This window comes from Notamacropus eugenii, chromosome 1 (assembly GCF_028372415.1).
Source record: "Notamacropus eugenii isolate mMacEug1 chromosome 1, mMacEug1.pri_v2, whole genome shotgun sequence".
Lineage (NCBI taxonomy): Eukaryota > Metazoa > Chordata > Mammalia > Diprotodontia > Macropodidae > Notamacropus > Notamacropus eugenii.
Window position 1 is genome coordinate 406,100,822 of NC_092872.1, and position 72,089 is coordinate 406,172,910.

Here is a 72,089-nt window from a genome sequence, read left to right on the forward strand (position 1 = left end):
TCCTCCCTTTCTTTTCATTTTGTATCCCTTGGTATCATTTTCTACTATCCTTATTTACTCTAGTCTCTGATAAACAAGTGGCCCTTTCTGTCATTGCTAACCCCTCTCCATATATCTTTCATCTTAATTTCTCCTGTCTTTTTTAGAAGACTGTCTCCACTATCACCCACTCTCTCTATAATCTTCAGTATCTCCGTAACTACTAGTTCCTTTCCTGTTGCCAGTAAACAAAGTATCCTCTGTCCTTAAAAACAAAACAAAATGAACTACCTTCCCTATCTTACCATCCCATTAATTCTAATTCTACATCCCTCCTCCCCTTTTTCAGCTAAACTTAAAAAAACTATCTATACTCATCGTGTCTACTCTTCTTATCCTCTTCTAAATCTTCTGTAAAACTGGTTTCTAATTCAACTAAGACTGCTCTTCTAAATTAGCAACAATCTCTTAATTGCCAAATCAAATGGCCTTTTCTTTATTCTTCTGTTCAGCATTGACCCTGTTGGCTATGTTCTCCTCCTAGGCATCCGACTACTACTGACTACTCAGTCTCCCATGCTTGGTCCTCATCCATGTCATACCCATTAACAATGGGCATACCACAAGACCCTCCTGAGCCCTTTTCTCTTTTTTCTCTACACTCTCTAACTTGGAGGTCTCATCAGCTTCCATGTGTTTAATTATTGTCTCTAAGCAGATGGTTCCCAGATCTATGTGTCTATTCCTAACCTCTCTCCTGAGCTCCTCATCACAAAATGCTTAATGGACATTTAAAACTGGGTGTCCCATAAGCCCCTCAAACTCACTATGTTCCAAACACAGCTTATTATCTTTCTCCCTCTTCTGAACTTTCCTATTGCAACAGAGGGCACGATAATTCTTTCACTCAGTTTCACTGCAATATCATCCTTGACTCCTCCCTTTTATTCATTCTACAAATCTATCCAGTTGCTAAACCTTGTAATTTCTTTCTTCGATCAGATACTCATTTTCTCTACTCATCGTGCCACCACCTTAATTTACCTCACACGTGGGCAGTTAGGTGGTGCAGTGGATCAAGTATATGGTCTGAAGTCAGAAGGGTTCATCTTCCTGGGTTCAAATCTGGTCTCTGTCACTTGCTGACTGTGTGACTGGGGACAAGTCACTTAATCCCATTTGCCTCAATTTTCTCATCTGTAAAATGGAGCTGGAGAAGGAAATGGTCAACCTCTCCAGTATCTTTGCCAAGATCATCCAAAACATGGGGTCAGAAAGAATGAGATATGACTGAAACAACTGAATAATGACACTTCACAGCTGGGTTACTCTATAGACTTCGAATTGGTCTTCCTGCTTCAAGTCTCTCCCCAATCCAATCGATTTTACATTCAGCTATCAAGATGAATTTTCTAAAGTATAGATGTGATATGTCACCACTTCTCTATTCAATAAACCCCAGTGACCTCCTGTCATGTCTAAGATTAAATATAAACCTTCTGTTTGCCATTTAAAGTTTTTCACGATCTGGTGCTTTCATATCCTCCCAATCTCCTTACCCTCTACTCCACCTTCCATACACAGTCTAGGGAAAGCATTTTATAAATATTCCACTTGATTCTCATGGACAAATCTGCAAGGTAAGTGATATTATTATCCCCATTTTACAGTTGAGGAAACTGAGGTTATGTGACTTATGTAGGGTCAGATGGCTAGTAAGTTTCTGAAGTCAGATTTGAACCCATCTTCCTTACTCTAAGCCCAGTGTGCTACCCTTCAGCCCCATCATGTGTGTTTCTGTTGTTTACACACAATATGAATCTCCCATCTCTTCATCTTTGCACTGGATGTCCCTCCCCTATCCCTCCATCTTCATCTCTACCTCTTAGAACATCTGATTTTCTTTAAGACTAGGCCCAAATGTTACCTTCCACAAGAGGTCAACCAACTGCTAGTGCCTGTCCCTCTAAAGTCACATTATATGTACTTTCTATATATCCCATGACAACAACACACTATATGTGTTTGTGTACATGCATATACACGTATCTGCATGTATACATGCATAATACATATAGTGCATAGGTTATCATAGGATACATATTTTCTCCCCCACTAGAATGTAAGTTCCATAAGAACAGAGATTATTTGATGTTGGTTTCATTTTTTACATCCCCAGCTCTTAGCACAGAGCCTGGCATATTGTAAACATTTAATAAATACTTGTTGGTTGATTGATTAATTGATGTTGGTAAAAGAATATTAGTCACACAGAATGAAAAAAACTTCATGAGTTCTAGTCCATCTTGTTGTTGGTGGACTCTCCTCACGATGAGATTATAAATCTCACATGATCTCAAAACACAGTCATAACCCAAGCATACACTTCCCTTAGAACTTAGAGCAGGAAAGAGACCTCAGAAATCAATTAGTGCCACTCCTTAATTTTATAGACTAAGAAGTTATAACCCAAGGAGATTAAAAGACTTTCCCTAAGGCCACCTAGGTAGTAAATACCAGAAGCTGGATTAGATCCCACAAAACCAGCGATCTTTCCACTGCATTATCTTCTGGTTTGGCTTTATTTATTTCAAGGTACTTCAAATGCATCTTTTCAAATTTCCCTATATCCTATGCTTATTTTTAATAGCATTATAGTATTCCATTACATTCACATAAGTTAGTTTATTCAACCATTCATCTCCTGTTAGAGATTAGGATATTTCTGGTTCTTTATAATTATAAACAATGCTAAGAAAAAATACATATCTCATATACATATTTTTTCATAGGTAAATAGTTAATTTTTTTCTGCTATTCATATACTTCTACACACACACACTTTGGAAGCATATTCCTAATAATGTAATTATTGGTCAAAGTAGATGATCATTTTTGTGGCTTTTGTTGTGTCACAATATTCGCTCAAAAGAATCAAATAATTTTAAGTTCCATCAGCAATGTATTTCTTTCTCTCCACAAATTTGCCAACAATGCTTAGTCACATTTCATTTTATTTTAGTTTCTAGCTGTGAAGTACCATGTAATTTAGCCCTTGACTATGATCTGTTTCTACTATTGGCTATTCTTAACGTGTTCTGTAAGTCTTGTTTCCTCAACTGGACTGCGAGCTTCTTGAAGGCAGGATGCTGCATGGACAGAACTGCATCTATTCTGTGTAACTTTGTGAAAGGGGCACTGAAGGCCTGAGCTGACATCCTGGCTCTATCACCTGCCACCTCTGTGATCTCAAGCAAGTTTGTTCATCTATTTGAATCACCATTTTCTCATCGATAAAACTGAGACAATAATAATTGTTCTGCCTTCTTCATAAGATTGTTGTGAGGTCCAAATGAAATTATGTGAATGAAACACTTTAATTAAAATACAAATTTAAGTTATTATTATATGTGCCATCATCTCACCTACCTCACACTATTCAAGATCTTGCACATGGTAGGAGCTTGGCGAAAATTTGGTAGTTGTTGCTTCTCCAGGAGTCTGCTGGAACCAGCTCAAACCTCTTGAGAGTTACATTTTCCATGTGAGCATTTACACCCCAGAAATCACTACAAATCAGGGCTTTATTTATTACTTTGCTGATGTTCTAGACTTAAGAAAGTGATTAAGAAAATGTTAATAAAGCAGATCAAATTTTAAAATGTCCTGTTGGAATTTTTTTCCCTTGGAAAGATGATTATTAAACATTTGCCAGTATGCCCTGGCACTATCCCTCTTCAATAAACACTTACTTTCAAGATCAATGATTTCATTCACAAGGGTACTCTCTACCCTGACATGGATCGCAGCCACTTTATGGCATACTGATTCCAATGTACCTTTCTAGTCTCATTTCATATTACTTTCCCTCATGTATTTTATTCTGGTCAAGGTGTTCCAAGAGCTTAACATTCTATCTTGCACCGTTATACGCTAGCATAGGCTGTGCTTCATACTGGGAATGGGAAATACACTCTGTCTTCTTTTCCCCCTTAAGTATTCCTTGCTCCCTTCAAGACTCAGCTCAGACATTACCTCCTTCAGCCTTTCATCCAGTTGTTAATAATGCCCTCTCTCTCCTCAAATGACTTTGTATTTACTTTTCTGTTTGAATATTTTTTTTCTTCTTAAAATGTAAGCTCCTTGAGGACAGGGACTGATTTCATTTTCCATTTTGTATTTCCAGCATCTAGCATACTGCCTTGAACAAGGTAGCCCTCAATAAATGTTAAACTGAGGCCATTCTGTCCATTTTATTTAAGTGTTTTTTGTTGTAACAAGGAAATGTACTTTGGGGCTATGAGTGTGGTTGGGTGGCTGGTGCATACTGGGAAACAACTATGCATGAATAAAAGACAAAAACATTAATAAAACTTTAAAAACAATTAATGTTTGTTTAATTGAATAGACTTCTCATGAATTGTGGTGTCTAAATACCACCATTGTCTGATGACCCTCTTTGTGGAGATGGGACTCTAAGTTTACTTAGGTTGGTCCTCACAGAGCAGATGCACAAGCTGCTGTACCCATACTTGAAGTTTTTTCAGCTTGGTAGGACCTGGCAGCAATTACAATCTGCTGGCATAGTCTTGGACAGCTCAAAGTCACCTGTACACCGCAACTAGACATGGGAAAAGAACTTTTAGGGGAGACTCCATGGTCAAAGCATCACTAAAAATGGTAAATGAACTTCTTTATACCCTCATTTGAGTTTAAAGTGACTGGAGTGGAGAAAGAAGAGAAGAAGAAAGAAAGAAAGAAAGAAAGAAAGAAAGAAAGAAAGAAAGAAAGAAAGGAAGGATGGAAGGAAGGAAGGAAGGAAGGAAGGAAGGAAGGAAGGAAGGAAGGAAGAAGGAAGGAAGAAAAAGAAAGAAAGAAAGAAAGAAAGAAAGAAAGAAAGAAAGAAAGAAAGAAAGAAAGGAAGGAAGGAAGGAAGGAAGGAAGGAAGGAAGGAAGGAAGGAAGGAAGGAAGGAAGGAAGGAAAGAAGGAAGAAAAAGAAAGAAAGAAAGAAAGAAAGAAAGAAAGAAAGAAAGAAAGAAAGAAAGAAAGAAAGGAAAGGAAGGAAGGAAGGAAGGAAGGAAGGAAGGAAGGAAGGAAGGAAGGAAGGAAGGAAGGAAGAAAGGAAGAAAGAAAGATTTGCTAGTGTTTCATAAGGCAAGAGTTTACATTCCAGTCCAGGGGGCATTTTGGTTTTGCAGGAAGTTGGATTTCCAATTTTGAACCTTTGAAAAATGCTTCCCCATCATCTAAGGTCTCATGAGATACCCTTAAGGAATGCCTTCCAAGATCACTTGGCAAAGACAGGCCTTTACAGAAATGTATATAAATAGCCCTTAGAGAAATACAGCTGCCCCTGGTTATGGACAGAAAATGGGTACTCTCAAAGGGGAGGCTATGAGTGATAATGTGAAGAAATTATCATGGAGCATGGATGTACTCTCTCTGCCTGCATTTTTTAAAAAATCTAATTTAGTCAAATAACTACAGCCAACAACAGAATGAGCCACAGACATATGGGAGCTACCTGAGACAGCTTATGTGCTACGTGGGAGAAAAGAAAATTAACTCTTTTCTAGGATCCAAGAATCCTTCCCTTTGCTTTGTCTTTACCCTCTTTCAACAATACTTGCCCTCTTTTACCCATGTTGCAACCTATCTAGATTTCTCTAGTTCAAGGGCTGTATCCCTGGACACACAGGATCATAGAGTCATAGATTTTGAGTTGGAAGTTAGAGGCCATGTAATCCAATCATTTTACATATGAGGAAACTGAGGCCCAGGGAGATTATTTGGTTTGTTTGGGGTCAAATATGCATCAGAGGTGGAATTTGAAACCAGTTCTTCTGACTCCAAAATCAGTCCTCTTTCCACTGCACCAAGCTCCTGGGTTTTGTTTGTTTGATTTTTTAATCTCTTCCTTTAAGAGCCTCCTCTTTATTTCCCTGGAGAGTAAATTTCTACTTTTTTTTTTTTTTTTGCCGTTTCATAGTCAGAAGGGAATCATAAAGATTATTTAGTCCAACATTCTCATTTTTCAGATAGAGAAACTGAGATCCAGATTTCTGTTTAAAGCCACATGAGTAGGAAGTAATGAAACTGAGACCCTGACTTATGTCCTCAGATCCAGAGCTTTCCCCCTACAACCTACTGTTCCACCTCTCAACTTTATGTCTCCCACATCTTGCTGGGTTTTTCAACCTGAATGAACCAAGGCCATCTCAGAATCAACACATCTCAAACTGAACTCATTTCCTGCTAATAAAACCCAGCTACCACACCTCCCAATTCCCCAACTTCTGTTGATGTCATTCTTAAGGCTTAGAACCTGAGTCATCTTGGTCTCTTTTCCTTCTCTGCTCCCTCCCTTAATCAGTTACTGAGTCCTGCTGTTCCAGCCCCCACAATTGGTTTTTCAATGTATCTCCTCCTTTCCATTCCCATGGCAACCAACCTAGTTCAGGACCTCCTCTGTTCTCACATAGATTACCTTAATAGCATTCTCACTGCTCTACCTAGACTCTTTGCAACCCACTCTCTACAATGATGCCCCAGTAATCTTCCTAACAAACCCCATTGATCTTATCCCTGCTGTATTCAAAATGTTTCAGTAGCTTCCTAATATTTACTTTGAACAAAAAAAAACATTTTTGTAAAGTGCAGGTCAGACCATGCAGGGTCTCCTATTCATCAATATGGAGGGTTGCTATTCCCACGAGGATTCAATACAAACTCCTTTACATACTCCATGACCTCCTTCCTGCTACTTATAGATAGCATTCTACCCTTCATATCTCTACCTTTGCACAAGTAAATGTGCCCATGACCCGAATGTGCTTCCTCCTTACCTTCCTTGGCATCCTTAATAATCCTTCAAAACTCAAAGCCTGGACACCATTTCCTACCTTATCTTGGCCTTTCTTGATTCCGCCAACTACTCGTACCTCCTCCTAAAAGTGATCTTGAATCGATATTCTATATTTTTTGGATATACTGATTTTTTCCTATAGTTTTTTGTGTATATATATGATCTCTCACTATGGAATGTAATTTCCTTGAGGTCAGGACTGTTTACTTTTGTATCCCTAACATCTAGCACAGTGCCTAGCATTTAGTAGATGATTTATAAATTCTTGTGGCTTGATTGATTGTTAATGGAAAGAACATAAATTCCTGATGCTGGCATTCAAAGCCCTCCACAATCTGACTACAAACTATCCATCCAATATTATTCAACTCTCCTTCACTTAAATTGTATATTCAAGCCAAACTTCTTGAGAGCAGGAACTTAAAAATTGATCTTGGTTCTTCCTTCATAGAAAATAGCACCTTCTACAAAGTACGTACTCAGTCAATTCTTCCTGAATTTCTCTCTCTTTTTTTTTTTTTTTTTTTTTTTTTTGCTTTCTCCCCTCATCAAAGTCTCACTTCCTGGCAAGTTCCTGAGCGTGGTAGATGTTCTGAAAAAATATTTTCTATCCTCTGGTTTTGAATGAATAAAAGAAAAAGCTTTTATTAACCACTTACTATGGGATAGAAGGGAGTAGGGATAGAAAGAGAAAAATGAGACAATCTCTGCTCTCAAGGACCTCACACTTTAGTTGGGGGAAATGATATATAAAAGACAATTCAGCTGCAAAGCCCGTGAAGAACCTAGAAATCTTAAGGGGGGTGGAGGGGTAAGTGACAGAGCCCAAAGATTACACCTGACCTACAGTAGGTCAGATTTGGCAGTGCCATGAGTCTGCAGGGCATATAGGCAGGGTAGATGGTAAGGCCTGAAAGGCCTTAAAAGGCAGGAGCAAGGAAAGTGATTTTTCATCTCATCAGAAGTGGTAGACTTAGTTACTCCCATCTCTCCAAACCATACTAGCAGTCAAGTGGACCTAATGGGTTCTGGGACAGCCTCAGACCTTGAGAAGAAATAAGGAGGCAATTCTAAGAGGGTCAATATGCCCTCAGTGGTGGCCTTTGTTCACTTCTACCCCAGACCTACAATAAGCCTCCTTGCCTCTCCATGTCTATCTCTTTTTTAAAAATTAATATATTTTTATTTCATTAAGTATTCCCCAATTACATTAAAAAAATTTTTAACATTCATTTTTTTAAAACTTTGGGTTCCAAATTCTTTCTTTCCCTCCTGCCCCTTCTCCACCCAATTGGCAAGGAATATAATACCAATTATACATGTGAAATCATACAAAAAACATTTCCACATTAGCCATGTTGCTAAAGAAAACACACACAATCACACACACACACACAATAAAGAAAAGTATACTTCAATCTGCAATCAGAATTCATCAGTTCACTCTCTGGAGGTAGATAGCATTTTTTAGCATTGGGTCCTTTGGAATCGGCTTGTATCATTGTATTGATCAGAGTAGTTGTCTTTCACAGTTAATAATTGTTACAATATTACTGTTACTGTAATGGTGTTTTCCTGGTTCTCACTTCACTTTGTATCAGTTCATATAAGTCTTCCTAGGTTTTTCTGAAACCATGTTATTTGTCATTTCTTATAGCAATCAGCATAGCAAATAGTATTCCATCACAGTCATAAGCCATAACCTGTTCAACCATTCCTCAAGTGATAGGTAACCACCCAATATCAAATTCTTTGCCACCACCACAAGAGTTGTTGTAAATATTTTTGTACAAAAAGGTCCATTCCCCTTTTCTTGGATCTCTTAGGGATGTAACTCACATCTATCTGTTGAAGGCTCTCTCTTCCTTCAAAGTCTAGTTCAGGTACCCCTCATTCCATAATCCTTTTCTGCTTCTGAGATGAAAAGTGATTTCTCCTTCTTCAAATTTCTCCTAGTATTTTGCCTGAGCCTCTTCTTTGTACTCACATCATAAAGGCCTATATCTTTGTTATCTGTGTGCCCTCAATTAAATTGTAAGTTCCTTGAGAGCAGCACCTATATCCCATCTGTCTTTATGTCAGGGAAGCTAAGTAGCACAATGGACAGAGTGCTGGGCCTAAAGTCAGGAAGACCTGAATTTTAATCTGGCCTCTCACATACTCTTAGTGTATGACCCTGAGCATGTCACTCAACCTGTTTGCCTCAGTTTCCTCACCTATTAAATGAGGATAATAAGAGTACCTACCTCTCAAGGTTGTTGTGAGGTTCAAATGAGATAACTCTACAGTACTTAACATAGTACCTGACATATATTAAGTTCCATAGAAATGTTATGTGAGGAATGAAAATGAGACTACATATATTGTACTTTGTTTAGTGTGCACAGATGTGGTTGGCAGTCTTGCCCAACTCTTATTGACCCCATTTGGGGTTTTCTTGGGAAAGATACTGGAGTGGTTTGCCATTTGCTCCTCCAACTCATTTTACAAATGAGGAAACTGATACAATGAGGGTTAAGTGACTTGCCCATGGTCACATTTCTAGTAAGTGTTTGGGGTCATATTTGAACTCAAGAAGATGAGTCTTCTGGGCTCCAGGCCTGGCACCATCTAGCTACCTTAGCTGCTGTAAGAAGTTGTGCTTGGCATACTTAGGAACACAGAATCATATGACTGGAGCCAAAAGCACCCTTAGAAATCATCTAGTTTAACTTCCTTGTTGTACAGATGGGTAATCTGAGCCTCAGGGAAGGTAAGCAACTTGCCCAAGCTCTGACAGCCTTTTTGTAATCTATTCCCCAAGTCCTCTGATTCTAAATCCAGCTTTCATTCCATAAAAGAGTCATTGTTATGCATTTTAAACTTTTTCATGAAAAGAGTGAGGTACACATTCTTCTCCTAAATGCCAAGGCTGGAAAGGATCATAGTTGTCATGTGATTCAATCCCCTAAATTTTCAGATAGGAAAACTAAGGTCTGAATTAAAGAAGGGATTTGCCCAAGGTTACCCTTCCTCAATCAAATGCCTCCCAGGAAAATAAGTATGTTAGCACAGGTGAGAAGGCTGTGTTTTTCCACTAGCAATTAGTAATAGAGCCAGGAATTGAACTCCATGTCTTCTGACTCCAAGTCCATGTCTTTAAAATTATAATTATTTTTATATCTCTCTCTTATGTCCTTTACTAGAATGCAAACTTTAGAGAACAGGAATTTATTTTTATTCCTGTTGGCTCCTCCTCCATAGAACATGGCACTTTCCACAGATTATGTCCTTGGTCAGTGCTATCTGAATTTCTTTTTGTTTTCATTCCCTCCCCTTGTCAAAGTCACCCTTCCCAGTGAGTCTCTGAGCACAGCAGATGTTCAGGGAAAAAAATGTTCCCTTACAGGACAGCATTTCAGATGAAATCTCTGTAACTTATTTCTCTGTCTCCTTTCTCACAATCAGAAGTGAGAGGCCAAGTCATTGGGGAACCTAAAACCTTGTTTCAAAGTACAAATGGAGAGGAAGTGTGGTCTGGTGGCCTGGTTTCAAAGATACCTGGAATCCTAGCTTGGCTCTGCTAGGCACTGGTTATGTGAATTTTGACAAGACATTTCTCCTCTCTGGGCCTGCTAGCTCATCTTTAAAGACAGGAAATATAAGTATTATCATCCCCATTTAATGGATAAGGAAACTGAGGCTCAGAGTGGTGAGTATATGTGTGTGTACATGTGTGTATTTGTAATACACACATTTATATACACACATGTGTACACTTATATTTGTGTATATTCATATCTTAGGTGTAGAACTATTATAAATCCAACAGTGCTAAATCTTGGTTCTGACACCAAAATCAATGATCTTTGTGAGACTCAGTTTCTTTATCCATAAAGATGAGGATAATAATATTTTCATTACCTCTTTTCCAAGGTTGTGGTAAGGAAAGTACTTTTAAAATCTCAAAACACTTTGTAAAGGTGTGTTCTTTTTCTTATTAGTATTATCTTTATAGCTATTACAGACCCCAGAAGTATGCACAAAGGGAGGCGATTCCATAAACCTAAGTTCTACTAAAGAATTGGTGTATGACCTTGTAGAGGTCACGCTTTTGTGTTTCATTTTCCATATCAATAAAATGGGTATAGTATCATCTGCCACATTCCTCTTAGGTATGTTGCATAATTAAGGAATGCATTAAACCCTAAGAAATCCTTTGAACTCCTTGCCAAGTAGTCAACGGTGACTAGGTGGTAACTGTGCTAATATTTGATCTGAAACAAATGATAAAGAAGATGGGGCAGAGCTGGGAGAGGGGTCCCCTTTGCAAAAGGGGGCCAGTGAATGGAGGGAGGCTCTGGAGGAATGGGAAATAGAAAAACTTTTTTCAGGAAAATTCCATCTTGACTTCTAATTTGGTAATGAGGTCATTTCTGTGCACAAAGGAAACTGGGCCAGATAAAGGGGCGAACGAATGCCTTTTCATAGGTACAGGTACTGCCAGTGTTCAGAATATTTTGTTCCTTACGTTATCACTGCTCTGAAACCAAAGTACTTCCAAGAAAATAAGTATTTTGGCTCAGGTGAGAAGAGAAATGTTTGTCCACCAGGGTAGAGAAACAGCTGACCTTGGAGTTAGGAGAAACAGTTAGAATCTTGCCTCAGACATAGTTTTGTGTCCTTGGCAAGTTGATTAACCCTCAGTTTCTTCATATATAAGAAAGAGTTAATGACGATTGTAGGGTCTACCCTCAGCACCATTTCTATGAAGACTGAATTGGATGATGTATTTAAAGTTCTTGGTATAAATCAAGGGAAATGTCAGCTATTAATATAGTGTCAATGGGAGTCAGAGTCCCCTGGCTCTGGCTCCCACACCCTGGCAAGGCATCCAACTATGAGGAAGCTGTTGAAAACGCAGGTTTCTCATCCACAAAAGACTACAAAAGGTACCAGGAACCACAGTCGCCAAGCCCTGACCCAAACATACTTTGTTCAGAAGTTCCATGTTTTAGTGACAACCCTCCTTCCTCCTCCCCTCTTTCAGAATCAGGAAACTAAGAGTCTAGAATTGGTCTCCCATAACTTTTCTCATGACTTTGAACAAGTGTAGGTTTTGTGGGCCTCTGTTGCCTCACCTGTAAAATGACCTCTACATTTTCTTCCAGCTCTGATTTTCTGTGCTCAATGTCATCAAGTCACTTCTGTTGCTAACATTCCATGCTCTATATTCTCAGATCCCTTATAATGCTGATATTCTATGTTTCAAGGTCTGTTCCAGCTTTGTCATTCTATGTTCTATGTTCTTATGTTCCTTTTAGCTCTTATATTTTATATTCTAAAGTCTCAATCTAGTTATTCTATTCCATGTTCTTTTTTTTTTCCCCAAGGTATGCTCTACAGTCTCTTCTAGCACTGAAATTCCTTGTTCTAAAATTCTGTCTAGCTCTAACATTCCACATGCTATGTTCAGGTCCCTTCCAGCTTCCAAGTTTTTTTTGTATGTGTTAAGAGGCCTTCTAAGGTCTGAGATACTGTGCTATCACTATGAACTTAGCATTAGCTCTTGACAATAGAGTGGCCATGGTGGATACCTAGCATTTAAACAGTTGATATCATTAGCTTGCTGGAGAAGTTTGTTAGGTGACAGTACCTATGGGGCTGTGATTATCTACAAAGATTAATGTTTCTGTTTCCTTACCCAGAGATTGTTGAAGTTTTTATTTGTAACTTGGGCTTTTAACAGTAATCAAATCCTGAACAGGCTGGTAAAATACAGATTTCTTCTTCATTATCTGCCTTAGGCTGTCCTCATTTACACCTTTGCAAGATTTGAAAATGCTTGGCCTATAATCAGGAGCTCTTAAAAAAAGGAAATAAATAAAAGCATACTAGCATTGAGCCTCACGACCCAGACTGACCTCTCCATAGACTGTTCTGGGTTTGTGAGCTCTGCAAGGGCCAAGTGTCCCAAGCGAAGCAATTCCAGACAGCAAAGATAAAGCCCCAGTCTTGCCACTTATGTCCCCTTTCCCCTGGAGCTTTGTACGTGGTGGTTAAAATAACAGCTTTGGTGTCAGGTTTAACCTGATTTCTTTTTTCTCTTTACCTCCTTCCCATCCCCCTTCTCTCAGACTGATGGCACACACAGTTCTGGCTGGGAGCCCAAGCCAATGGGAACCCTCAGGGCCAGTGGGTGAGGCTGTAGACTTTGCCCAGGGAGCTAAATGGGCTATTAGCTTCCAGTTCTCCTCCTGTGAATCCCTGTCATGGAGATTTGCCTTTTTCTGAAATCTACCCCATTTGCCAGGGCAAGGAAGGAGGGCTTAAGGCAGGTTTTCATACCATACCCTTCTGAGGGAGGACTTAAATCTATGTAACTATTTGTACTGAAAAGCATCCTAGACTGTCACTTTTTCTTATACTTTCCTCCTTTTTTCCCTCTTATCAAAGGATCATAGGAATTAGAACTGCAAGGAACATTAAAGATTATCTGGTTAAACCATATTTTAAAGAGCAAGAGACTGATGATAAGATTATAGGAAATGAATTGTCCAAGTTCATAGGAGTTGTAGGTACCAGAGCCAGGATTTCAACTTGAGTTTCTTGACTCCTTCCTTCTCCTACTGCTCTCCTCTCTTCATTGGGGTCAGAACATAGGAATCAGGGCATATCACCCACCTGTCCACCCACAGTGCTTCACTCTTAGTTGTTGCCTAATTCATACTTGCTGAGCTGAGAATCCAAAAAGCATAGATTAAATAGAGTTGTAACCAGTGATAACCAGGAAACAAAGAATAGCAGAATCTTGGAAGGAATTTCAAGATCATAGATTTAGAGCAGCATGGGAGGGAGAAGGGGGACAAACAGAAATCTACGTGATAACTTTATTATATTTTTAAAAGGATTAGCAAGTTGTAAAAAATGGATTTGCAGTTTCAATGCACAATCGTCTTTTTTTTTAATCATGTTATGGAAATGCTTGTTTTATTTCATAAGTTAAAATTGCATAAATATATTTTTTTTAAAAAGTTACCTCATCTAGACCCCCATTTTGCAGAAAATGTAATACCCACAGAGGTGAAGTTTCTTTCCAAAATCAAACAGGTAGCAAGCAACAGAATCAGAATTCTAGTCCAGTTCTAAACATAGCTTCAAAATATAATGTTCTTTCCAACAAGAGTTGTTTCCACAAGATCCCTGACCAGTAGTCATCCAGTCTCCTTCTGAAGACTTCCAGAGATAGGGAAGTTAATCTCCCCAGAGGAAGCCCAATTTCCTTTGATGGGGCTCTAATTGTTGAATTATTTTTCCTTAGATTGAGTCCCACATCTGTCTCTCTTCAATTTCCTACACACTGGTCTTAATTTCATCGTCAGTGTCAAGTCAAAAAGGCCTAATTCCCCTTATACGTGACTGCCTTACAAACATGCCTTTGAACATTTAAAGGCACCTAGAGTTCCTCAGTGCCTTTGATTCACCTTCCTTTTGCATTGTCTTAAATCCTTACAATGCAGATCATCTTCCTCTGGATGTATCAGAGGAGGCCAATATCAGTGTTCTCCCTAAAATGGAATGCTATCGAGTGAATAAACAAATAAACAATATATGTACATATACAGACAGACACATATACAAGTACATGTATACATATTATATATATATTTCTATTTATACACACACATACCCAACTGGACAAACTATATCTGTATATACTTTTATATGTGTATGTATACATTACATATGTAATATATGTGTGTATGTTTGTATAATATGTAGAGAGGGAATGGGGGAGATAGGGAGAGTTCATTCAGTTGGGAGCGTATTGTGGGGCAGCTAGGTGGTGCAGTGGATAGAGCATCAGTGCAGGAGTCAGGAGGACCTGAGTTCAAATCTCACCTCAGACACTTGACACTCACTAGCTGTATGACCTTGGGCAAGTCACTTAACCCCAATTGCCTCATCCTGGGTCATCTCCAGTCATCCTGATGAATATCTGGTTACTGGATCCAGATGACTCTGGAGGAGAAGTGAGGCTGGTGACCTGCACAGCCTTCCCTCACTCAAAACAAAGTCAAGTGCAAGTCATGTCATCATTTCTCTGATGGCATGGTCTTCTTTGGCAACACGAACACACAAACCCAAATCACTCTGGCTCTCATTGATTGACCAACAATAGGTCCCAGGCTGAGTCTCAATTGGTCATTCTTTGGGCCCTGATTGGCTCAGAATGAACATAAATAGTAATTGTTTCTGCTTTGGCCAGAAACCCTGAAAGTCTTACCTTCCCAGATTTTTTTTGACTAGGTAAAGAGGCTATTCTCTACCTCATTTCTTTGAGAATGAAGAACAAACAACAACCTTGCATCCACTTTTTATTTATCTTATACCTAACAATTTAAGTACATGCTTAGACTGTAAACTCCTGGAGGACCAGCCTGCTTTTGTATCTTCTTGGTATCCTTCTTTGTATCCTCAGCACTTAGCCCAGCTTCTATAACATATCTTATGGTACTTTAAATAAATGCTTGTTGATTGATTGATGTCATTGTGTGGGTATTCCCTCTACAGATGCCCTCTATAACTTGGTAAGTAGTCTTAAGAGTTACTGTGGCTAAAACTTTATAACCCTCAGACCAAACTGGTGATAGAATCCTTGGTCTAGTCCTTGGGCAAGTAGGTTGTGAGGTCTGAACCAAAACCTTTTTAACTTATTAGGACCAGCTGGAGCTTGCCTTATGCCGGCACAGATTTTAAGAACTTATAGTAAGGCACTGGAGGCAGACTTCAATAGAGGGGTTGATACATTAATTAGCAGACATGAATTAAGAAGCAGCTTGGCATAATAGGTAGAGGCTCAGCTCAGGGGGGGAATAATTAAACTAAGGTCCTAGCTTTGACACATACTGTCTGAATGATCTTGGACAAGTCACTGAATTTCTCAGTATATCAGGCAACTCTCTAAAGTTGTGAGTGATGGAATAGTTCTGGATCTGCAATGGTAGAAGGAATTTCCTGTTTGAGAAATGAATTCCCAAGTCTGGACCGCCAAAATGTTATTAAGCACATGATATGTACAAAGCCAACAATGTACAGTGTATGATACTATACAAAAAAAGTATATCAATATTTTATATGCATATACACCAAATACCATAGCATTTAAGAACTAAAAAGAAAAGTTAACTGAATTTCATGGAGGAATAGACATGACAAATGTAACAGCTAGGGATCTCAATGTACTCCTTTCAGAACTAGATAAATCTATCAAAAGGATAAGAAAATGAAATGAAAACTGCCCATATCCAGCAGAGAGCAATATAAAATAGAAAGAATCCATCAACCACCTCTTGAAAGAAACCTCAAAATGAAAAATCCCAAGAATGTCATTGATATAATCAAGAGCTTCTAAATTAAAGAAAAAAATGCGATAAACACCTAAAAAGAAAGAGTTCAAGGTACCATAGTCCCGATCATATAAGATTTGATGACTATCATTATAATTAAAAGGAGAGATGAGAATACATCATTCTTAACAAGAAAAAGGAAAAAAAAGACCTACTACCAATGATAACATACCCTGAAAAAACTGAGCATCATCTTATACAGAAAAAAAATTAGACCCTTAAAAGAAGAGAACTTAAATGCCTTTCTAATTTAAAAAAAATCAGAACTAAGAAGAAACTTCAAAATTCAAACACAAACTCATAAATAAAATAGAAAGGTATATATATTTGACTAGAAGTATAATGTTTTCAAGAGTCCTAAAGGGAATGCAGGGGTAGATTTGTTCTATTTGGAAGCTTATAGTAAGGAAAGAAAAAGAAAGGAAAAGAAATTCATTAAGGAAGAAAGAAGGAGGGAAGTTATTATTTTTAATAATAGGGTACACAAGAAGAAGAATATAGACATCAATTTATACCACCTGAACTCATTCTTATTTGAACCTAAAAGAAAGTTGAATACACATACATACACATGCACACACACACACACACACACACACTGCCATCAGTAAGCATGCTGACATATACATGCTATCACAGGTTCTTTGATCTGTTTTTCTAAAGAGAAAGGCAACTTTTGAGGGGTTAACAATCTCCCTTAATCAAGAATATGTACCATTTACTTAGTTCAGGAAATCAACAGACAGTGCTTCCAAATTGTCTGACATCAGCAATACATATATCACAAATCAACAGACAGGTCCAACTGTCTGACCATAGTTGCCAGAGAGGGAAGCAACAACATCTGGGCTTTCAAAGCTGGGGGGCTCCTTTGCAGCTTCCCAGAATCTCATCTGGCACACAAAGCTTCTTCCAAAAACTAAGCCTCAAAGTGGTGGTGGTGCTTGTCCTTCGTTCTCAAAGAGGACCAAAATGACATCACCATGATGAAGTCAAGTTTCAATGTGTGTGACAGAGGCTGATCAGATGAATACAAGCTTGGAATGCTCTACCACAGATTGGGCAGAGATTGTCCATGTGAACATTTGAGGTGGATAATCCAAATTTGCGTATCCTACATTTGCTTTGTGCTGTCTCAATTCTTCTTTGCTCATAGAGCATAGCACCTTTTCTGATGTGGGCACCCCATGCTGAGCAGTCCTGTGCCAGTATTTCTGATGTAGTACAGTCAAATCCAAAGCTCTTGAGAGAGACCTTGAGAGTGTCCTTGTATCACTTCTTCTGACCATCATGTGATTGCCTATTCCATGAGAGTTCTCCATAAGAGCCTTTGGCAAGCATACACTTTGCATTCGAACAACATGGCCAGCCCATTGGAGTTGCACTCTCTGAAGCATAGTTTGAATACTTGGCAGTTTAATTCAAGCAAGGACCTCAGTGTCTGGTACTTTATCCTGCCAGGTGATCCTCAGAATCTTCCTAAGATAGTTCAAATAGAAGTGATTCAGTTTCCTGGCATGGCACTGGTAGAATGTCCATGTTTCACAAGCATACAACAATGAGGTCAGCACAATGGCTCTGTAGACCTTCAGTTTGGTAGTCAATCTAATACCTCTTCTCTCCCATACTTTTCTTCAGAGCCTCCTGAACATTGAGGTAGCTCTGGTAATGCATGTGTCAACCTTGTAGTCAATGTGTATATCCTTGGAAAGTACACCACCAAGGTAAGTGAACTTATCCACAGCATTCAAACTTCTCCATTTGTTGTTACCAATGGTTCCATGTATGAAGGTGTGGTGGCGGCTGATGGAGTACCTGTGTTTGCCACATGAAAGGCGCCTAATGGCCCTCAAAACCTCTTCATCAGTTGGAAGTTCATCGAAGGAGGGATTAACTCAACCTGGGGTAAACAGTCAGTGGCCTCTATGGAAGTATTCCATCCACCTCTCTAGGATCATGTGCTTATCACTAATCAATGTGGCTCCATCAGCACTGAGTAGTTACGATGCACCATAGGTTTTTGGTCCATATACAGCTTTCAGGGAATCATAAAAGCACTTTAGATTGTTACTATCAGCATAAAACTGAATTTCATTTGCCTTCTTACTGAGCCAAGAATCCTGCATCTCTCTAAGCTTTACTTGTACTTTACTTTTGATGGACTTAAATGTTGCCTTCTTAGAAATGGATGAACTATCCTGCTGGTAAATCCTGTGGAGTTCTCATTTTTCAGCAGCTTCTGAATTTCCCAATCATTTTCACCAAACCAGTCTTGGTGTTTGAGAGTGTTCTGACCCAGATGAGGAAATGCAGTGCTGTACACCAAATCTCTGAAAGCTGCCCACTCCTTTTCTGCTCTACTGTTGCCAATTGTAGGTTGGCTCAACTTTCTCTCCAATTTAGCAACAAACTGTTCAAGTCCCAAAGTAAAACCTTACCCTGAGCATATTTATACCTTTTTTAGAGCCAGAGGGCATCCCAACCTTAGAGAACTAGTGCCTCATTAACAAAGGTGTGAGCCTTCCTACAAATCTTCCTCAATCAAACTCCCTTTAATGGGCAAACCCAATAATGGGTGGGGAAGATCTTGAATCACATTAACAATACAAATACATATACTGTTTGTCGTTAAAGAAACTCTTGTTTCTGTTCTTTACTCCTAGTAAACTCTTAGTTGATAAAGGCAAGATTCAATCAGAGACACTTGATTATATTAAAATAAAAACAGCAAAAGATCCTGCTTTGCTTTCTCTCTCTCTCTCTCTCTCTCTCTCTCTCTCTCTCTCTCTCTCTCTCTCTCTCTCTCTCTCTCTCTCTCTCTCTCTCACACACACACACACACACACACACACACACTTTAAACTTAGCAGTGAACCAGTTGAAAGTAGAGAGAATAGAAGGAGGTTTAAGAGCAAGTATAATATCAGTGAGGGCATAGTCAAAAGCAAAACTAATTTTTTTTAAAGGGTGGATTGCAAAGGAGTAATTGGTGGGGGAAGAAGAGAAAAACAAATGCTAAAACCCACAAGAACCATCAATCAGGGTCTGAGCAAGGGGAATAAAAGAGGGATAGTAAAGCTGAAGTACATGCATACAATTATAGATCACTAGGTTCAATCACACTCCTCTTTTGTCATCTTCTTTGCAAAGAAGAGTACTGGAGAGAAGAAGAAAAAGAGAAATATACACAATTTACAGTTATAACCATGGATGTAAATGGGGTAATCTTATTTATAAAAAAGTAGATAATTGTGAAAGCAAGCACCCTGACATACAAAGGAGGGCCTAGTTTATAAATTTTTAGATCTGCTTTTCTAAAAGAAAAGGCAACTTTTGAGGGGTCAACAATCACTTTAATCAAGCACAGGTATCAATCAGCACCCTGAACTACAGAAAAAATACAGAGAAATTAAGATCAGCCAACAGGGCTTCTAGCTCCCTGACTATAATCAATAAATACATCACAGATCAACTGACAGATTCACCTATCTGACCATACATACACAGTTATCAGAGAGAGAAGCACCAACATCTGTGTTTTCAAAGTTTGGAGTGGGGGAGGCTCCTTAGCAGTTTCCTAGAGTCTCATCTGGCACACAAACCTTCTCCCGAAAACTAAGCCCCAAAGTAAAACCTCACCTCAAAGTATTTATAGAGCCAGAGAGCATCATAATGCTTGAGAGTCAGTGCATTAGAAATTAACAACAGGTGTGGGCCTCCCCTAATCAAGCTTTCCTTAATGGGTAGGCCCATTAATGGGTGGAGAAGTTCTCTAACTCCCTGATTAGCATTTCAATAACAGAATGAATTAGAAAGCTGAATTCAATAAAATATGATTTACAAGAATCACACTTGAAACATGAATATTCACATAGTTAAAATAAGAAGTTAGAGCAGAAATTAAATCCCTTATGACCTCAAAAAAGCAGGATAAGCAATCATAATCTCATATAAGACAATAGTAAAAATTAGATTAAAAGAGGTAAACAAAGAAACTATGTTATGTTTAAAGGCACCACAATGCATGTGCACCAAATGGCATAGCATCTAAATACTGAAAAGAAAAGTTAACTGAATTTCAGGGAGGAATAGACATGACAACTGTAATAGCTAAGGATCTCAATGTACCCCTATCAGAGCTAGATAAATCTAGCAAAAGGAGAAGCCTTTTCCATACTCCTTAATCTGTGTCCTCCCTCTAACATACCCCCATTTATTTTATGCATATATTCCATATGATATGTATATAATATGTACATATGCATACATATATGTGTATATATTATCTTGTTTATGCATATATGTTTACATATTTCCCCCATTAGACTGAGACCTCCTTGAGAGCAGGAACTGATTTTGTTTTGGGTTTTTTGCCTTTGTTTGTATCCCCAGAACTTAACACAGTGACTGGAACATAGTAGGCACTTGCTAAGTACTAGGTGACTCACTGACTAGTAGCAATTAACAAATAAGAATCATTAAGAGTATATGCATTTATTAGCTGTATGTTTCATCTTTACAAAAGTCGACTATATGTTAGGGCATAGAAACCTCATACTTAAATTCAGAAAAGCAAAAATATTAAACAAATTCCTTACTGACAAAAATTTGATAAAATTATAAGTCAATTAAGGCCTTTGAAGAAAAGATTCTAAATTAGAGACTAAGTTATTTCATCCTAAACAATTGGTAGACCAAAGAAGAAATAATAGATCATTTCATTAAATAAAATGACAATATGAGACAATGAAAATGACCAAGGAGACAATATGCTAGAATGTTTAGGATCAGGCCAAACAGACCCTAGGGGAAAATGTCTATTTCTAAACATTTTTGTCAGCAAAGGAGAAAAAAAAAACAGTGATTAAAAAAAAAACAAACTAAAATGACAACAAATAAAAAAACTCCAAAATTCTGATTATTAAAGAAGAGATTAACAAAATTGAAAGCAAAAACATTTTAAGCTAATGGCTATTTTAAGACAAATTAGAGAAACCATTAGTTAGTCCAATTAAGACTAAAAAAGAAAACTCCAACTGCCAATTACAAAAATGAAAACGGAAGATTGACAACAAATGAAGAAAAATAAAGGACAGTATTGAAACCAATTTTGCCCAATTTTATGCTAAAGCATTATGTGGTAATACTATAGTCCAATTTCAGGAGTAGACTTTAATTAGATATCCTGAGAAGCAGTATGAGACAGTGGGAAAAGCAGTGATAGTAGAGTTAGGGGAGAGTCAGTGTTGCTTAGTGTATCTCTAGCTGATCTTGGAGCCAGGAAGACTTAGATTAAATTCATACCCATGACACTTACATGTTGTATGATCTTTGGCAAATCACTTAACCATCCAATTCTCCAAACAACTCTCCAGTACTGTAATTTGCAGAGCAATCTTCATTAATAGATTAAATTTCCTATACCAATGAAATTACAGGTCTACCCCACCCCCCCCAAAAAAAGAATGAGAGAGTAGGTCGTGGCTCTGACATCTGGACATGTCTTATACTATGTAGAAGTTCTAATGAAACTTTTAACATCTTATCATCCAATGCTTTAATTTTGTAGATGACGAAACTGAGACCCAGAGAGGCTAAATAACTTTACCAGGGTCACCCAGGTAATAAGGAAGAGAGTCAGAATTTGAATCCAGGTCTTCTAACTCCAAGTAACTTTCACTTTCCACTTCATCAGTCAAGTTCTCTGAGCTTGTTTCCTAGTTTGTGTATAAAATCAGAATGACAATACATGCACGGCCTACCTATGAAGAAAAAAAGTGCCTGGATAGCTTAAAACATTATGGAAATATGAGTTACTAATGTCCAAACTGCTGCCTATTCTTTCATTTAACTGAGTATTTTACTATCATTAGTGCTTTTTATTCAAAAACCACAGAGGTACTAAAGGGGATTCAGTCTGCTGGCCACAGCCATGGAACAAATTAGTTGCAAAGGTTTCACTGAGTGAACCAGCTTTCAATATTTATGGGAAAACAAGAATAAGACATTGTCTTACAGAACACACTCCATTTCTCCTTTCAGTAACAGGGAAAGTAGGATGGTATAGTGGGAGAAATGAATGAATGAATGGAGGGAAGGACAGAGTGAAACAGCATTTATAAGTGCTAACTATGTGTCAAGTAGAGTGCTAAGCACTGAGAATGTAAACTCAAGAGTTAGTAGTTTCTATTCCCAAGAAGTTTATGTTTTAATAACAGGACTCAGCACGTATGGGCCAAGGGAAGTTGATTTGGTCTTTGAAGTCTTGGGGATGGTGATTGAAATAATAGGGCAATCTGTTAACATGCTTTTCAAGAGATAACAGTAGTGCTGATTTGATTAAAGTTCTCAGTGCAAGAAGAGGAAATGGATGGAGAAGAAGGGCATTGCAGAAAATAGCACAGAGTTAAGATGAGGTTGCATCATCCCCGGGAGATCAGAGCTGAAGGGCTTAGCTCTTGAGCATGTTCTGTGGATATCTGATTTGGAGGCCAGAGCAGCAGCAGAAAGACATAGGAAAGTACTAGATTTGAAATATCAAACTTCCTTCTTGACCCCTGTAAAAAAGTGAGGTTGGACTAGATAATCTTTAAGACTCCTGATAATGTTACGATTCTGTGAACATCAAACTAATACAATAATATTAACCAGATCCTAATAATAAGAGAATGTCACTCATTTGTGGAAGCACATTATTAACACTCTGAGGCCTGCAAGGGTCTTATTAATGCAGTAGAATAAAACATACCCCAAAAACCATTGGCAGCTTACAGTGCAGTTTACTGCTTCTTGGTTTCTGCAGGGCTGATATCATGCCCAATCTGTCTCAGCTAACTTCTAATTCCTTTCAAAAATTTTTTTCTTTGACAATTATTCTCACAGTACAATGACCCCAGAAAACTCTGAAAGATATGAAAAATGCTATCCATCCTCAAAGAAAGAGCTGATGAAGTCTGAATACAGATCGAAGCATATTTTCTTTTTACTTTATTTTCCTTGGGTTTTTTTGGCTGTTTTCTTTTACAACATGACTGGTATGGAAATGTATTTTGCATGACTATACATTATAACCTATATTAAATTGCTTGCCTTCTCAATGAGGGGGATAGGGAGGGAGAGAATTTTGGAGCTCAACATTTTAAAATGCTTATTAAAATTATTTTAATATGTAATTGAGAAAAATAAAATATGAAATAAGTATTTTTTAAAAAGAATGGAAAAATAGATTCTTTCATACTTTGTTGTATCATAAAAACACATACCATATTTCATCTAGATTTTATGCCAAATTTTTTTGCAAAAAAGTGAGATGTGACCACTATATGAAGCTTTTAAAAATGTGCTGGTATTACTTAAAAATCATTCATTACTAAACTGTATCCCTGGCAGATGAACTTTACAGTTTAGCTAGCATGAGAAGATGAAAGTCTTACCATGTCATGTGGCTTACACATAGCAGCTTCACCTACCACCTTGCACCTATGGTTCTTCATTGGGTAGAGTGACACTGCAGCTCTCTGAAAAAACCTCACAAATTGACTTTTGGAAATATAGTGACAATGCACGTGCAGTGAAAAGTCTGGACTCAACTAGTAATGCATGAGAAATAAAGCATATCCATATGCCACTGGTGAAAATATTGCTTCTCCGTTTACCTTTTATGTGGCATGACAAACAAAATTATACCATGTGACAACTGATTACACGATGAAAGGTTATAAACCAATTTTGGGTCTGCAAAAAAAAAAACAACAGAGTGCAATGATTATGTGGTGGCAACAATTATGCGATGAAATACAGTACCCACCTTGACAATTATTGAGGTTCAATTTATAATTCCAGTTACCACATTATATGGCCTTTAAGGTTCTTTCCAACTCTAGATCTATGAACCTATAATTTACGGATGTAATTCCATTCAGTTCAACAAGTATTTACTAATGCAAGGTGCTATGCTAGGTGCTGGCAATACAAGGCAAATAAAAAGAAAAGTAAGTCTTGTCCTCCAGGAATTCAGAATGCAGTAAGGGAGAGAGGAAACTGAGAAAAGGTACAGCATGAAAACAGCCAGGTGAAAATCATGTGAAGAGGAAAAAATGCCCCAGGTACAAGGGGGCTCAAGAGAGGCTTCAGGGAGGAGCAACAAGCTCTCCCTAGGAGTGAGCCTTGAAGTTCAGGATTCTAAGAGGCAGAGTTGATGAGGGAGGGCATGTTGGGCATGGGGCTCCATTTGTATCAAGGTAAGGAGTCAAGAAATGAAATGCTAAATTCGAGGATTAGCAAGTAGGTCCTTTTAGTTGGAACATAGAATATGTAATAATGGGCATAGTGTGTATGTTGGGGGGGGAGAAGTAGGGTAATCTGAAATAAGTTTGGACAGGTAAATTATGGCCTGCTTATGCAAAGACTACAAATGCCAAGTTACGTAAATGTTTATGATTTATCTCAAAGACAGCAGAAATTCTTCAAGAGGTTAGAGAGTGGCGGTGAGAACTGTAGTTCAGGAAGATTATTTTGGCAGGTATGTGGAGTCTAGATTGGAGAAGAGATATGGGATTAGAGAAAGACAAGGTGATCAGTTAGGATGCTATTGCAATAGACTAGGTCAGGGGTGGTGAGAATCAGATCTGGAGTAATGCTTCTGTGAATAGAGAGAAGGGGATGGGTGGGAAAGATTCTGTGGGCATAGAATTGACAAAACTTGGCTACTGAATGGATAAAAGGGTGGGGGAAGAAAGAGAGAGGAAAGAGTCAAAGATAACACTGAGGTCATAAATCTCAGTAACGAGAAGGATGGTGGTGACTGCAACAGAAATAGGGAAATTGAAGGGCTGGATAGATTTAGAGGAGAATGTAATGAGTCTGTTTCAAAAATTTTGAGTTTGAAGTACCAGTGGGATTTCTTGGTAGTGATGTCCAGCAAAGCACTTTGGCAATTTGCCTCTTTAATGCACTTATCATATAATATTCTCTCTTATACCGATGTGTGGGTGAATATAAACTCCTAGACGGTAAATTCCATGGATGCAGGTGCAGAGTCATACTCTAACTTTGTAATCTTCCTCAGAGCTTAGCACAGTCACAAATCATTATTAAATTGGCATTTGAACCCCAATGGGTTTAGGTGCCTATTTTTGTTCTACGGGAGAGAAAAAAGAAATAGTGAATTTGTAAAAAAAGGAATTAGACTTATATGAACTGATACAAAGTCAAGTGAGCAGAACCAGGAGAGCAATTTATACAATAATAGCAACATTGTAAAGACAAAACTACTTTGAAAGTCTTTAGCAATCACCAGTCACAATTCTAGAAGCTGCTGGTGAAGCATGTTACCCTTCCTCCTCAGAGAGACATGATAGACTCAGGATGAAGAATGGTCCATACATTTTTATATGGCTAATGTGGGAATTTGTTTTATTTGACTATACATTTGTTACTAAAGTTTTTTAATAGGGAAGAGGAGGGAGAGAGAATAAATTCTTATTAATTGGGAAAAAAAATGAAAGAAAAAAGAACAAAAAGTTAGCCGAGATGGCTAGATTGGTGATTAGATCAAATCTGAAGAACTCAAGTAATCAATGAACTACATTTTTCCTTTAAAATTTTAAAATGTACTTTCTATCTGTCAAGCATTTTTTCTTGCTCCCCTCTTCCACTGGAAAGGAAGGAAGGCAAGAAGGAAGGGAGGAAAAAATAAAGCAAGGAAAGGATGAAAAAAGGAAGGAAAGAATAAAGGAAGGAAGGAAAATAGAAAGAAAGGGAAGACGAAAGAAAGGAAAAGAAAGGAAAGAAGAAGAAGAATCTCTAGCGTCATGGTTGATCATTTAGTTGACTGGACTTTTTAAATCTTTCATTATCCTTCATTTTTATAATATTAATGTTATATTATAAATTGTTTCTCTGCTTCTGCCCATTTCACTCTGGATCAGTTGATGTCTTTTCGTATCTCTTTGAAACTGTCTTTTCCCTCATTTGTTACCACCAATAATGTTTTATTACATTTCTATGCTGATGTAAGCTTCACTGGACATGTGGTAATGAAGTTCAGGAGAGTAGAGCAGTGTGTGTGTGTGTGTGTGTGTGTGTGTGTGTGTGTGTGTGTGTGTGTGTGTGTGTGAAACATCTGTGTGATAATAAAGGATTCCCAAGGAAATTTATTTAGTACCACATTGAATGAATGCATTCTCTTCCTCCCCTAAAAATACCAGTCACATGAACAGCAAACACCTGAGCCACTGCTCTGGCATGGCAGTGAGGAAAAGAGAGAACATTTCAGGAGGGAGATTATCCCCACTTAACAACAGAGAAGTCAAGACATTTGGAGGAAAGATGCCACTTCAGGTCTTCTCAGAGCAAATGAACAGATCTAAGAATAAAGAGGCCTTAGACCTGAACTGAAACCATGCTGTTCTCCCTTCCAGCTCCTGGACTTGATAATTGTTTGATCAATCGGGTCTGAAACAGATCTGTCTCATTTGCAGATAAACTTGTTTACCGTTGCAGGGAAATACTTAGGGCCATTATAAACCATCTGGATTATTGACTTTCACTTCAGATAAACAGAATAAACCAACCCCTACTTATTTCTGACAGCCTTTCTTTGGTTTGGTGTCAGACTCTATTAAAAGCAAATTCTCTGAGCCAGAATATATCACAAATATCTTTTAATGGATTTCATACTTATGTTAATTTTGTTGATTTTGAGAGCAAGAAGTCATATTTTTGTATTTATTAAACCTCTCAGAAAGTAACTGATATTGTAGCTGGTTTTGAATGGAACTTAATGGCTTCTTGTACTTGGACAAGACTGATTAGTATATTCCATGATGGGCAAAGATAATTTCCACAGATATATATGAATGAGAAAATGAAAAAGCATTTATGAAGCCCCTACTATGTGTAAGCACTTTGCTAAGCCCTGGTGATAGAAAGAGAAAAGCAAAACAGTTCCAGCTCTTAAGGAATTCACATGCCAATGGGGAGGGGGAAGAGAGAGAACACATATAGGAGGTTTTAAGTATAAGTTAGATGGAAAGGGCCAATGATCCTTGACATCCACCTCTAGGGATCACTATTCAGTCGCCCACTATCAAGAAAAGAAATACAAAATAGAAAAGTGGATAGAAACCCAGGCTTAAGCTCCCCTGGCTAAACCATAGCTCTAGTTGTGAAAGTGCCATACTACCAAGGTGAGGTTAAAGGTACTGTTTTCCCCCATCTCTTCATAGGAAGTGTACTGAGAGAAAACTACTTGCCACAGAGGAGGGTTGAAGAAAGAGATCTAACCTGAAGTGGTCTCTCCATGTCCCAAATATCATGGGACAAGGGATAATCAAGGGACTACCAAGGGTTTTCTGAATCCATCCCAAATCACCAAATCTTTCAGGCCTGAACTAGTACGAAAGGTTTGCTGGTAAAAAAACAGGGCAGCTTTGTGCACATTCCATGGAGTTACATAGTACAACCCCTTTAACATACAGAAATTAGTATATACAAAATACATACAGGGTAGATATAACATCAATCCACTGAACAATCAATAAACATTTATTAAGCACCTACTTTTTGCCAGGCAATGTGCTTAACACCGGGAATACAAAAACAGCAAGGAAGAAAAGGCAATCCCTACCTGGAGGACTTCCATAATCTAATGGAGAGACAACAAACAAACAAACAAGCTGTATACTGGACAGATAGGAGATTGTTAACCAAGGGAAGGCATTAGAATTAGGAATGATTGAGAAAAGCTTCCTGTAGAAGATAAGGTTTTAGTTAGAACTGAAAAGAAATCAGAGAAGCCAAAAGGTGGAGATGAAGAAGGACATTCCAGGAATGGGAGACCACCAGAAAAAAAATATCCTGCATTGAGAGATGGAGTGTCTTGTTCATGGACAACTAGGAGGCCAGTATCATTGGATCAAAGAATATAAGGCAAGAAGCAAATAAATACTGAATTTAATAATACTGCATACTGAAATATTCTGAATACTGAATACTGAAGTAAGAATATTAAAAAGATAGGAGGGATCTAGCTTATGAACAGCTTTTAATAAAAAGCAAGATATTAGAGGGTTGAACCCTAACAACTGTAAGGAGAGGAAGAAGGGAACCAGAAACGACCGACAGAAAATAATGCCTGAGCTTAGCCCTGAAGGAAGCTGGGGATTTAGAAGGCAAAGATGAGGAAGGAGGTCATTGCAGGCATGAGGGGCAGCCGGTGCAAAGGCACAGAGGTGGGATGGGGAACATATGAGGAACATCAAGTAAACAAGTAAGGCTGTGCCATTACATTTGTGGAGAAGAATAAGGTGATAATGTAATAATAACTCCTAGAAAGGTAGAAAGAATTCCAAACACCAAACATACAAGTTTATATTGATCCTAGAGATAAAAGAGAATCAGTGAATTTATTGGTAAGTGAAGAGTGGGGTGGAGAAATGACACAGTCAGAGCTGCATTTTAGGAAAATCATTTTGGCAGCGTTGTGGAGGACAGATTACAGGAGAGAGAGACTTGAGGCAGAGGAACCAATCAGTAAACCATGACTATGATACAAATAAAAGGTGATGAGAGTCTGAACTGGGGTGGTGACCGTGTGAATGGAAAGGAGTAGTATCTGAGAGATGTTGTGAAGATAGAAATGAGATTCAGCAAATGATTCAGATATAGGGCTGTGAGTCAGAGGGACGCATTGAAGATGACATTGAGATTGTGAACCTGAATAATTGAAAGGCTGGTGGGATCTTTGACAAAAGGGAAGTGCAGCAGATGCGTATGGGGGCATGTTTTGGTCATGCTGAGTTTGAGATGACTACACAACATTCAAGATGTGTCATAGGGTGTTATTGATCTTTAACTGAAACTCAGGAGACAGATAGGCTGAATATACAAATCTACAAGTTAACTGTATGGGAAGAGGACCCAGGACAGAAGCCAACGTTAGTGGGAATGTCCTGGATGAAGATCTAGCAAATAAGTCTAAAAAGGAGTGGTCATATTGGTAAGAAGAGAACCTAACAAAAAAAGTACCACCAAAACTCTTAGGAAACTAATTACCTAGAAGTAAAAGGCCGTCAGTAAACTACATCAATAATTTCAAAGATTGTATTGAGATGTAGGAGGATGGGAACTGAAAAAAAAAAAGTGACAATTTGGCAATGAAGAGATCAATTCCAACATGGGAGATAGTGTTTTCCAAAGAATGATGAGGTCAGAAGCCAAACTACACAGGGTTTAGGAGGAAGTGAGAGGAAAGGAGGTAGAGGGGAAAATGTGTAGATGGCCTTTTCAAGAAGTTTGGGTCAGAGATATTGGATGAGAACTAAAGGGATTGTAAGATCTAGGGAGAGGGTTTTTTTTGAGATTGGAAGAAACTTAGGCATGTTTGTAGGCAGCAGAGAAAGAACTAGTGGGTAGGAAGAGATTAAAGATTAGAGAGTTATATTGGATGATCGAGATATTGGTAGGCATTGACCTCAGCAAAGAGAAGGGACAACTATCTATCAGAGACTGGGGTTAAGGAGGAGAGAGTTGAGTATGATGTGTGGCTATATAAGAGAAGAAAACAAGAAAAGCCAGATTACAGTGTGAATAGTCTTGATTTCTCGGTGAAGTTTGAGTTGAGATCTTCAGTTGAGAGAATAGAAGAAGTTCTGTAAGAGACTTGAGGAAAGAGAGTTGGTGAGTGGAATAAAGATGGTGGTTGTTCATCCTTCATTCTCAAAGAGGACCAATGCTATCAGAAGGGTGATGTCTTGACTTGCAAGTGAATTGGATTTAAGTAAGGCAGGGCTGTGCAAAGTCACCAGCTTCACTCTCTCTCCCAGTCATTGAAGTTCAGTGGCAAGACATGGAGCAATGGCCCCAGATGCAGTGGGAGACCTTGACCGTTTAGGGAAGAGGAGAAAATTTGTCTGAGTGCAATAAAGGTCCAGTTTAAGTGGTTGGAACACCATAAATTTGTACTGGAGCCAGTCATTTTGGTTTCAAGCTCTATTCAGCTGCACGTGACTAGAATCAAAGAAGGAAGATAGTGAGAGTAACCCAGAGTTAGGTTGTGGTGAGACATAACCCGTTATAGTACAAGGGAGCCAGGGATCCAAAAGTGGAGGCTAGTATAGAGTTGAACTGCTTCATCAAGAGTTTGAAATTAGAAAAGAGAAGGCAGTACAACCAAAGCAGGAGTGTTGGCTCAGAAAATACAGAGAAGTGGAGGGTTCGGAGGTCACACTCAAGATAAAGATTAGGCTTAAAAAGAATAAGACATAGACAAAGATGGAATGATTAATGGTTATGGCAAAGTAAAGGAATTTCAGAGTTATTGAAAATGAAAGTAAAACATTTATGAGAGATGCTAAGATTGAATGTTGTAGACTTGGCCTTGTTCAGACTGGTCTGGTGCTTCAAATTTGGAATTGGAATGAAATGAGACACACGTAGACACCCATCAGAAGCTTGAGAAAGGAGCTCTTGGATTATCCTGTTCTGGTTTTTGTAGTTAGGCCACCAGTAAACTATATCAATGGTAAAAGTCTTAGTTTCCTTTAAGTCTCAAGGACAGTTTCATGACCTCTTTTAAGGAAAAGCTACCCCAGTCTGCATGGGACAGGACTTTGTTCCTACCGCATTGTTCCTGTTGTTCAGACCAAAAAGGAGATGTACTGTGTTAGCCAAGGGGCAGTAAAGGAGTAGGTCATAGGAGTTGGATAGATTGAGGTCCTGGGAAATCAGGGCATTTGAGAGAACATCAACATGTAAGTACAATTCCTCTAGTATTGTGGTAGGAGTTGGGGGGAGGGAGGGAGAGAGAGAGAGAGAGAGAGAGAGAGAGAGAGAGAGAGAGAGAGAGAGAGAGAGAGAGAGAGAGAGAGAGAGAGAGAGAGGGAGAGAGTCTGAACTGAGAAAGGAAGGGATTGGTAGATAACGACCACCAGGATGTGAACTAGGTGACCAATTTGGAGAAAATCAGTCTTAAAGAAGCCATTATTATTAGATGATATGAATAAGTTGTCTGGAAATGGTAGCAGGAGTAAGAAGTACTCCAGTTCCTCTAGAAGAATTAATGAGTTTGGGAGTTTAGGGGTCTGAAAGAAGGTACAATCTAATGCTATAAAAGATGGCCAAGGATTTAGTCAGTATAGGGAGGGGAACCAGCAGTCCTCAGGGAGAGCCAGACAATGGAAGGAGCAAGAGAGGAAGAGATCTGAGGTGAAGTGAGGTGTATTAATTATAGATGGAAATTCCTGAGGGCATAGTAGAAGGGGTAGACAGATTATGTAGGACATTGTAGGTTAGAATCAATTAGATGAGTGGAATTGAAAGAGTAGAGATCTGGGATTTGGGAGGGTGGTTGATGCTTTGATAGAACTCTTATCAATCAATCAATCAATCAATCTATATATATGTATATATATATATATATATGTATATATATTTCTGCCCAATAGAATGTAAACAGCTTGAAGTCAGGACCAATTTCACTGTTCTTTCGGTATCCCCCACAGCCTCATAAAGTGTCTTGTATCACAGGACTACAGGAAAATAGAATTACAGACGCAGAGCTGAAAGGGACCTTAGAGGTCATCTAGTTCCACCCCCTCATTTTACGGATGAGAAAACTGAGGTTTGGAGACTTGCTTAAAGTCACCCAAGTAACAAGTGACAAAGCCAGTATTTGAATCCAGGTCCTCTGAAACACGCCGTGTTCTTTCCACAGTATCACTCTCTAAATATTTGTTGAATAGAATTGAATCCTGGAGAACCTCTATTTTCATTGTCTTTGCTTCTATTAACACAAGGCTTCATATGTTGTGTCAGATGAGTTATAAAGACATTAAGTACTAAAGAAGTCAGAGGAGGGAGACATCATTGTGGGCAGGGCTGGGTAGGGTAGGCTTAATGGAGGAGATGGGGTCTGAGACAAGCTATAAGGGATGGGTACAATTAAGATTAGGATATACTAGAGTAAAAATCATTACACTTGAAGTGAGAAGGCCTTAGTTTGAGTTTCTCTTTTTTCACTTATTAGCAAAGCACTTAACTCCTCCGGATCTTGGTTTCCTTATCTGTAAAATTTGAGGGGGTAAGGAAGAGAAAGGAATAAATGATCTCTAAGGTCTCTTACTGTTTTAAATCCTCTGACGATATGATCCTTTCCATCTCTGAAAGTCTAGGAGTCCATGATCTTCCTTGATTCCCATCTTTCCCAAGGGAAGGACTTCTTAAGAAGATTCTTATAACTTATATCTTGTATCTTGTAACTATGGACTGCCTACCAGGGATTTACTATGGAATTCAGAGGAAGAGGTAAAGGCAGAGCAGCTAGAATTCCTCCTTTCCATTCTCAGTTTTTGAGGTGCCCTTAGGGGTAACACATTCCCCAGAGCTGACCTGTTTGAATACTAGGGATGGTGATATTTCCCTTGCTTTACAGGGATGCTCCAGGACCATAATGAATGTTGTGCAAACCCTATGAGATCCTGAGCCAGCAAGTGCAATATAAATGCTAATCATTATTAGCTGGATGTTTCTCTTGTCACATGCTGAATGAGCTGTAAAATCCCCATACTGTGAAGGGGAAGGAGTGGCTTTCTTCCCTCAGTTGAGGACATAGCTCCTTCCCCCTTTTCTCCTTTCCACTCCCCTCCCTTCCTTTTCCACTTCTCTTTCCTCCCCTCCCCTCCCCGGCTGGTATTTTTCCTTCCAATAACATGGCAGACTTTCCTCCCTAGCCTGAGCATACGGGAGCATTTCCCTGAATGATCAGACAGCTTCATTTTGTTGCCACGGAAATTGGACCCTCGGATTGGGAATGATAAAGAAAGATGCATTTTCTAATCCTCACCTTCTCTGTGCTGTTTAGTCACCAACCAGCACCAACGCACAGACATATTGACCTTGCCTGTTATGGCTTTAAATGCCCTGTTACACTCCAAGCATGGGAATGAGCTAGTCACATGGAAGGTACTTAGTCTCACATGGACTGTTCATGTGCAAAGATAGAAAAAAAACCTTGCTCACTTAAAAATATAATCTTTGTAGGAATCTCCCTCTGCTTTACATTTACTTGAGTAACACAAGGAAGGAGGCAAGAATTAAAAACATTTTTTTTTTTTGCTCTAAAGCAAAAATCAAGTCATTGTTGCAGGTTTCTTGTATTGGGGGTGGGGAAAGCAGGAATCAATATTTTATTCTGCTTAACAGCTGCAGTAATAACTTTGTCACAGCAGCAGGGCTGGTGCTTAATTACACAACTTGGACCTTTAACGCTTCCTGTTCTGGCCCTGGTACAAGGAGGGGGGTGGGGATCTGAACTCCCTGATGGGGGAGCTTCCCAGCTCTCAGCTCCAAAGTAAGTACAGGTGAGATGCTTATCTGTTGCTGCTGTTCTCACTGGATACCTAGGTGTGACAAGGAAGGGTCTGACTAGAGGAGGGGTAGAACTATTCAAGGCAACGGTGATTTAAAGGGTTTGGAGATTTAGGGATTATACACCCACATGCCCACACCCACACACTGCCTGGCACTACATGACCCAGTAACTAGGTTTCCTCATGTTAAGGGGACACAACACAAGATGCACAGGCTGCAGGCTCACTGAAGCCAGTGGAAGAAAGAGGTGCTCTGAAAAACCTTTACCAAACATATTTCTCCTTTGTATTAGTTGAAGAGAGAACACACTGGGGGATAAGATCACTCGGTCCTTTGGGGATGACTTGTTAATTGCATCTGTTCATAGTGGTACCCTATGAGTCATATATAGAATGGAAGAACAACAGAGCCAGAAGGAAATTTAGAACATTAAATGTGAGAATGGGATGGGACTTTTAGGTCAAAGAATATCAGAGCATGAAATGCCTTTAGAACAAAGAAACCTCACAACTGGATGGGGTCTTTCAAACATCAGTGTCCCAGCTGGTTCATCAGATCATAGATCTAGAAGTAGAAGGGAGCTTAGAGGCTTTCTAGCCTTGCACCCTCCTTGTACAAATAAGGAAACTGAATTTAGAAAGGTGAACTTCTCTGTGTTCACACAAGCAATAAGAGATATAAGCATGATATGTCATGCTGCCTTTCCTTAGATGGTACATACTCAGTGCCTGGGACACAGGCACTGTAAGTGCTTAGTAAATGCTCATTGATTTAATGATCTTGGAACGTAGAACACTGAATGTCAGAGCTATGTCTTAAAGCTCATTTCACTTAATATATTCATTTCACAGAGGAGGAAACTGAGGCCCAGGATGAGGAAGTGACCTGTCCAAAGTCAGAAAGCACACTATAGACAGAGCTAGAATTAGACCCATATTGTTTTAACTATTCCACATTGAATCTTTATGATTATTAATAAAATTTCTCAGTTTCCATAAACTGTCCAAATTAGTAGACCCTCATATGATATATGTATAAACATTTTTTAAGTCATGGGGGTTTAGTAGTGAATGCAGAAAGCTCACCTGGCTTCTAGTCAATTACATATACATGATTCAGTTCTGAGAGGACTTGGAATGGGCCTCTGGCTACGTCCATTCATGCTGAAATTACAACAAACCAAAGGTGGTCCCTTGGTCCTACTCCTCACTCCTTAAAATTGGAAAGGTGATAGGATGTAGTTTTAAATTAATTAAATTTTAAAAGGAAGGACAGCTTCCAGAGTTTCCAGTGCTCTCTCTCTCTCTCTCTTTCTCTCTCTCTCTTTCTCCTGGGTGGTAAGCAATGCTCCCATGAAGCCAGCCAGCTTCCCCTACGTGGATCACAGATTCAATTGGTTGAGCCTGGTCTCTGGCTGCCTTTTTGGATTTATGTGTGTTTCCTTTCCCAAGTACCTGGCCAAATATTGTTCTCAAGATGATTTGGAGGTGACCTTGCAGGTTTGAGAGGTCTGGAGGTGCTGGGTCTGGTAGGTAGAGCTGATTGGCAGCAAACTATGTTCCTCTATCATAGTGGTTATTACCAACAGGGAAAGGAACTTAGCCCTGGATCTGACTTTTGAGGCGACATGGCATTTGAAGGAGACTATGTAGAGTTGTAGATCCAAGGTGAAATATAATGCAGCCATGCTTCTACTCAAGCCTGGTTGATTTTCCTGAAGAACAGCGCCGTGACCTGTACTGTGAATATGTGAGGGCATGCTACTCCTGATTGGTTGAGAGAATGCTTAGTGCAAAGACATGTACCTGCCACAAGGGACTTAGTTCTCTCTCTACCAATTGGCTGGCACTCTTTTCTGCCTGAATATTCTGAAGTAAGTCCCTTGTGCATCTATATAGTACCTCACTCAGCATTCTTTCAGGCAATCAAGAGTCACATCCCTCTATACATACCCAGTGCAGGTCACAGGACAGATCACAGGGTTGTCCCTCAGGAAAGCTACTCCAGACTTTAGTGGAAGCAGGGTTGCAATAAAATGCTCAGTTTGCAATACTGCAAACTGCTTCATGTTTAGATTTTTTTTAATATTAACTTCCCTCAGAGTATATAACTATAGTAAGTACTTCTACTTGTTTGTTTCTATCAAATGTGCTCCTGTGAGTATTCTATATTTATTGTTTATTTTGAATATCTGGTTGCCGGATCCAGATGGCTCAGGAGGAGAAAGTGAGGCTGCTGACCTTGCATAGTCTTCCCTCACTCAAAACAAAGTCAAGTGCAAGTCATGTCATCATTGCTCTGATGTCATGGTCCTCTTTGAAAAGGAGGGACGAACACAGCAACCTATTAATTTTGTATATAGGAAATAAAAACTCATCCCATACTTGATACAGTATCATTTTACTCCCTGTGTTGGAGAAAATGCAGATATAAGCCAAAATCTAAGTTTCAAATGTTTTCCCCTTGGATGCAGAGAAAGGGGACGTAGGAGCCAAAGAATGTAAGAAAAGGGAGCCTACCTCCCCTCCTTAGAAGCCAGTCTTCCTCTCTCCCCAAACCAAACCTGACCCAGACCACATGTGGGGAGTCCAAAGCAGAGAAGTCCCTTACTAAAGAAGAGGCTGAGTAAAGTACACTGGCCTCAGGCCCAGCAATAATTCCTTATGTTAGATTTTCATAGATATACATAAGGCAGAAAGAGAGTTGCTTTGGGAGTCAGAGGATTCTATTAAAGCCCTGTTCTACCATTTACTGTATTGCCTGTGTGATCTGGAAAAGTCACTTCCTCTCTCTCAACCTCAGAACCAAAATTTGTACAATGAAGGTTTCATAATAGACCACACCAAAGGGCCTTCCTAACTCTAGATCTTATTACTGATTGTTGTAATTGTTGTTCAGTCATGTGATCCCATTTTCAGGATTTTCTTGGCAAAGATACTGGAGTGGTTTGTCATTTTCTTCTTCAGTTGAGAAACTGAGACAAACAGGCTAAGTGATCTGCCCAGGGTAATACAGCTAGTAAATGTCTGAGGTCAGAATTGAACTCAGGTCTTCCTAAGTCCAGGCCCAGTGCTCTATCCTTTGTGCCACCTAGCTGCCCTCTTACTGATTAGTTGATTTAAAATATCTGGATTATTTCGTGTTGTTCCAGGGTTGTTCATTAGACATTTTCAAATGTTGTATTTGGTTAATAATACTGAGAAAATGGAAATGAACATTAACATTGGATTTGGGGGTTTTGTTTGTTTAGTTGTTTTTATTTTTTAAAACACTACCTAATCCCTGTGCCATTTCATTCATCTCATTCCAGAGAGAGAGAGAAAAATGGGCTTCAGTAGCCAAATGCAAAGTGAAAAGAACATTAGAGTCAGGAGTTTGGGGTTCCAGTTGAAAATCTCCTCCAACAATCTTAACAACCTTGGACAAAATAGCTGCCTGAGCCATGTATCCCAATTAGGAATTTATTAAATTTCTCCTTAGGTTCAGAGGAAGAGTCAAGTACTTGGGGAGATACCAAGTTTAGACAAGAGACAGTCTTTATTCACTTTCATGGGAGTTCAAGGTCTAGTAGGAGGATAAGATCCCATCACAAATACCTATAATGGACAGAATTGTAAGAACATAAATTTTAGAATTGTAAGGGACCTGAGAAATCTAATCCAATCCCCTTATTTCACAGATTTTACAAGCAGAGGCCATAGCAGATTAAGTGACTCGCCACAGGCCATATAGGTCATAAATAGCAGAGCCAAAATTGGAATCCAGGTCCTCTGAATGCAAACCCAGGGCTTCTGCATAAATTTATCCGAGAGGTACAAAACATAGTGTTGTGGGAAGCTTACAGAGGAAGGTGATTGCCAAATGGGGAGGGAAGGAGGACATCAGGGAAGGCTTTTTGACAGAAATAGCCTCTGACTTACGCAAAAAGGAGGTAGGGAGGACATCCAAAGTATGGAAGATAATGAAAGCAAACACACAGAAAAGTTAGGGCATGGGACATGTTTGAGGTTCAGAGAGTGATCTTGAAAGTCTTAGAAAGCAGAAGACAAAAGTGTATTTTGACCTTTTCCTTGAGAACTCTTCCATCAGACAGTCTCCTTAAGGACCATATTCTCAGAATTGCTTCATGAGAATGTTGATCACACATGAATGGATGTTAAGGAGAGCCATGATGATACGATGGCAATGAAATGTTTGCCCTTATCCTGGGAAAGAAGCAACCGTAGTGCCATTTCCAACAGTAGACTGTTGTCTTTAGGTTTAAAAAGTGCTACCTCACCCTGTAAACTTTCACCAAGCTGCGTATACAATCCTTGGCACTCCTCGGAGCCTGTGTATACTGTGCCAGGTGCCTCAGCCAGGTGGGCTGAGTGAACCAACTTTGGTTCTCATTGGCTAAACCACCATGAATTATAAAAATTTACAAAATAGCTTAATGCCTGCCCATTTATGACTTGTGTGACTTGGAACAAACCACTCAACCTCTGAATTTCTTCAGTTTGTTGGGTCATTCCTGGAAGTTTTCAAGACTCCAAACACATGAAGAGTTGTCTTTGGAAAGAGAGATTAGACTTACTCTCCTTCAGCTTAGCAGACAGAACAAAAAGTGATGGTTCATGGTTGTGGAGCGTTGGATTTCTGTTCCATGTAGGATGTGAGCCCCTTGAGGGCAGGGATTATTTGCTCTTTGTCAGTGCCTGGCATAGAGTAGGCCCTTAATAAATGCGTGTTGACTGAATTATCAAGAAAAACTTCATAACAATCCACACTTTCCCATATTAGAATAGGTTTGTCTCCAAGGGTGCTGTTAGGGGAGGTCTTCAAGGAGGGTTTGGGGGTGTGAGTGGGACGAGATGATCTCTTCTAACTCTCAGATTGCATGGTCCCATGAATCACTGCGGGGGTGGTCACTCTAGGACAATTATCTCTGTCTCTACAGATATTTTAAACAAATGAAATCTGGTTTAAACAAATGTATTGAGTGGTGTGGTAGACAGAAGAATGTGGGTGATTGTGGCTATAGGCAGGCTTTGCTTAGGTAAGACAGAAGGAGATATGGGAAGGAATATGTTAAAGGCTGACAGCAATTGCTTTTTTAATAGTTTCATATTCTGATGTACTCTTAGCCTGGCCCTTTGCCCTCCGCCTTCTCTTCCTCCTCCTTTCCTTCTTTTAGCCTGCCCATTTCCCTCTGCATGGGCTGAAAATTTGCTGTCTCAATAACTGCTACTGTATGCAAAGAGTATGATTCAATCTTCACCAAAAACAAGGAGGTAAAAAGTCACTGAGGTGTAAATGAATGAAGAGAAAACAGAGACTTTCTGAACTTTAATATAAGGAAGCAGCAGTGTATTGCTAAAGCACCACTAAACTTGGGGTCTGAAGACATGAGGTTCAAATCCCAGCCCAGTAGTCTTTATGTGACCACTAACCAATCACTTAAACACCTGATCCATCAGGATCCAGGAGAATAATGCTATATACACTGTGCTAGGTGCTGGGGTCACAAAAACAAAAACAGTCAGCGTCTGCCTCCAAAGATGTGAAATAAGAGTTGATGTTGTTCAGGGTTGATGATGCTGATGTTGATGTTGTTTTTAATGTTTTCGTCCCCAAATATTTTATCACAGTTATGTTCACCCAGTCTCCTCCATTCTAACCCAGGATGTCCCACATTTTCGCACATCTCCTAGACCCCTAGACTAACATTGCATTAATAGATTGAAATGTCGTACACAGAAGACAAATTATTTGAAAGAGCTCAGCCATATGAATATATGGATACTGAGCTGAGACTCAGGAGACCTGGATGCATGTACTAGGTTGGACACTAATTTGTTATATGTGACCTTGAGAAAGTTACTGTAATATAAGATGGGCTTTAATATAAAATGAGAGAGGTAAGAGAGAAGGGTACAAGAATTTAAGTGCCTTGCTATATGTTGATGTAATAGCAAAGACCCGGCATACACAGGAGGGTCTGTTGTACAGGTTCTTAGATCTGCTTTTCCAAAAGGAAAGCAGCTTTTGAGGGGTCACCAATCACTAAAATCAAGCATATATATCATTCACTTAGTTAAGGGGGAAAAGTTAGCACCCTGAACTTCAAAGAAAATACAGAGGGAAATAAAGATCAACAGACAGAGCTTCCAATTGTCTGGTCATAAGCAATGCATACACCAAAAGCTGGGTTTTCAAAACTGGGGGGCTTCTTAGTGTCTTCCCAGAGTCTCATCTGGCACACAAACCTTCTTCTAAAAACTAAGCCCCAAAGTAAAACCTTATCTCAGAGTATTTATACACTTTTCAGAGCCAGAGGGCATTACAATTAACCCTTGAGAAAACACTGCATCTGAAATTAACAAAAGCTGTGGGCCTTCCCAAATCAAGATTCCCTTAATGGACAGACCCATCAATGGGTGGGGAAGATCTTTTAACTCTCTAATTAACATTACAGTTAGGCACTATCCTAAGTGCCTTACAAATAGCATCTTATTTAATCCTCACAACAATCCTGTGAGGTATCCCCATTTTACAGCTGAGGATACTGAGGCAGACAGAGGTCAAGTGACTTGGCCACTAGTCACAGAGCTAGTAAATATCTAAGGTCAAATTTGAATTCAGGTCTTCCTGAATCTAGGCCCCATCAGCATTCTCTCCTCCTCATGACCCAGTAGCCTAATAGGACCACATGATCTCTAAACTCCCTTCCACATCTGTCATCTTATGTATCAATAACATTCCCAGTCATAATATTCTATCCTAAGAACCTTTACAGCTCTCACCCTGTGTTCTTTGTTTTAAAGTCTCTTCCAGGTGCTCTATTTAATGATTCTATGATTCTTACAACCAGCAGGTGCTAGAAAAGATCTAAGGCCCTCATATCCATTCAGTATCTGCAACACAACAGCAGACTGTCTGGCAACCACCTTCCTCCATCTTTCTACATCACCTCCCCTCTACATGCACCTGGGCTAAGGTCTATAGGAGATAAAAAGGGATAGATGGGAAATACTGTGAAAGTTATTGGTGTTCAGTCATATCTGACTCTTTATTTGGGGTTTTCTTGACAAAAATAACTGGAGTGGTTTGCCATTTCTTTCTCCAGCTCATTTTACAGATGAGAAAACTGAGGCAAATAGGGTTAAGTGACTTGCCCAGGGCCACACAGCTAGTAAAATGTCTGAGGCTAGAATTGAACTCAAGAAGATGAGGCTTCCTAACTCCAGGTCCAGCACTGTATCTACTGTGTCACCTCACTGCCCCAGAATCAATAGAGCTTGATAACTGATTGGATTAGTGGATTAAGGAATAGAAAAGAGGCAAAGGTTATGTTGGAATTTTAAGCCTGGGTGACTGGGAGGATGCTGATACAAAGATTACAAACTGGGAAGAAAAGAGGAGGGACAAGGTTTCAAAGGAAGATGATGAATCCTTTTGGACATGTTGGGAATGGGGTGTCAGAAGGATACCTTTAGCATACAGAACATAGACTGTCAGACTGAAAGGAAACTTCTGTGCTCATTCTGGGTGATTCTGCATAGTAGTCTTTGTTCTGTGCTTTCTATTCATAGGATCATGGATTTAGAGCTGGAAAAGACCTTGGAGGTCATTTAACTTAATCTCCTCATTTTATAGATTAGGAAACAATCACACAAGTTGAAGTAACTCACCTGAGGACATACAGGTAGGGAGAGTCAAGATCATCCTCCTTGATATAGAAAATAGAAGCAAAATAAAGTTGAATATTTCCTCATCCATTATTACCATCCTATCATCTCGCTTCTTGGATTCCCCTATTCTTCCAGCTATATCTAAAAGGAAAAAAAAAATCCCTGTTTTTTGGGCCCAGCATTTGTTGCCACTCTGACCTCATTCTGAGGGTTAGTGCTCTTGACACGGCTCTTACAGGGCCACTCCGGAGTACAGATTCATGCCCTGCTACTTGCCTGTTCCTATAATTTATATGTGTGTGTGTTGTTTCTTTTTAAGTTGAAACTAATAGATGAGTTTTCCAATGCATTCACATCATACAACTTCTCTTTTTCTTGCTCCTAGCAATTGCTTCTGTTTATGTCTTCAGAATTTAGTTCTTGAGATTTTCTCATACTTCCTAGGTTAACTCACCCCTGTAGAATATTAGTCCACAAGATCCTACCTATCCTTTCTCTGAATTCTTAAAACTGCTCTCCAAAATCTAGAGTGCATTTCACACGATGTCTGACTTTCCTCCATTTTCATCACTAAAGTTGAGATGGAGTGGTCAGTTCCCTGCAAAGTTCTCTTCGACAACCCTTTTTTTTTTTTTTACCCAATAGCCCATTTTTTTTTTCTTGTTGGTAAAATCAAGTTTAAAAAAGATATCGCAGTTCCCCCATCACCTTTAAAGGATGAAATCTTCATTAAAAGAAGTCAAGACCACTTAGCTGCTTTTGACAGAGAGCTCCAGCAGATACCTACGTAATTGAAATATGCCTCCACCTTAGGCCTGTGATGTTTGATGATTTTTTTCATCTATTTCTCTTTTCTGTCCAAGTGGTCTATAGCACACTTACACAATAATCTTTGCTTCCTAGGTTCCCTGGCTTTCTTCAAGTCTCAGCTAAAGTCCCACCTTCAGAAAAATCCTTTCCCAGTTTTTCTTAATAGTAGTTCCTTCCTTCTGAGATTACTCTGCCAATTTATCCTGTACATATCTTTTTGTGTATATGTATGTGTATATATGTATATATAATGCACATACATACACACTTGAGCTTTGGATATGTCTATATATAACATACATACGTGCATATGTATATGTAATTCATTCACTATCTAGGACATATGTCAACAACTGGATACACATATATACATACATATGTAAAAAGAGAGTTTGTGTGTATATGTATGTATACATGCACATACACACATACACTTGGGATATGCCTATATGTAATATACATATATGTATATATGTGTGCTCATATATGTGTGTGTGTATTCACACATATATAATTTATTCACTAACTAGGACATTTATTGCCACCTGGAGATATATATACACATATACATACACACATATGCATACATACATACACACACAGATACATAGATACACATACATATTTGCAAAAAGTTTGTGTGTATATATATATATACATAATGTGTGTACGTTTATGTGTGTATATATGCATATGTGTGTATACATGCGCATATGTAAGTATATATACATGTGTATATTTATATATATTTATAAACATATATAGATGAGTGTGTATATTTGTTTGCATGTTGCTTCCCCCAATATTAAGGAAAGATCCTTAAGAACAGGGTTTATTTTCTAGCCTTTCTTTGTATCCTCAACACTTAGGCCAGTGCCTAAGGCATAGATGTTTAACAAATGCTATTTAACTGACTGCTTCTGTTTCTCCCCTTACTGATCTTTACCTAAATACCCTTCCACCATGCTCTTCCTGGCTTACCTCCCCATCTATCACCCTCAACCCATTCCTGAATTTTCTTCAAAAAAAAAAATATATATATGTATATTATAATGCTACTTAAAAGATTCATCTCCTTATATTTTCCTTTCTTTTGAAAAAGGTATAATTTTCCAGAGTTTTGGTTCAGTCACAAGCCTCATCGTACCAAATCTTAGCAACAACTAGGAGGTCAAATTAGTTTCCTGGTGTTTGGATTCCTGGTTCACCTTAGTTGTTGTGAGTAAAGCACTTTGTTTACCTTACATTGCTATATATGTGAACTGCCATCTATTATTAGCAATAGTAGTAGAGTCAAGAATAAAAACAATTATTTAGTGTAAGTTGGGATGCAGGACTAGCTGTGGACTTTGCCCTTTACAGAAGTTTTCCTGGGCTGGCCTCCATCCGTGTTTGTGTTTAATAAGCATCCCCCAAGCTCACCCTCCTCAGAGAACACCATTCACTTGCTAAGCAGTTTTGGCCCAAGTCCTCTCAACTTTTCAGCTTGGATTTTGTAACAGGCCAAATTCCAAGCCAAAGCGGGATAAACAAGATTGCATGGCTAATGATTTGTGAGCCTGCCCGGAATGCAATTTACTGGAGAATTTCAGCTGAGGAGACTTTGTAACCCACTAATAGAGCACTGTGCAGTAGTTCCAACAGGACAGATTTCCCAGGCCCTGCAGGGTGGCTGTCTGCTGGCTTTTTTTCCCTGATTCTGTTCATTCAGGAACTGGGACCCTTGCCAATAACTGGGAATTTTTTTTTATTTTTATTTTTATTTTTTTTGCTTTAAGCTGTCTTTTTCATTGATTCCTAAATTTAGTTGAGTGACAACATCTCCACCATGGATGTGAAGGGTTAAGGAAATGACTGAGAGAACCGAGGGGCAAACACCATCACTTGGGACTCAGTAGGCCTTGAGATTAACTTACCAGAATACCTGCTCTGTCATGGCCATGGGCATGTGATTGTGGTATAGCTGCCACAAGGAGTAGACCGACTCTCCCTTCTCCCCCTCCATTCATATGTTCTTATCATGCCCAGCAGATTTAACTTCTATAACCACCCTTCAGTGTGTCCCCTCCTTTCTCTTACTGTTCCCAGTTGCCATAATCATTAAAAATCTACCTGAACTATTTTAATAACTGTCTGACAAGTCTTTTCAGGCAGCAAAATGGCTCAGTGGATAAAATGCTAGGCCTGAAGTTAGGAATACTCACCTTCCTGAGTTCAAATCTGGCCTCAGACACTTACTTGATATGAGACTCTGGGCAAGTCACTGAACACTGTTTGATTCACTTCCCTTATCTATAAAATAAGCTAGAGAAGGAAATGTCAAACCACTCCAGTTACTTTAGCCAAGAAAATTCCAAATGGATCATGAAGAGTCAGACACAACTGAAATGTCTTTCAGCTTCCATTCTCTCCTCACTCCAAACCATCCTTCAGGCATTGCCAATAAAATCTTTCTTAACCATAGATCTGGTTATATTATAATTCTGCTTCCTTCACTCAGCATCAGTTCATATAAGTCTTTCCAGGTTTTTCTGAAATCTGCTTGTTCATCATTTCTTATAGCACAATAGTATTCCATTACATTCCTATACTACAACTTGGTCAGCCATTCTGCAATTGCTGAGCCTCCCCTCAATTTCCAATACCTGGCTACCAGGAAAAAGGCTGCTAGACATATTCTTCTACATGCAGGTCCTTTTCTCTTTTTTATGATCTCTTTGGGATATAGACCTAGTAGTGGTATTGCTGGCTCAAAGGGTATGCACAGTTTGGTTGCCCTTTGGGCATAGTTCCAAATTGCTCTTCACAACGGTCAGATCAGTTCCTTTGTGATTAATTTTTGAGCACACTCTCCTCAGCGACAAAGTGGAAAAGAAAGTAGGCTCTGGTTTGTGGATGTTTTGATAACTTCTGTCCTTACTATACTTTTTCAGTAAATAAACCTTAAAAGTTAATTTATTTCAACCAGTTGATTAGTATGGGAGGGAAGAGTTATACCTAAAATCCTAAGAAGAGGAGGAGTTAGCCACTCTGTGGGAACCTGGTTCATTAGTTCAAGTGGAAATTGGGGAAGTGGCCCTAGAGGAATTATTACAGTATGATCTGTGTTTGCATCTTTGCCACCCGCATGAGCTCCATGAGGGTGAGGGCAATAGGAATTAATTATTTTTTGAATAAATAAATGAGTGTGAAGAGCAATGACTCTTTTCCCTTTGGGATAAGGGGTGCGCAACTAAGGAATCTCAACTCTTTAAAAAAATTGTTATAGTTTTTTTTTTTAAAGTTAAGTTGGTCTCTAAGAGTCCTTCCACTTTTAAATCATTTTAAACTCCAATGCTTTGAACTCTTTCACATATCTCCAATACTTTTTTATTCCATGTTTTACAGAATTAAGGCAAGGCATTTGAAAATCTCAGTGAAGAAGAAAAAGTAAATAGTATGGGATGGTGTGATGTGGTGTGGCATGCCTTGGGGTGGAATATGTACAAGGCAGAAGATCTGTACTCAAGTCCTAATTTTATCATTAATTCACTGTGACCTCAGATAAACCACTTCCTTTCTTTGGACCTCAATTGCCTCTCTGTAAAATGGGGAGAATAATAACTATGGCATAACAAGAACCTGAAGACCTCCTAATCTCTGGCGCTGGCTGGTTCACCATAGTAAGCCAACAGTTGAATTCACAAGACATGCTGGGACAGAGGTTCATGTAATCTAAGAACCACAAGGCAATTTTTCTCCCTTCTAACACAGGAAGTTTTGGGGAAAATTATGCCTCTTTTTAGATGCAAAAAAACTTTATCCTTTTTGCCCAGTATTACTCAATTTTTCTGTTGTCATTCCAACTGTGATTGCCACTTAAGGTGGGAGAATTCTGCTTTATTATATGACAAAAAGGTGGTAAAGCAAGCCCTAAATTTGGAGCCAAGGAATCTGGGTTCAGATCTTGTTTTTTCCATTTACTTCCCTTGAGTAAATCATTTTATCTCTGTCAACTTCAGTTTCCTTCTCTGTAAAATAGAGTTAGATTAGTTGATCTCTTAGATCCTTCCAGATCTGTTCTGGATTCTGTTTTGTTTTTCAATTGTTCTAAGACATTTCTCAAATATTTCTACTTCAGTAAAACTCAAAGGCTTTTTGCATGGCATATTTTTTCCTCATTTTCAAATCTGTGTGCTCATTATAAGGAAGAAAGGAAATAAACATTTGTTAAACATTTGCTACATCCTAAGGAACTATGTTAAATGCTTTACAAATGTTATCTCATTTGATCCTCACAAAAACTCTGAAGTACGTACTACTATTATCCCCATTTTATAATTGAGGAAACTGAGACAGAAAGAAGTTAAACCTTAACCTCTTATTATTAATTCACTTCTTATTATTAATCCTTTAATTAAGGAGATTTGTTCTGTGAAGTTTGGATTCTGTCAAAAGGCTGCCCTTGAGGATGTAGAGGGCCACATATGGCCTCAAGGCCATAGGTTCCTCACCCCTGGCCATTAAGGGATTTGCCCAGGGTTACATAGCTAGTATGTCTATGGACATACCAGGTCTATGGACAGAGTCCATGGACAGAACCAAGATAGCAGAGAAAAGGCAGTGACTCATCTAAGCTCTCCCCCAATCCCCTCTGAACACCTTTAAATAATGCCATAAAACAATTCCTGGAATAGCAGAACCCACAAAAGGACAGGTTGAAAAGATTTTACAGCCAAAGACAACTTAGAAGGTGGGCAGGAAATATCTGCCACACCTGTGTGAGAGTGAAGCAGGCTCCAACCCCAGCAAACCAGAAGAAGGCCTTTGGAGCCATTGAATCAGCAGAGGCAGGGGCTACTTCCAGAGCTCTCACACCACAGAAGGTAAGGGAGTAGAAGAAATGGTCAGAAAGAGATTATAGGGGTCTCTTTGCTCCCACAGAGGCAGCACTCTGTTGCTCTGCCTATACTTGGTTCCAGGAGGCAATCCTGGGTGGCAGACCCAGTGTGAGGGAGAGCACTAGCATAACAGAAGACTGTGTGGCCAGAAACCCTTGTCACAGTTCCAGGGAAGAAAAGAATAACTTGTGGTCCCTCACAGACCATAAAACAGGCCAGGAGAGTAGGAAACACACCTCTCCTTATATGATACTACCTTGGAAGAATTGAAAACTTATGAGTCCCTAGAAGTATCTCTGAAAACAGTTGCACAAAACCCTTGAAACTTGGAACAGTACACCTTCCACTCTAGAAGCAGAGCCTTACTTTAACAAAGAGTTAAAAATCACAAAATAGGCTGGGAAAATGAGTAAACAACAGAAAAAAAGTATCTTTCTGACCATAGAAAGGTACTCTGAAGACAAGGAAGAGTAAAACGCACACTCAAAAGAGATAACAAAGTCAAAGCTCCTACATCCAAAGCCTCCAAGAAAAATATGAATTGTTCTCAGGTCATGGAAGAACTTGGAAAGGATTTTAAAAATCAAGTAAGAAAGGTAGAAGAAAGATAAATGAGAATGATGTAAAAAGTCATGAAAAATGAGTAAATAGCTTGCTTAAGGAGACACACAGAAAAAAATACTGAAGAAAAAGACACTTTAAAAACAGACTAGGCCAAATGGTACAAGAGAGTCAAAAAATCAACAAAGAGAACAATACCTTCAAAAAACAGAATTGGACAAATGAAAAAAGTGGCAGAAAAAAATCACTGAAGGAAAAAAAAAACTCCTTAAAAAGTAGAATTGGCCAAATGGGGGGAAAAGATACAAAAGCTCACTGAAGAAAATAATTCCTTAAAAATTAGAATTGAGCAAATGAAAGCTCATGACTTTTTGAGAAATCAAGAAACAATAAAACAATACCAAAAAAATGAAGAAGAAGAAAACAATGTGAAATATGTCATTGGAAAAGCAGCTGACCTGGAAAATATATCCAAGATAGATAGTTTAAAAATTATTAGATTATCTGAAAGCCATGACAAAAAAGAGTCTAGACATCATTTTTCAAGGAATTATCAAGGAAAACTGCCCTGATATTCTAGAACCAGAGGATAAAATAGAAATGGAAGAAATTGACAGATCATTCCTGAAAGAGATCCCAAAATGAAAATTCCTAGAAATATTATAGCCAAATTCCAGAGCTCCCAGGTAAAGGAGAAAATACTACAAGCAGCCATAAAGAAACAATTCAAGTATCATGGAGACTCAGTCAAGATAACACATGATTTTGCAGCTTCTCTACTGAAGAATTGGAAGTCTTCGAATATAATATTCCAGAGGGCAAAGGAGCTAGGATTACACCCAAGAATCACCTACCCAGCAAAACTAATTATAAGCCTTCAGAGGGAAAAAAATGGACATTCCATGAAATAGAGGACTTTCAAGTATTCTTGGTGAAAAGACCAGAAATGAATAGAAGACTCAAGAAAAACATGAAAAGGCAAGCAAGAAATGGAAATCACAAGGGATTTAATAAGGTTAAGTTGTTTATATTCATACATGAGAAGATGATACTTGTAACACATAAGAACTCTCATTATTAGTGAAGTTAGGAGTATATATAGACACAGAGCACAAACGTGAGTCGAATATGAAGGGACAATATCCAAAAAAATAAAATCAAACTAAAGGGTTGTTAAGGTAAGCTCAGTTCTCACGTGAACGGTCTCGGGCAGGTAAAGGTGAGGGCTTCTTGAAACCACCGAACTCTCACGAGGCCCCCCAGAGAACAGGTGGGAATTGAGGAGTGAGACATGAGCTATCTCATTTTTCCACCTCTTCTCAGTGGAAACTTGCTGGGGAGAGCATCCCACCCTTGAGATTGGTCCGTGGTCTGAGCACACCTTTTTGTTAATTGACTAAGGGGCTGAGAGCATGCATGGTGTCCACAAGAGAACTATGTGGCTGGGAGAGCTTACATGGGGACTGGAAAGCCTGGGGATTAGGTTCCTTTTTTGCTCCTCGGGAGGAGGAAGGGGGCTCTGGCAGGGGGAACTCGCCCTGCATGCTGACATGTAGCTTGTATCTGGAATAAAGCCTATACCCCTGTTTGACTCTGGAGGTCTCTTCTCTCATTTGTTCATCTGGCTAGCCACTGAAGACCTGAGATAGGTAAGATGACCCAGGCAGCCCATGGCAATTAGGCTGGTCAAAGGGTGAGAGAAGAATGTACTAGGAGAAAGGGAAGGGTAGAAATGGGTAAGTTATCTCACATAGAAGAGGTAAGAAAAAGCATTTACAGTGGAAGGGAAGAGAGGGGAGGTGAAGGAGGAATGAGTGAACCTTACTCTCATCAGAATTGGCTCAAATAGGGAGTAACATACACACTCATTTGTGTATAGAAATCTATCCTATCCTATAGGAAATTAGGAAGGGAAGGGGATAAGAGAAAGGGGGGTGATAGAAGGCAGATTTTGGGGGATAGTCAGAAGCAAAACACTTTTGAAGAAGATAGGGTGAAAGGAGAGAGAGAATAGAATGAACAGGGGCAGGAGGGCAGGAAATAGAATGGAGGGAAATATAGTTTGCAATAGTAACTGAAAAAAATTGAAATAAATTTCTCTGATAAAGGCCTCAGTTCTCAAACATATGGAGAACTGAGTCAAATTTATAAGAATAAGGGCTAGTACCCTATTGATAAATGATCAAAAGATATGAACAGTTTTCAGATGAAATAATCAAAATTATCTATAGCCATATAAAAATGCTCTAACTCACAATTGATCAGAAAAATTAAATTAAAACAATTCTGACATACTACCTCAAACCTATTAGATTGACTAATAGGGAAGAAGAGGAAAATGACAAATATTGGAGGTGATGTGGGAAAAATGAGACATTAATGCACTATTGGTAGAGTTGTGAACTGATTCAACCATTCTGTAGAGCAAGGCATATAAAGCCATGCATATCCTTTGACCTAGCAATACCACTGTTAGGTTTATATCCCAAAAGAGATTACAAACAAAAAGGAAAAGTACCTATATGGACAAAAATATTTGTAGCAGCACTTTCCTGGGGATGAGGAATTGGAAATTGAGGAGATGCCTATCAATTGAGGAATGACTAAACAAATTGTGGTATATGATTGTGAAAGAATATTATTCTGCTACAAGAAATGATGAACAGCAGGATGCTCTCAGGAAAACCTGGAAAGACTTACATGAGCTGAAACAAAGTGAAATGTACTGTGAACAAAATAACAGCAATACTTTAAGATGACCAGCTGTGAATGATTTGGCTATTCTCAGCAATACAATGGTCCAAGGCAACTCTGAAGAACTTATGAAAAATGCCATCCATTCCCTGAGAAAGAACCGATGGTGTAGAAATGTACGTTGAATCATACTCTTTTAATTTTATTTTTATTGAGGTTTTTTTATGGTCTATATTATCCTTCACAACATGAATAATATAGAAATATTTTTCATGACTACACATGTATAATATTGAATTGCTTGCCTTCTCAATGAGGTGTGGTGGGGGGAGAGAAGAAGGGAGAGAATTTGGAATTCAAAGTTTTAAAAACAAATATTAAAAATTGTTTTTACATGTAACTGGAGATAAATAAAATACTAAAAAGTTTATTTATTTATTTATCTTCAGTTTTCAACATTCTCTTCTACAAGATATTGAGTTCCAAACTTTCTCCCCTCAATCTATCCCAAGAAATCATGCATTCTCATCACCCCTTTGTCTGATCTTCCTTCCCTTTTATCACACCTCTCCCTTCTCTCACCCCCTTCCCCTCTATTTTCTTATAGGGCAAGATAGATATCTATACCCCATTTCCTGTATATCTTATTTCCCAGTTTCATGTGAAAACAATTTTAACATTTGTTTTTAAAACTTTGAGGTCCAACTTCTCTCCCTTCCTCCCTCCTCACCCATGCCCACTGAGAAGGCATGTAATCCAATATAGGTTATATATGTGTAGTCATAAAAAACACTTCTATAACAGTCATGATGTGAAACACTAACCATATTACCCTCCATCCTATCCTGTCCCCCCATTTATTCTATTCTCTCTTTTGACCCTATCCCTCTTCAAAAATATTTACTTCAGGGCAGAGCCAAGATAGCAGAGTAGAAAGACACATATACTCTAGCGCTTCCCCCACAGCCCACAAAATACCTGTAAAAAGTGATTCTCAACAAAATCTAGAGCAGCAGAAGCCATAGAATGACAGAGTGAAAGAGATCTCCAGCCAAAAGTAACCCAGAAGGCCTAGAGAAAAGGTCTATCCCATGGGATGCTGGGTAGAGCACAGCCCAGCCCTGGTCACACTGCACAGGGAGGAACAGGACCTGAACAGGCCTCTGGGGCAGAATCCCCAGCAGGGAGGGTCCCAGATCCCTCAACCCACAAGTGCCAAAGAAAACTTCAAAGGTCAGTGTGGGAGGGCTTTCCCAGCTGGGCAAAAGGGAATCTGAGTTCCCCCAGCACTGACCTCAGGCAGCAGAAAAGGCAGCAGTAGCAGCAGCAGCAGCAGGTGACTACAGTGGCCACAGAAGCAGCCTGGTTCCATTGTTCAAGCAGCACAGCTTAAAGCCTCTGGTGGAATTGAGCAGGGGATCTGAACCTCAGCCCTCAGTGGCCACCCCACCACCACCTAAAGCCCTTAGGGGAGTTGAACAGTTGATCTAAACCTCAGCCCTGAGTGGTGGCCCCGCCCCCACCCAAAGCCCCTGGGGGAATGGAGTAGCTGATCTGAACTTCAGACCTAAGCAAGGTTCTGGGGAGAGGAGGAGCACTAGGACCCACCTCTTGACAAAGGATTCAGAAGTCAAGTAACTGGCTGGGGAAATGCCCTAAAAAGAGAAAAAACATAAGACCATAAAAGGTTGCTTTCTTGGGGAACAGGTATTTCCTTCCATCCTTTCAGATGAGGAATAATGAATACTGTCAGAGGAAGTCAAGACTTCTGCATCCAGTACCTCCAAAATGAATAGGCAATGGGCTCAGGCCATAGAAGATCTTGAAAAGCAAGTCAGCAGCTTGCTAAAGGAGAACCAAAAATGCTAAGGAAAATAACACCTTTAAAAATAGGCTAACTCAATTGGAAAAAGAGGTCCAAAAAGCCAATGAGGAGAAGAAGGCTTTAAAAAGCAGAATTAGACAAATGGAAAAGGAGGTTCAAAAGCTCACTGAACAAAATAGTTCTTTAAAAATGAGTGTGGAGTTCAGGGATGCTAATGACTATACAATAAACCAAGAAGTTACAAAACAAAACCAAAAGATTGAAAAATAGAAGTTAATGTGAAATATCTCATTGGAAAAACAACTGACCTGAAAAATAGATCCAGGAGAGACAATTTAAAAATTATGGGACTACCTGAAAGCTATGATCAAAAAAAGAACCTAGACATTATCTTTCATGAAATTATCAAGGAAAATTGCCCTGGTATTCTAGAACCAGAGGGCAAAATAAATATTGAAAGAATCCACCAACCATCTCCTGAAAGAGACCAAAAAAGAGAAACTTCTAGGAATATTGTGGCCAAATTCCAGAGTTCCCAGGTCATGAAGAAAATATTGCAAGCAGCTAGAAAGAAACATTTCAAGCATTGTGGAAATACAATCAGGATGACACAGGATCTGGCAGCTTCTACATTAAGGGATCAAAGGGTTTGGAATAGGATATTCCAGAAATCAAAGGAACTGAGATTAAAACCAAGAATCACCTACCCAGCAAATCTGAGTATAATACTTCAGGGGAAAAAATGGTCATTCAATGATGTAGAGGACTTTCAAGTATTCATGATGAAAAGACCAGAACCGAACAGAAAATTTGACTTTCAAACACAAGTATCAAGAGAAGCATGAAAAGATAAACAGGAAAGAAAAATCATAAAGGACTTTCTAAAGCTAGACTGTTTACATTCCTACGTGGAAAGATAATATTTGTAACTCTTGAGACTTTTCTCAGTATTTGGGCAGGTGGAGGAAGTATACACACACACACATGCACGCACGCACACACGCACAGACACAGACATATACAAAAAGAGTACAGGTTGAGTGAATCAGAAGACATGATATCCATAAAAAGAATTAAATTAAATTAAGGGGTGAGAGAGAAAAATATTGGGAGAAGAAAGGGAGAAATGGAATGGGGCAGACTATCACTCATAAAAGAGAAGAAAAATCTTTTTCAATGGAGGAGAAAAGGGAGGAGGTGAGAGGGGAAAAGTGAAACTCACTCTCTTCACATATGGCTTAAGGAAGGAATAACATGCTCACTAAATTTGGTATGAAAATCTGTCTTACACTACAGGAAAGTAGTAGAGAAGGGGACAAGTAGGGTGAGGGGGATGATAGAAGGGAGGGCAAATGGGAGAAGGGAGTAACTAGAAGTAAATACTTTTGGGAAGGGATAAGGTCAAATGAGAGAATAGAAAAAAAGGGGGGACAGGTTAAGATGGAGGGCAATATAGTCAGTCTTAAACAACCCGACTATTATGGAAGTCTTTTGCAAAATGACACACATATAGTCTGTACTGAATTGCTTGCCTTCTCAGTGGTGATGGGTGGGGAGGGAGGGAGGGAGAGAAGTTAGAATTCAAAGTCTTAAAAACAAATGTTGAAAATTGTTATTGCATATAACTGGGAAATATGAAATACAGATAATAGGGTATGGAAATATATCTTGACCTACAGGAAAGGAGAAGATGGAGATAAGGGAAGGGTGGCATGTGATAAAAGGGAGGGCACATTGAGGGAAGGGGTAATCAGAATGCAAGGTGTCATAGGGTGGGAGAAGGGGAAAGATGGGGAGAAAAATTGGAACTCAAAATTTTGTGGAAATGAATGTCAAAATCTAAAAATAAATAAATAAAACTAAAAAAAGGGGAGGGAGAAAAATTTGGAACTCAAAATCTTGTAAGAAAAATGAATATTGAAAATTGTCTTTACACATAACTGGAAAAAAAAGACTTAAAAAATTAAAAAAAGTATTTACTTCTAATTACCTCATCCTCCCATTTGCCTTCCCTTCTAAACCCCCTTATCTCTTTCCCCCCTACTTTCCTATAGTGTAAGATAGATTTTCATACCAAATTGAGTGTGCATGTTATTCCCTCCTTAAGCCAAATCCAGCGGGAGTATGGTTCACTCTTTCCCTCTCACCTCTCCCTTTTTCCCTACCATTGTAAAAGCTTTTTCTGGCTTCTTTTATGTGAAAGATAATTTACCCCATTCTATTTCTCCCTTTCTCTTTCTCCCAATATATTCTTCTCTCACCCTTTAATTTCAGTTTTTCTGTTTTTTCAAGTCAGTTGTTTTTTCAATGAGATATTTCACATTGTCGGCTATTTTTTCATTCTTCTGGTTTTGTTTTATAGTTTCTTGATTTTTTATAAAGTCATTAGCTTCCATCTACTCCATTCTAATCTTTAAGGAATTATTTTCTTCAGTGAGCTTTTGGACCTCTTTTTCCATCTTGCCAATTCTGCTTTTTAAGGCATTCTTCTCCTCATTGGCTTTTTGGATCTTTTTTACCATTTGGGCTAGTTTATTTTTTAAGGTGTTATTTTCATCAGCATTTTTGGGTCCCCTTTAGCAAGCAGTTGACTCCTTTTTCATGGTTGTCTTGCATCACTCACATTTCTCTTCCCAATTTCTGCTCTGCCTCTCTTAATTGATTTTCAACATCCTTTTTGAGTTTTTCCATGGCCTGAGATCAATTCATATTTCTCTCGGAGGCATTGGATGTGGGAGTCTTGACTTTATCATCTTTTTCCATTTGTATATTTTGATCTTCCTTGTCACCAAAATAAGATTCTATAGTCTGATTCTTTTTCTAGTTTTTGCTTATTTCCCCAGCCATTTAAGTAAACTTTTAAAAAGTAAATTTTAAGTAGACTTTTGAGCTCTTTGTCAAGGTAGTTTTCTGCTTCCAGTGGGTGTGTGAGGGGGTGTCAGCTGCTTGATCCCCTCAAAATCTGTGGGCCTGGAGCTCCAGAAAATCCTGAAAAGGTTTTTTTTACAGAATTCAATATAAAAAAGAGTGCAAGACAATCACACAGAAATATGTGTACTCCAATTACCAGATGATCAAGCGCAGATTGATAGAGGGCATATATCACCCACAGAGAGAAATTCCAAATTTGAATGACAGAGAAACATTACAGCTAAACTCTAAAACTTTAATATTAAGTAATGATTCTTATAAGCTGCCAGGAGGACACTTCCACATGCCAAGGAAAAACAATTTAAATTACTCAAGGTTATTTTTCATTCATGAGAAATTAAATTTAGGATGTGACTTTTCGAAAATAAAAGACAACGATCCTCTACCTCAAAATAACAAATGAATAAAAACTCAGTTTACCATCAATGAAACAATCACAAAAAGGGTTAGAAATGAATATTAAAAAATAACAAAGCGCATCTATCCTATTCTTTAGCAGAGGTGAGGGGTCCATTGGTGTAAAGTATTAAATATATTTTTGGACTTTTTCAAAGTATGGATTAGTTTTTCTGTTTTTTTTTCCTCTTCCCCTTTTTATTTTACTTAATTTGAATTATATTGTACCAAAAAGAAAAGTTAAAAATTAATAGAAGCAATGACTTAAAAAAGAAGTAGACATTTATAAATGCTAGTACAATCTTGTCATTCTTTTATAGGAGGATGGCAGAGAGAGGACGTTACAGAGTAGTTGTTAGTAGACTTTGGCTTCCACCCAGATTCTTTAATTCCAAAACCAATCTTTTCTACTTCATAAAAACTCCCTCCTTCACAAATCAATATTTGTTGGAATGAAGTACTTTTCCTCAAAAAAAAGAGTTTGAGGATATATAAGGTCAAGTAATATATTCCTAGTTCATATACATATTGCATAGATAGTCTGGGAGATTAGCTAAGACTTGTGGATTTCAAATGTTTTGTTTTTTGTGGGTTGGGTGCAGGAGAGAGCTATGATTTCATTAGTAGAGAGAATTCTTTGTGAAGAAACTCCCCCTGACAGAGCATATATGTGTGCGTGTGTGTATGTATATATGTATGTGTGCATGTATATGAGTGTATATATGTGTGTGTCTATAAATGTATACATGTATATAAATACATGAGATATAGATATAGATGATATATATATAAACATATAAAGTATGCTCTGCAAACTTAAAAGCGCTGTATTGAAGTCAGTCATCATCATCATCATCATCATCTCATTTTCATCTTTTTTGATGCAGATCAGATAGAAATCATCTTTGGACAAGTCACTATCTTGGTCTCTTTACATTCATTGGTGAATGTAAAGGTGAATAAAATCACTTCTTGTCATAGCTGAATAAAAAGGACTATGATGTAAATTCACTCTCTGTAGGCTCATTGAAAGCATTCTCAGCGCAACTCAAGAAGGAGCCAAGACCAGAGGCATGGTACGTGTCTTATCCTGTTCTCACATGATTTAGATCTCCTCAGTCAAATATCTATACTTTGGAGATTATGAGTATTGGCGACAGGGGCACATATAAAAATCCTTTTTCCTTAGGAGTTTTTTGTGAATAAATTTTATGTCTGGGTGATTTTAGGCAACAATGTGGTCTGTGATAATGGTCTGCTTCCAGTAAAGCTTATTGGTTGATTTCTCCAGGATATTTTGACATATGTATTTGTAATATGGAGATTTGTCATCTGTTAGTTCAAAAAAGATAGGAAGCTTCTGATGTATGATTCTAGCCATTTGGTCATATGTTGCTAAGTATTTGAAGGGTGTTAAATTTTTATAGCCTGTAGTGATGCTTTGCCTCCACCTTTTCTCTGTATCATCTACTATGATCACCTAATCTGGGCTCCTTAAGGTTAACCCTTCCATCATTTTTTATGGCAGTGTCCTGCTCCTGAATTGCCATCATCAACCCCTCCTTTTCCACAAATAAATCCATATGATGCAGACATTTGGTCCATGATTCTTTGGTAACACATTTTTGTCCAAGTTCATGCAGATGTTGCCCGTAGAGGGCCTTTTGATTCCACTCCTATCTTAATCATTTCATAAGCACTATCCACTGGCTAGGCACCTTAATGTAGTCATAGGTTTCCAAAGTAGGTGATATTGCCCCCATGGAGCTCTGGAATGATGGGGGGGGGGGGGGGTGGTAGTAGCCTTGAGTGAGGCAAATTTAAAATAAAACTATTAAAGGGTTAAAGAAAGTAGATTTCCAGAGGGGTGCTAAATAATTTTTTTTAAAAAGTGAGCGGTAGGCTAAATGAGTTTGGAAACCTCTAAATCATCACTATCATTTTAATTATTTTGTTTTTGTTGTTGTTTTTATCTTGTTCTTTTTATCATTTTTTTTGATGGGTTCAGATAGAAACAGTTTTTGGAAAAGTCTTTGCTATCCTTTCATATTTAATGTTCTGAGGACCATTTCACAGGTGGATAAAAAGCTACTGCTTTTTGTAACTGAGTAAGAGAATTGGCATATGGACTCATCTCCTGTAGACAACCCCAGTTGCAGATGTGATCATAGGGATACATGTACCATGTCATATCCCCACATAATTCATTCCCCATAAATAACAGCTGAATTTCTTCTCCTAGGTCTGTATATTTTGAAAGCTTTCTATTCTACATAATTAAGAAATTATAAAAATTTTAAATGTAGCTCTTAAATTTTTATGCACCATTCTACATTTGAACATTTTTTTCCTTTTCCCACTCCCATTGTTTTAATCTTAAAAACAAGTATATACTGTAATGGCAAGTGCTCTGAATGATGGGTTAGAAGACCTTACTTTGAGTCCTGGTTTTGCCACTTATGTGGTCACCTAAATCAAAACAAACACACAAGAGAAAAAGATATAATATGATACCTTAATGAGAAACAATCCCTTCTCATGATAAAATACTGGCTAAACTAGTAAAATGCCAGCAGACTAGTCACTTTTTTACTTAATAGCCTTATGACTTTCACCAAGTCACCTTCCCTGTCTCTGTCTGGAAAATGAGGTTGGTATTCAACAGTTTTTAAGGCCCCTTCTTACTCTCATAGTCATTGATATTAAATACACAAGGAACAAGATGGGTCACTCAGGTACTACCACAAAAAAAAGAGCAAAAAACAAAAAACAAAAAACAAAAACTAGAACACAGATACTTTGGTGTAGTGGAAAGAAAACAGGTAATTCTGTTATTTATTACTTGTATGACCTTCCACCCTTTAGTGCCTCAGTTTCATCCTTTGTACAATGAAGGGCTCAGATTAGATGATCTATAAGTTTCCTTCCCATGAATCTCCTGACCATGATAGGAATCTAAGTACTTGAATTTTAATAATAATAATACTAATCATAATAACAACACTTACATAGCACCTACTATGTGCCTGATACTATGTTAAGTGCTTTACAAAGATTATCTCATTTGATAACCACAACAGCACTGGGAGGTAGTGTTATTATTCCCATTTAACATTGGAGGAAACCAAGGCAGACAGAGGTGAACTGATTTGCTCAGGGTCACACAACTAGTAAGTATCTGAGGCTGGATTTGAACTCAGGTTTTTCTGATGCCAGATCTAGCACTGTATTAACTGCACCCCATGATGGGGAAATATTTGAGCTTTGATGTTTTTATTACAAACAAAATACCCTTTGCAAAGCAGGCACGGGCTGACACTGGCAAAGTGCTCTCAGGACTTACAATGCCTTATGTTAGATGTCCTCTAAATACCTCTGTCTGACACCCAGAGACTGCCATTGAATCAAATTCTCTGTTAGCACAGGCTAGCAGAATGATTGTTTCAGTAGTGAGTGTTCCATTAAAAATGCAAACCCACCCCCTCAATGACTGAATAAATTGTGATAGATCCACAGACTGAAATGTGGAGAAGGATGATGAGCTTGAGGGCACAGCCAGAAGCAGCTGAGTGTAATGAAAAGTGGACTGGAGCTGAAGTCAGTAGCTGGGCTTGAATCCTAGCTCCAGCCTTACTCTCTGTGTGACATTGTGCAAGTCACCTACTGTTCATGCCTCCATTTTCTCAGGCGTAAAGGAAAAGGAGAGAGGGAACAAACATTTATTAAGTGCCTTCTATGTGGCTGTGTCACTGTGCTAAGCACTTTACAATTTTATCTCATTTGATTCTCACAACTCTGAGAAGGAGGCACTATTATTATCTCCATTTTACAGTTGAGCAAACTGATATAGTAGTTAAGTGACTTACCCAGGATCACATAACTAGTCAGTACCTAAGGCTAGATTTAAATCAAGGTCTTCTGGACTCCAGGCCCAATGTTCTATTCATAGTAAAACGAGGGACTTGGACTAAATAACCTCTGTAGCTACTACTAGCCCTAAAGCTATAATCCTATAATTCTATGATTTCTAAGATTCTTTTCAATTCCAAATCCTGAAATTCAAGGAAACCTGGGAAAAACAAATATGAAATAGTTTTAAAATTATTTTTATTGTTAACTTTACAAAGACCAAATAAAATGGGTATTTCCATATATAGTAGGACAGGAAAAGAAGATTACACAGGATACTACAGATTCCTCTTAATATATAACTTACTTTTTTTTTAAGTATAAGAAATTCAAACTACACCTTTCAAGGGTATCCTGCTTCTCTGTGTTTCTTTCGACATCCCTTCTGATTTCTTCTCTGTGTGAAAAAGATACCTCAGTGACCCTCTTTTCTTTCTCTTCTTTTTTTTCATAACCCTATCCTTCTTCACCCTCCCTCCTCCCAGTTGAGGACTGTCATGGGGAAGGAGAAGGAAAATTTTTGTCACAAATATGTACAATCAACCAGAACAAATCCCCACATTAATTGTTTCCAAAAATGTATGTCTCATTTGGCATCCTGAATTCATCACTTTCTATCAAGGGGTGGTAGCATGTTTCATCATTAATCCTTGGGAATCATAGTTGGTCATTGCATTGGTTGGAGCTCTCAAACCTTCATAGTGTTGTTATTCTGTGAATTGAGGTTCTACTCATTTCATTTTGCATCAGTTCACAAGGTCTTCCTAGGTTTCTGTGTCATTGTCCATTTCATCATTTCTTTTGGTGCAATAATATTCATTTATATGTCATAATTTGGTTTAACCATTTCCTGAGTTTCCAGTTTAGTGCTACTACAAAAAGAGCTTCTATAAATATTTTTGTACACATACGTCCTCTTTCTTTCTTTGCTCTCTTTGGAGTATTGTCCTAGTATAAAATAATACCAAGGGAACAGGATGAGACCAGAAGAACAGAATATAAACCACATAAAGAGAAAAATGTGTAGGGATGAATCAACAAAGAAAGGCAAATCAGACTGAGGGGGAGAGACTGACAAGCTGTTATAGATATTTTATGTGTTGAAATGCATTTATTCAAATGATAATAGTCACAAAGTAAATTTAATTGGTTATGTCTGGTAGTAGTTTAAAGTTAATCTTATAATAAATCATTCACTCATTTTAAAGGAAGAATAATCGTCTCTTAAAACTTGGATTTTTCTCAAAGGTGAGATACTTTGCCTCCCTTAAATTTGCAAATGCTAACTAGAAACCATTGGGCATTCTTAAATTTTTATAAAAATATTTAATGTGTTCCTTCTAAATTTTATAAACCATACATATACAGACACCTACAAACATATGCATACACAACTCATCCCTTAAAAGTAACTCATATTGGACTCTTTTTTCACAATTTTAAAATTTTTTGTTATTGAGATTCTTGTTTTGGGGAGTTAGCAGAGTACAAATTGTCTATACTTCTTTCTGAGAATGTATAGTAAATATTAGCCTATTGGTGAGTTGGGGGGTGTCTGCCTCGAGCATGTGAAGACTTCCTGTGGTGGAATGGGCTAATAAGAACAATTTGTTCCAACGACCATGAAGGTAGATGAAGCAGGCAATGCAGAGCACTTAAAGCTTGGTTAGACACTGAAGACACCAAGGTCATCCACTGCATCCTGAGCCATCACCAGCCATCTTGACTCTGTCCTATCACTTGATTATGATGTCTCTGGAGGAGAGAGTGAGGCTGATGACTTTGTGCAACTCTGCCTCATTTAAATCCAATTTAACCACGAATCAAAAGACATCACCTATACCATTTCACTATTAGGCCTAAAAGTGCCATGGCAATAGGCAAGTGATGAAGCAGCAGGTTTGGATACACTGGGAGCTGTAGTCACAACCCTGCACACAGGCAGCCCAGGCCATAGGGTCGTTTCTCACTGCAAGCAGCAGTGGGACTTGGCAGCCTCCTGTGTCTGAGCAGCCTTTTAAGGATCGCGTTGCTCATCTCCTGGCATGAGGAAGGCGGCTAGAAAAGGTGCCCTAAACATTGTCTGCTTACCCAACTCTGGACTAATACTGCAGCAGGTGGGGAATCACACTATGCTGTTGAAACAAAAAAATGTACAAAATGTACAAAAACATCTGCAAAGATGATTCCACTCACCATCAGCACATGGTATGTGTGCACACTAATAGACAACACAAAATCCAGTAGACCTGAAAGAAGAACTGCTCTTGTTACAAGAGAACTCAACAGATATTGCATCCAAATAGCAGCCCTAAGTGAAACAAGGTTGGCAAATGAAGGCCAGCTTACTAAAGTTGGAGTTGGATACACTTTTTTCTAGAGTAGGTGCAGTGAAGGAGAGCACTGTGAAGCTGGCATGGGTTTTGCAATCAAAACTAATCTATTCAGCAAGCTGGTATGCCTGCCAAGAGGACTGAATGACAGCCTCATGACAATGCAATTTCCACTCTCAAGAAAATACCATGCCACCATCATCAGGGCCTATGCTCCCACCATGACAAACCCTAATGAAGTCAAAGAAAAGTTTTATAAAGACCTAGAGACCCTTATCGTCAATGTGCCAAAAGAGGACAAGCCAATTCTGGGTGACTTTAATGCTAGAGTAGACTCAGACTACCCTTGGCAGTGAGTCCTAAGGAGGAATGGAGTTGGAAACAGAAACAACAATGGTCAATTACTGCTGAGGACTTGCGTATTGCATGACCTTCTCATCACCACCACTGTCTTCTATTTACCTAAATGCAATAAAACTTCATGAATGCACCCTCTCAGCAAACATTGACATCTAATAGACTATGTGATTATGAGGAGAAGAGACAGACAAGATGTAAGAGTAACAAAGGCAATGTGTGGTGCAAAGTGCTGGACTGATCATAGACTTATTCTCTCCAAGCTCAAGTTCATATTCAACAGAAGCAGAAGCCTAAAGGCAAAATGACTACCAGAATAAGAAGAAGAGCTTGTTGCTGACTTGGAGGGAATGTTGAGCCAACAGACAATTGGCAATAGTGGAGTAGAAGAGGAGTGGGTAGCTTTCAGAGATTTGGTGTATAGCACTGCATTTGCTCATCTGGGTCAGAACACTTGCAAACACCAAGACTGTTTTGATGAAAATGATGGGGAAATTCGGAAGCTGCTAAATGAAAAATGAGAACTCCACAGGAATTACCAGCAGGATAGTTCGTCCACCTCTAAGAAGGTGGTAATTAATTCCATCACAAGCAAAATACAAGCAAAGCTTAGAGAGATGCAGGATTCCTGGCTCAGTAAGAAGGCAGATGAAATTCAGTTTTATGTTGATAGTAACAGTTCAAAGTGCTTTTATGATTCCCTGAAAGGTATTTATGGACCAAAAACCTATAGTACATCATAACTACTCAGTACTGATGGAGCCACATTGATTAATCATAAAGACATGATCCTAGAGAGATGAGGGGAACACTTCCATAGTGTTCTCAAGAGACCATCATCAACCAATGCTGAGGCCATTGACTGTTTACCTCAGGTTGAAGTCAATCCCTCCTTAGATGAACTTCCAACTGAAGAAGAGGTGTTGAGGGCTGTTAGGCTCCTTTCATGTGGTAAAGTACCTGGTGCTGATTCTATTCCAGCTGAGATTTACAAGAAAGGGGGACCATTGCTCAAATAAAAGCTGATTGAAATTTTCTAGCTTATATGACAAAAGGAGGTTACCTCCGGGGAGTTCAAGGTTGCCTCCATTGTCCATCTCTATAAGGGTAAAGGGAATAGATTGTCCTGCGACGATCACAGGGGGATCCCTCTCTTATTCATTGCTGGCAAGATTCTTGCTAGAGTCCTCCTTAATAGGCTAATCCTTCACCTGGAATAAGGGCCAGTGTGGCTTCAGAAAGGTCTGAGGAACATCTTGGAAGGTTGACAGGAGAAGTGTGTAACATGGGGGTGGGCACAGGTCCAGAGCAGAGCAGGAGCCCCAAAGGTAGATCTTGGATCAACAATGGCAACAGACTCCACAATAGCAGCTTTCAGAGTTCTCCACCTAGAGAAGGCAAGGGGGTCGGATAACTGGTCAGAATGAGATCACAGGGGACCCTTGGCTAGCACTGGTTGCAGCTGGCACTGATGGACTATCTCTAAATCAAAAGTAGCTTTGAGTCACAGTTCCAGTAGGGAGAAGATAACTTATGGTCAGTCAAAAAGGAGATAAGAACCTGGGTTACAGTTTCAAGGCAGAGATTTGTGCTAGTGCTTGTGGCTGCAGGGGAGCAGGGGGTTTTCCTGGATAAAGACAAGAGTACAGACCAGGAGAGCAGTGATCGCATCTCTCCCAGAAAGATACCACCTTGGAAACATTGAAAACTTGCCGACTCTCATGGAAAACAGCACGGAAAAATCCTGAAGCTTGGGATGGTGTCTCCCCACCCTGAGCTGAGCAGAGGCCAACTTTAACATAAAAATTCAAAGTCAAGAAATAGGGTGGAAAAATGAGCAAATGACAAAACTTTACCAGAGACTTTTGAGAAAGGGATAGTATAAAGAGAGAAGGATAAACAGAAGAAAATAGGATAGAGGGAAATACAGAGTTAGTAATTATAACTGTGAATGTAATGGGATGAGCTCCTCCATTAAATGGAAGCAGAGAGCAGACAGGATTAGAAACCAGAATCCAACAATATGTTGTTTTCAAGAGACACTCTTAAAAAAGAAAGACATACATGGAGCTAAAATAAAGGGCTGGAGCAGAATCTATTATCCCTCAGTTAATGTAAAAAAAAAAAAGGCAGGGGTAGCTATCACGATCTCAGACAACACAAAAACAAAAATAGACCTGATTAAAAGAAGTAATCAGAGAAACTACATTTTGCTAAAAGGTGCCATAGACAATGAAGTAAAAGAAAATACAGCAACTTTCTCTGATGAAAGACTCATTTCTCAAATAAATAGGGAACGAAATCAGATTCATAAATATACAAACCATTCCCCAATTGAGAAATGGTCAAAGGACAGGAAGCTTTCAGAAAGCAAAATCAAAACTACCTATAGTCATATGAAAAAAAAATACTCTATACCACTATTGATTAGAGAAATGTAGATTTTAAAAAAAACCTCTGTGATACCACTTCATATTCATTAGAAATGGCAAATACTGGAAAGGAGAAGGGAAAATTAGTGAATTACTCTAAGCATTCTTGAGAACAATTTGAAACTATGACCAAAGGTTTATGAAAATGTGCATACCTTTTGACCTAGCAATACCCTATTTGATCTGTGTCCCAAATAAAGCAGAGGAAAAGGTAAAGGACATATATGTACTAAAATATTTATAGAAGCTTTTTCTGTGATAGCAAAGAATTGGATATTGAGAGGATGCCCATTGATTGGGGAAATAACTGGAGGAGTTGTAGCATATGATTGTGGTAGAATAACATTATACTATAATGGAAATATTTTGCATGATTTCTCAAGAATAACTGATATCATACTGCTTGCCTTCTCAGTGTGTGTTGGAGATATGAAATGGAGGGAGGAAATTTGCAACTCAAAATTTTAAAAGAATGATATAAACAAATAAGAAATGATTTTAAAAATATACTTTTGATTCTACTTTCATCAAGATCTATGACTGTCTTTTCTTTCTTTTATATATTCTCATACCCAATTCAATAACCATTTACACAGTACCTACTATGTGTAAGGTACTAAAGGTGCAAAAAACAAAATAGTCTCCTTAAGGATCTTATATTGTATTGATTCTGTACTCTGCATATAAGTGGGCACTAAGTAGAGACTTCTATTTATCACACTGACAGAAAAAAGATTGGTATCAAGAACAGTTATAGCATCACATAGTGGTTTCCTCTTGTACCTGCTTCCTGAGACAGAATACTAAATTGGACTAGAAAGATTATGGTTATGGTCCAGTATGGAAAATCTGATCTTCTAGACTTATTGGATATCAGTGGTGAAAGAGGCCTTACCGAAAAGAAGAGAGAAGGATACAACTATGAGGGAGTTTAGAACACAGAATATAGAATGTCAGAATTAGAAGGATATAGGCTATTAGAACCACAAAGATCTTTCACAGCCATCATTTACAATAAAAAGATACAAAAAGGGCACATGTGTCTGCCTCATCACCACTGTTGGTCCCCTGTCTTGGCCTGGCTGTGTGAAATGATAGCCAGGAAATTGAACCTATACAGGATATACACTAATTAGGAGAAGCCCAAGTGGAGAAGTCCTGAAGTAGACTAGGGGAGGCTAGAGGCTTTTATGAAACTAGGAAAAGCAGACACCAGGTACCTTTGAACACTCAATCATATAGGGGCTGGATAAGGATAAATATACATTAGTGGAATTTCTTTGATGTTAGGGGCTATATGCAAGGATTCATCAATCATTCTTGATGACTGTCTCTATATCTTCCCCATCTCTGTCCTCAGGGAGGAGGAGCCCAGTTCAAATAGCCTGAGTAGGTGGATTAGATTTGTTTTTTCTTGACCCCTGGAAGAATATGAGCAATGGGGAGATGTTACAAGCCATCAGATTTTGGCTCAATACAAGGTATTCCAAATTTTTAGTCAATTCAACAAGATAGATTTTCCCTCTATTAGTATAGATGGCAATTCATTTATGCTTTCTCATCCTGAGTTCTTCATCTGAGGTGACTACAAATTTAGACCAGAGATCACAGACCAAGTCTAACCACTTCATTTTACAGATGAGGACTCTGAAGCATGGAATGGTTTTAGTGACCTGTCTGAGGCAAGATTTGGACCCAGAAATTCCTGACTTCCTCTCCACCAAACTCCTCTGCCTCCAATTCTCCTTTCCTATCTCCTTTTCTGTAGTCTTTCCTAGATCCTCCACAGGAGACAAAGTCAATGTAGTTTTAGAGATCTTCTTCTGCACCTAATGTAATGGAACTCTTTTATATGTCTTAGGAAGTAGTGGCATGCTTAAGTTATCTCTTATACTGCCACTTTGCTATATGGCTATCCCACCTTTTCTTTAAATTTTTATGTGACCTCAATAATATTTTATTCCACTTGCTTATAGATCATCATTGAAAGATTATGCAGTTTGCTTACACCTAGAATGCATCTTTTCATACCCTTTGGATCATCTATGCCTTTGATTCTTTGGTAATTGTGATATTCAGTGATTTACACCATTTCCAGGAGAATATTTGTGTTTAAAAGATGGGTATTTATGCCAGGAAATGACTTGAGATTGTTCAAAATTTTGCACAGTTTTGCAAATAGCATCCAGCTCACTCTATTTCTCCCATTCAATTTTGGATCTATTCATTGTCCATTTGTATGGCTGGCCCAGATGTGGCCACTGATATCTAGCTCAATGGACTAGCAATGAGACTGTATGTCATAGTCTGGATGACAGTCACATTTCTTCCATTTAGTATTTCCTGGAGGAATTTTTTAGCCAACCTCTTTTGAGTAATCAAGGATCTTATCAAAGAGGTCAAATAGTATTCTAAAGCTTGATGCAATTAGCACAATGATGTCAGCAAAAGGATCCCATCTATAGGGAGTTCCATTTAGAGTTAGATCTGGCACTGAACATTCTCCACAACAGTGGAGAATATCTCCAGTTAGCATACATTTCACTATTTTTCACTTGACATTTCTAATCAGAGGATTCTTGATTTCTGTGATTTTACTTATCAAAGTATCTTTTAGAGACACATAGTATATGTTCAAGAGAGACTTCTTTCTTGCTGAGGAGAGCCTTTAAGGCTATATTTTCTTCTTTTTTAAAAAAAAATTATTTATTTTTTTTCAACAATCATTTCCACAAAAGTTCCGAATTTTCTCCCCATCTCTCCCCTCCCCCCACCCCAAAAGGTCAAGCATTCTAATTACCCCTATCACCAATCTGCCCTCCCTTCTAACATCCCTCCCTTCTCTTTTCTCCTGTAGGGCAAGATAAATTTCTATACCCCACTACCTGTATTTCTTATTTCCCAGTTGTATGCAAGAACAATGCTCAACAGTTGTTCTTAAAACTTTGAGTTCCAACTTCTCTTCCTTCCTTCCTCCCCACCCATTCCCCACTGGGAAGGCAAGCGATTCAATAAAGGCCATATGTGTGTAGTTTTGCAAATGACTTCCATAATAGTCACGTTAGGTAAGACTAACTATATTTCCCTCCATCCTATCCTGACCCTCATTTCTTCTATTCTTTCTTTTGATCTTGTTCCTCCCCAAGAGGGTTGACTTCTAATTGCTCCTTCCTCCCATTGCCCTCCCTTTCATCATCTCCCCCACCCTGCTTATCCTCTTGTTCCCCACTTTGCTGTATTGTAAGGTAGGTTTTTATACTACAATTAGTGTGCATTTTATTCCTTCCTTGAGTCAAATGTGATGAGAGTAAGCTCCATGTTTTCCCTTTCACTTCCTCCCTTTTCCCCTCCATTGAAAAGTCTTTTTCTTGTCTCTTTTATAAGAGATAATTTGCCTCATTCCATTTCTCCCTTTCTCCTCCCAATATATTCCTCTCACCCTTTAATTTTAAGATATGATCCCTTCCTATTCAACTCACTCTGTGCTCTCTGTTGCTCCCTCTCTCTATATGTGTGTGTGTGTGCGTGTGTGCATGCGTGTGTGTGTGTGTGTGTGTGTGTGTGTGTATAATCCCATCAACTACCCAGATACTGAAAAAAGTTTCAAGAGTTACAAACATTGTCTTTCCATGTAGGAATGTAATAGTTCAACTTTAGTAAGTCCCTTATGATTTCTCTCTACTGTTTAGCTTTTCATACTTCTGCTGATTCTTGTGTTAGAAAGTCAAATTTTCTTTTCAGCTCTGCTCTTTTCAACAAGAATGCTTGAAAATCCTCGATTTCATTGAAAGACCACTTTTTCCCCTGAAGTATTATACTCAGTTTTGCTGGGTAAGTGATTCTTGGTTTTAATCCTAGTTGCTTTGATTTCTAGAATATCATATTCCATGTCCTTTGATCCCTTAATGTAGAAGCTGCTAGATCTTGTGTTTTCCTGATTGTATTTCCACAATACTTGAATTGTTTCTTTCTAGCTGCTTGCAACATTTTGTCCTTGACCTGGGAACTCTTGAATGTGGCCACAGTGTTCCTAGGAGTTTCTTTTTTTGGATCTCTTTCAGGAGGTGATCTACGAATTCTTTCAATAGTTATTTTGCCCTCTGGTTCTAGAATATCAGGGCAGTTTTCCTTGATAATTCCATGAAAGATAATGTCTAGGCTCTTTTTTTGATCATGACCTTCAGGTAGTCCCATAATTTTTAAATTGTCTCTCCTGGATCTATTTTCCAGGTTAGTTGTTTTTCCAAAGACATATTTCACATCATCCTCCATTTTTTCCATTCTTTTTGTTTTGTTTTGTGATTTCTTGGTTTGTCATAAAGTCATTAGCATCCATCTGTTCCATTCTAATTTTTAAAGAACTATTTTCTTCAGTGAGCTTTTGAACTTCCTTTTCCATTTGGCTAATTCTGCTTTTTAAAGCATTCTTCTCCTCGTTGGCTTTTTGAACCTATTTTGCCAATTGAGTTAGCCTATTTTTAAAAGTGTTATTTTCTCCAGCATTTTTTGGGTCTCCTTTAGCAAGTTGTTGACTTGTTTTTCATGCTTTTCTTGCATCTCTCTCATTTCTCTTCCCAATTTTTCCTCCACCTCTCTTACTTGATTTTCAAAATCCTTTTTGAGTTCTTCCATGGCCTGAGACCACTGAATATTTATTTTGGATGTTTGGGATACAGAATCCTTGAGTTTTATGTCTTCCCCTGATGGTAAGCATTGTTCTTCCTCATCCAAAAGAATGGGAGAAGATGTCTGTTCACCAAGGAAGTAATCTTCTATAGTGTTATTTTTTTCCCTTTTTGGGACATTTTCCCAACCAGTTACTTGACTTTTGGGTCCTTTGTCAAGAGTAAGGTATACTCTGGGGATCTGTAAGATCTCAGTTCCTCCAAGGTGGCATAATCAAGCATGTACACTGGTCTGGGAGAAACAAGAAACTTTTGTACCCAGAATCTGTGATATTAGTTTCCTCTTCACAACCACCTGACCTCCAGTTCCACCAAGCCAGGACTGGGGTCTGAGATTCAAATAAGTTGCTCATTTCCCCCAGGGGCTTTAGGCGGTGGGCAGGGCTACCATTCAGTGTGAGATAAAGATCAGCTGCTCAATTCCCCCAGAGCATTAGGTGGAGTAAGGGCTCCACACAAGACTGAGGTAAAGATCAGCTGCTTAGATCCCCCAGGGGCTTTACCATCCAACAATGGATGCAGGCTGCTGTGGGAGCTGTTGCCACCTGAGGCTGGAGCTATGGGAAGGCCCTGCTCCCTTCTGGGCCAACTGAAAAAACCCTCTTACTGACCTTTGGAGCTTGTGGGTTGAGGAATCTGCAAACCACTGCTACTACCCTGAGGATTCTGCTCCCTAGGCCTGCTCAGGTCCTCCTCCCAGTGCTGCACCTAGTGGCCAAGGCTGGGCTGGACTCTGCTCCATGTCTGGTGTGACAGACTTTTCCCGTAGGCCTTTTAGGTCACCCTGGGCTGGAAATCTCCTCCACTCCATTGTTTTGTGGCTTCTGCTGCTGTTCTAGAATTTGCTGAAAGTCTTTCCTTACAGGTATTTTATGGGCTGTGGGGGAAGAGCTAGTGTATGTCTGTCTTTCTACTCCACCATCTTGGCTCCCAAGGCTTCATTTTCTTGATGAAATCAAATGCTTTCTTTATAATCAGAAACAATAAATAGATTAGAACCTTACATTTTCTTTATGTTCCATTCAATTATATATGTACCATGTGATCTATAAGAAAAAAATTTCATAATGACTAGAATGACGCAAATAAATATGAAAAGAAAACCTAAAGCATTACAACCTGTAATAACCAATATTTTCCCCAGGGAAATGATTGGAAAAAATATACCTCCTTCCTTTCTGTGGAGAAAAGTAATACCATGAGAGTGAAATGGTATGTAAGAGAGGGTCACTGCCTTAATGACTTTGTTTAACTCTTTTTTCTTTAAAGGAAAGGCTCTCTAGATAGTGAGTCAAGGTAGTGGGATAGAAGGTGAAGAATACAGCCAGAAATAACTGTGGTAGGAAAACAAAATGCATTTTTTAAAAAAACTTTAGAAGAAAACATGGTCTGCTGTAAAAACTAATTTGTAAAAGTCTTCCTGTTTCTTATATTTTCAAGAAGGATTCTCTCAATATGCATAGCTCTTGTAAAGATGAGACAGTAGGTATATAGGGTAGATGTTCATCCTATTATCTTTTTTTAGGTATTAATATCACCCATAGTTGAGCAAAGGAGGGAGTTGGTATCTTTCTTCCTTCAAATAACTTATAATCAAGTAATACTTTCATATTTTTGTCACCTCCAGTTAAGATTTTCCTTATATACTTGGCTGGGTTTAGGCATTCTTCTTAACTTTATCTTCTTAAAGTCCACTCCTATATCTTCACATGGTATTACAGGGCTTGAGGTGTTGGGACCAAAATGTGGTAGTCCTTCTGTCACTAAAGATAAAGATAAATCATTCAAGAAACTGACAAATTTGTTCCATCTCACCTTTACTATTTTTTTTGTTCTCATGTTGGTTTCATCTATTAATGTTCCTAGAATGTTGCGACAAACTTTCTGCAGGCTTGTTTTATTTCCGTCATAATTAACTGTTTTATGAGACAATATTACTTATCATTTTCCACCATCCTCCTCTTTAATATTTTAAAAATGAATTTGTCCTCCCAGTGAATGTCATTCTTCATATTGCCACCTTTCACTTAGAAAGGAGGTCATATATTCTCTGATTATTGATTATTATTGATTCACTCAATTATGTTCTGGGTTGTTTTGGGTCTTCTTGTGGCTATTATTTTATATAAGTTAAATTCTACTAGTCAAATATATATCAGTTAAATTCCAATGATAATATCTTTACCTTTATTCCTTTCCCATTTTTTTGTTCCTAACAACCTTTTGAATTGGTCAAGTTGAAGATATTCATTATTCACAGAGTCTTCTTCTTAAATACCTATTGTCAAAACAATGTTATGTGGCTGGATGCATAGACCATGGAGATATATTATCAGTACGTATATCTTAGAATGAAGAATTAACTGGGACCAAAACTGAGTAGGAGGAGTAGGACAAACTGGAATGTGTTGGGAGACTATGAAGTACTTTGTACCCCCTCAAGTTTCTCTTTGAAATCATATCTATCTTTTAATGTCAGTATTTTTCCAGTGATGTTATTCCATTGTGTCAAGAAGAGCTTAAAGTACACGTTACCTCATCGGTGAAGAGGAGGCACATAGTGGGCATAGGTAGGCTAAAACATACTATCAGTGAAGAATTATGTAATAGAAGTGGCATAAAGGATGTCATCTCTCCCAGAAAGGGAGAGAAGCAGACCATGTAATCAGGGAATTGAGAAAGGTCCCCTGAAGATTTGGGGATTTAAGCTGACTCTTGAAGAAGCCAAGAAAGCCAGGTAGAGGTGAAGAAGGATTTCATTCTAGGCATGGGGCATAGAGATGATATATTCAGGAAAAAGTAATTGGACCAGTGACACTGGATCATTAAAGTATGTGGAAGGGAATAAAGTGTAAGAAAAATGGAAACATAGGAAGGGGCCAGATTGTGAAAGGTCTCAAAAGTGAAACAGAGGATTTTATATTTGACCTTAGAGGTACTAGGGAGTAATTAGAGAATCTATTGACATGTATGTGTGTGTGTGTGTGTGTGTGTGTGTG